At 42.5% G+C, this 72,089-nt stretch overlaps 2 protein-coding genes, 2 non-coding genes and 1 pseudogene across 5 annotated transcripts; 2 read left to right on the top strand and 3 right to left on the bottom strand.

Moving 5' to 3' along the window:
* Positions 1-10,546, top strand: part of LOC123989332 — a 26,513-nt pseudogene extending 15,967 nt beyond the window's left edge.
* Positions 10,547-34,464: 23,918 nt separating this feature from the next.
* LOC124047939 (60S ribosomal protein L37) lies at positions 34,465-37,041 on the bottom strand. The gene is made up of 4 exons (XM_046368288.1): positions 36,885-37,041; positions 36,072-36,207; positions 35,548-35,632; positions 34,465-34,577 (listed from the first exon to the last, which is right to left on the bottom strand). Exons 1-4 carry the CDS (start codon positions 36,885-36,887, stop codon positions 34,508-34,510), a joined length of 294 nt encoding a protein of 97 aa, XP_046224244.1. The 5' UTR covers positions 36,888-37,041; the 3' UTR covers positions 34,465-34,507.
* LOC123989651 lies at positions 35,788-35,866 on the bottom strand. The gene has a single exon (XR_006830606.1). It is a non-coding gene; the product is annotated as a small nucleolar RNA SNORD72 (small nucleolar RNA).
* Positions 36,279-36,359, bottom strand: LOC123989652. Its single transcript, XR_006830607.1, has one exon. It is a non-coding gene; the product is annotated as a small nucleolar RNA SNORD72 (small nucleolar RNA).
* A 10,462-nt stretch (positions 37,042-47,503) lies between the features above and the next one.
* On the top strand, positions 47,504-63,805 carry st8sia5 (ST8 alpha-N-acetyl-neuraminide alpha-2,8-sialyltransferase 5). Of its 2 annotated transcripts, XM_046290270.1 has the most exons (8): positions 47,504-48,096; positions 52,185-52,292; positions 56,985-57,077; positions 59,390-59,476; positions 60,374-60,518; positions 60,645-60,757; positions 60,922-61,014; positions 61,283-63,805. In XM_046290270.1, exons 1-8 carry the CDS (start codon positions 47,951-47,953, stop codon positions 61,743-61,745), a joined length of 1,248 nt encoding a protein of 415 aa, XP_046146226.1. In that variant the 5' UTR covers positions 47,504-47,950; the 3' UTR covers positions 61,746-63,805. The 2 variants fall into 2 exon arrangements, with proteins under 2 accessions (XP_046146226.1, XP_046146227.1); XM_046290271.1 differs by lacking the exon at positions 52,185-52,292 and having other exon boundaries at positions 47,508-48,096.
* The last annotated feature ends 8,284 nt before the right edge of the window (positions 63,806-72,089 follow it).

The raw sequence follows: 72,089 nt of genomic DNA, 5'->3' as shown, positions 1-72,089 counted from the left end.
ACAGTAACCCTGTCACCTTACCCCTATACATATCTACCTACCTCCATCACTCCAGTATCCTGTCACCTTACCCCTATACATATCTACCTCCATCACCACAGTAACCCTGTCACCTTACCCCTATACATATCTACCTCCATCACCACAGTAACCCTGTCACCTTACCCCTATACATATCTACCTACCTCCATCACTCCAGTATCCTGTCACCTTACCCCTATACATATCTACCTCCATCACCACAGTAACCCTGTCACCTTACCCCTATACATATCTACCTCCATCACCACAGTAACCCTGTCACCTTACCCCTATACATATCTACCTACCTCCATCACTCCAGTATCCTGTCACCTTACCCCTATACATATCTACCTCCATCACCACAGTAACCCTGTCACCTTACCCCTATACATATCTACCTCCATCACCACAGTAACCCTGTCACCTTACCCCTATACATATCTACCTCCATCACCACAGTAACCCTGTCACCTTACCCCTATACATATCTACCTACCTCCATCACTCCAGTATCCTGTCACCTTACCCCTATACATATCTACCTCCATCACTCCAGTATCCTGTCACCTTACCCCTATACATATCTACCTCCATCACTCCAGTATCCTGTCACCTTACCCCTATACATATCTACCTCCATCACCACAGTAACCCTGTCACCTTACCCCTATACATATCTACCTACCTCCATCACTCCAGTATCCTGTCACCTTACCCCTATACATATCTACCTACCTCCATCACCACAGTAACCCTGTCACCTTACCCCTATACATATCTACCTCCATCACCACAGTAACCCTGTCACCTTACCCCTATACATATCTACCTACCTCCATCACTCCAGTATCCTGTCACCTTACCCCTATACATATCTACCTCCATCACCACAGTAACCCTGTCACCTTACCCCTATACATATCTACCTCCATCACCACAGTAACCCTGTCACCTTACCCCTATACATATCTACCTCCATCACCACAGTAACCCTGTCACCTTACCCCTATACATATCTACCTACCTCCATCACTCCAGTATCCTGTCACCTTACCCCTATACATATCTACCTCCATCACCACAGTAACCCTGTCACCTTACCCCTATACATATCTACCTCCATCACCACAGTAACCCTGTCACCTTACCCCTATACATATCTACCTCCATCACCACAGTAACCCTGTCACCTTACCCCTATACATATCTACCTACCTCCATCACTCCAGTATCCTGTCACCTTACCCCTATACATATCTACCTCCATCACCACAGTAACCCTGTCACCTTACCCCTATACATATCTACCTCCATCACTCCAGTAACCCTGTCACCTTACCCCTATACATATCTACCTACCTCCATCACTCCAGTATCCTGTCACCTTACCCCTATACATATCTACCTACCTCCATCACTCCAGTAACCCTGTCACCTTACCCCTATACATATCTACCTCCATCACCACAGTAACCCTGTCACCTTACCCCTATACATATCTACCTCCATCACTCCAGTATCCTGTCACCTTACCCCTATACATATCTACCTACCTCCATCACTCCAGTACCCTGTCACCTTACCCCTATACATATCTACCTCCATCACCACAGTAACCCTGTCACCTTACCCCTATACATATCTATCTCCATCACTCCAGTATCCTGTCACCTTACCCCTATACATATCTACCTCCATCACTCCAGTATCCTGTCACCTTACCCCTATACATATCTACCTACCTCCATCACTCCAGTACCCTGTCACCTTACCCCTATACATATCTACCTCCATCACCACAGTAACCCTGTCACCTTACCCCTATACATATCTACCTCCATCACTCCAGTATCCTGTCACCTTACCCCTATACATATCTACCTACCTCCATCACTCCAGTATCCCTGTCACCTTACCCCTATACATATCTACCTCCATCACTCCAGTATCCTGTCACCTTACCCCTATACATATCTACCTCCATCACTCCAGTATCCTGTCACCTTACCCCTATACATATCTACCTCCATCACCACAGTAACCCTGTCACCTTACCCCTATACATATCTACCTACCTCCATCACTCCAGTATCCTGTCACCTTACCCCTATACATATCTACCTCCATCACTCCAGTATCCCTGTCACCTCCCCCTATACATATCTACCTCCATCACCACAGTAACCCTGTCACCTTACCCCTATACATATCTACCTACCTCCATCACCCAGTATCCTGTCACCTTACCCCTATACATATCTACCTCCATCACCACAGTAACCCTGTCACCTTACCCCTATACATATCTACCTACCTCCATCACTCCAGTATCCTGTCACCTTACCCCTATACATATCTACCTCCATCACCACAGTAACCCTGTCACCTTACCCCTATACATATCTACCTACCTCCATCACTCCAGTATCCTGTCACCTTACCCCTATACATATCTACCTCCATCACTCCAGTAACCCTGTCACCTTACCCCTATACATATCTACCTCCATCACCCAGTAATCCTGTCACCTTACCCCTATACATATCTACCTCCATCACTCCAGTATCCTGTCACCTTACATATCCCTATACATATCTACATATCTACCTCCATCACTCCAGTATCCTGTCACCTTACCCCTATACATATCTACCTCCATCACCACAGTATCCTGTCACCTTACCCCTATACATATCTACCTACCTCCATCACTCCAGTATCCCTGTCACCTTACCCCTATACATATCTACCTCCATCACCACAGTAACCCTGTCACCTTACCCCTATACATATCTACCTACCTCCATCACTCCAGTATCCTGTCACCTTACCCCTATACATATCTACCTCCATCACCACAGTAACCCTGTCACCTTACCCCTATACATATCTACCTCCATCACTCCAGTATCCTGTCACCTTACCCCTATACATATCTCTACCTCCATCACTCCAGTACCCTGTCACCTTACCCCTATACATATCTACCTCCATCACCACAGTAACCCTGTCACCTTACCCCTATACATATCTACCTACCTCCATCACTCCAGTATCCTGTCACCTTACCCCTATACATATCTACCTCCTACCTCCATCACCACAGTAACCCTGTCACCTTACCCCTATACATATCTACCTCCATCACCCAGTAATCCTGTCACCTTACCCCTATACATATCTACCTACCTCCATCACCCAGTAATCCTGTCACCTTACCCCTATACATATCTACCTCCATCACTCCAGTATCCTGTCACCTTACCCCTATACATATCTACCTCCATCACCACAGTAACCCTGTCACCTTACCCCTATACATATCTACCTACCTCCATCACTCCAGTATCCTGTCACCTTACCCCTATACATATCTACCTCCATCACCACAGTAACCCTGTCACCTTACCCCTATACATATCTACCTACCTCACCACAGTAACCCTGTCACCTTACCCTTATACATATCTACCTCCATCACCCAGTATCCCTGTCACCTACCCCTATACATATCTACCTCCATCACCACAGTAACCCTGTCACCTTACCCTATACATATCTACCTACCTCACCACAGTAACCCTGTCACCTTACCCCTATACATATCTACCTCCATCACCACAGTAACCCTGTCACCTTACCCCTATACATATCTACTACCTCCATCACTCCAGTAATCCTGTCACCTTACCCCTATACATATCTCTACCTCCATCACTCCAGTATCCCTGTCACCTTACCCCTATACATATCTACCTACCTCCATCACCACAGTAACCCTGTCACCTTACCCCTATACATATCTACCTACCTCCATCACCACAGTAACCCTGTCACCTTACCCCTATACATATCTACCTCCATCACCACAGTAACCCTGTCACCTTACCCCTATACATATCTACCTCCATCACTCCAGTACCCTGTCACCTTACCCCTATACATATCTACCTCCATCACTCCAGTATCCTGTCACCTTACCCCTATACATATCTACCTACCTCCATCACTCCAGTACCCTGTCACCTTACCCCTATACATACATATCTACCTCCATCACCCAGTAACCCTGTCACCTTACCCCTATACATATCTACCTCCATCACCACAGTAACCCTGTCACCTTACCCTATACATATATCTACCTCCATCACCACAGTAATCCTGTCACCTTACCCCTATACATATCTACCTCCATCACCCAGTAACCCTGTCACCTTACCCCTATACATATCTACCTCCATCACTCCAGTATCCTGTCACCTTACCCCTATACATATCTACCTCCATCACCACAGTAACCCTGTCACCTTACCCCTATACATATCTACCTCCATCACTCCAGTATCCTGTCACCTTACCCCTATACATATCTACCTCCATCACCACAGTAACCCTGTCACCTTACCCCTATACATATCTACCTCCATCACTCCAGTATCCTGTCACCTTACCCCTATACATATCTACCTCCATCACCACAGTAACCCTGTCACCTTACCCCTATACATATCTACCTCCATCACTCCAGTATCCTGTCACCTTACCCCTATACATATCTACCTCCATCACCACAGTAACCCTGTCACCTTACCCCTATACATATCTACCTCCATCACCACAGTAACCCTGTCACCTTACCCCTATACATATCTACCTCCATCACTCCAGTATCCTGTCACCTTACCCCTATACATATCTACCTCCATCACCACAGTAACCCTGTCACCTTACCCCTATACATATCTACCTCCATCACCACAGTAACCCTGTCACCTTACCCCTATACATATCTACCTACCTCCATCACTCCAGTATCCTGTCACCTTACCCCTATACATATCTACCTCCATCACCACAGTAACCCTGTCACCTTACCCCTATACATATCTACCTACCTCCATCACCACAGTAACCCTGTCACCTTACCCCTATACATATCTACCTCCATCACCACAGTAACCCTGTCACCTTACCCCTATACATATCTACCTCCATCACTCCAGTATCCTGTCACCTTACCCCTATACATATCTACCTCCATCACCACAGTAACCCTGTCACCTTACCCTTATACATATCTACCTACCTCCATCACCACAGGATCCCTGCACATGAACATATGGTATTGAATTTATATTTCCTGTATATAGTATGTTTACTTACTTTATTGTGTATTCATATTTCCTATTCCTTTTTCTCATGTGTTTTTTTTCTAGTAATACATAGCTACTGATTATTATTGTTGGGTTTTGAGTTTGCAAGAAAGGCATTTCACTGTACTTGTGTACATGTGACTTTAAAACTTGAAACATTAGCACAGTATACATGATCCTGATACTAGCTCCCAGACATCGGCATATATATGTGTATATGTGTATATGTATATGTATATATATGATAGTAGATTGTTGATTTATTGGCACATTGAACCATGTTGTGCCCCATAGTTTTAAAAACTAGGATTGTAGTGTTAGAACAACGACGTCATATCTGTGTTCTGCTATTTTTATGCACATTGTGAAGAGTGGGCACTTTTTGATTTATGCAACTGCTTTAGGTCTTATAAACACAAGTGAGAGACAATTGTTACTTTTAGCTGTCTCCAAGTCTTATAATGTTTTAATTGCTGGGAAAAAACCTCCGATGTCAAGAATCACTTGTATTTGTCCAGGGAACACTGGAGCACGAGGAATCCAAGATTCTGCATGTGCAGCTGGAGCTGAACCAAATCAAGGGTGAGGTGGACAGGAAGCTGGCAGAGAAGGACGAGGAGATGGAGCAGATCAAGAAGAACAGCCAGCGGATTATAGAATCCATGCAGAACACACTGGACTCTGAGGTCCGCAGCAGGAGCGACGCCCTGAGGGTGAAGAAGAAGATGGATGGAGACCTGAATGAGATGGAGATGCAGCTGAGTCACGCCAATAGACAGGCCACTGATGCCACGAAACAGCTGAGAAATGTCCAGGGACAACTTAAGGTAAAGAATGTCAACTTGTGACTGATTTGTTTTGATCTCAGATTAATCCAGCAATGTAATAAAGTAGAAAAGCAGTCACATTTTTCATAAAGACAACATTCACACGTCCACACTCTGTCGTTTTCAATTCCAGGATGCCCAAATTCTCCTTGATGACGCTGTCCGTGAGTCAGAAGACATGAAGGAGCAGGCTGCCATGGTGGAACGCAGGAACGGTCTGATGATGACAGAGATTGAGGAGCTGAGGGCTGCTCTGGAGCAGACTGAGAGAGGCCGCAAAGTGGCTGAGCAAGAGCTGGTGGACGCCAGTGAGCGTGTGGGACTGCTCCACTCTCAGGTACGGGTCTGGTCACTCATTGGCAGTGTGATGATATGAGGAATATGCCTAGAAAGCCGTACTACTATGGCTGACCCTGTAAAACAATACATTTCACAGCACCTATCCAGTGTATGTGACAACATTATTTGGGGATAAGGTAAAAAGGGACTAGACAGTGGTTTCATAAATCTAAAGATTTTTCCGGGAGTATATCTGCACATGGGGAGACAAATGGAACTTCCACTTAATGGAACCAAATTAAACAGTTGTCTCCAACGTGCCTTTCATGACAATCTTTGTCATGTCCTATTTTAGCTTATTCTAGACACACAGTGCATTCGGAATGTATTCAGACCCCTTGACCTTTTCCACATTTTGTTACATTATTCTCAAATGGATTTGAGAATAATTAACAATACCCCATAATGACAAAGCGAAAACAGGTTTTTAGAAATGTATAAATATTAGAAAAACATAAATACCTTATTTACATAAGTATTCAGACCCTTTGCTATGAGACTTGAAATTGAGCTCAGGTACATCCTGTTTCCATTGATCATCCTTGATGTTTTTACGACTTGATTGGAGTCCACCTGTGGTAAATTCAATTGATTGGGCATGATTTGAAAAGGCACACACCTGTCTATAAGGACCCACAGTTGACAGTGCATGTCAGAGAAAAAACCAAGCCATGAGGTCAAAGGAATTGTCTGTAGAGCTCCGAAACAGGATTGTGTCGAGGCACAGATCTAGGGAAGGGTACCAAAACATTTTTGCAGCATTGATGACCCCCAAGAACACAGTGGCCTTCATCATTCTTAAATGGAAGAAGTTTGAAACCACCAAGACTCTTCCTAGAGCTGGCCACCCAGCCTACCTGAGCAATCGGGGGAGAAGGGCCTAGGTCAGTGAGTGACCAAGAACCTGATGGTCACTCTGACAGAGCTCCAGAGTTCCTCTGTGGAGATGGGAGAACATTCCAGGAAGACAACCATCTCTGCAGCACTCCACCATGAAGGCCTGATTGGTGGAGTGCTGCAGACGGAAGCCTCTCCTCAGTGAAAGGCACATGACAGCCCACTTGGAGTTAAATACTCTCAGTTTTGTTTCTCATGGTCTATCTGGTCTGATGAAACTAATATTGAACTCTTTGGCCTGAATGCCAAGCATCACGTCTGGAGGAAACCTGGCTCCCTCCCTACGGTGAATGGTGGTGGCTGCAGGTACTGGGAGACTAGTCAGAATCAAGGAGAGATCCTTGATAAAAATATGCTCCAGAACACTCAGGACCGGGTCAAAGGTTCACATTCTAACAGGACAACAACCCTGAGCACACAGCCAAGACATTGCAGGAGTGGCTTCAGGACAAGTCCTTGAATGTACTTGAGTGGAGAAACTCCCCAGATACAGGTGTGCCAACCTTGTAGCGTTATACCCAAGAAGACTCGAGACTGTAATCGCTGCCAAAGGTGCTTCAACAAAGGACTTAGTAAAGGGTCTGAATAGTTATGTAAATGTGATATTTCAGTTAAATTTTTTTAAATAAATTAGCAAAAAAGTCTTAACAGTTTTTACTTTGTCATTATGGAGAATTGTGTGTAGTTTGAGGGGGGGGGGGGGCATTTTAGAACATGGTTGTAATTGTAACAAAATGTGGAAAACATCAAAGGGTCTGAATACTTTCCGTATGCGCCGCACATCCATGCCATTTCAGATACTATAGCATACTTTATAAAGTACATCAAAGGAAATTAATTACCTAAATACTTGATTAAAAGCCCCTTTTTAAATATTTTTTCTTTTAACAATCTTAGCATTGAAGAGATTGATTTATGGGAGATTGATTTCCATGGTGTGACTGATATATTGTCTTGAGAAGGCGTTTCAGCCAGTCATTGATTGATCTATATTTCCTCCTCCAGAACACCAACCTTCTGAACACTAAGAAGAAGCTGGAGGCTGACCTGGTGCAGGTGCAAGGAGAGGTGGACGACATCATCCACGAGGCCAGAAACGCAGAAGAGAAGGCCAAGAAGGCCATCACTGATGTGAGTCCATATGTTTGGCCAATACACAGTACAAGGTCTCCAGGCTAACCACATGAAAGTGTTTGATCTGTATCAAATTCTAACTATCAGTTTTTTTCATAAGATTTTATGAGTGCAACAGTTAATAACAGCAGAATAACTAAGTCAAGACATGCGGTTATCAGATCATTACAGGAAAACCTGTCTGTGTTGCCATAAGGTCTAACCTTCATTAAACCTATTTAATGATATTTCAGGCGGCCATGATGGCTGAGGAGCTGAAGAAGGAGCAGGACACCAGTTCTCACCTGGAGAGGATGAAGAAGAACCTGGAGGTCACAGTCAAGGACCTGCAGCACCGTCTGGATGAGGCTGAGAATCTGGCCATGAAGGGAGGCAAGAAGCAGCTCCAGAAACTGGAGACCAAGGTGAGTTATTCAGGGATTTAGAAGATGGGGTAAACAATTTGCTTTCAATAACCCATGTGGATAATGATACTGTCATTATCATTAGAAACTCTCCCATTAAATTTGCAAAAAGGACATAGGAAGAGACAAAGCCTATGTGATAGTTGAGTATCTGAACAAAGTCTGTAACTTTCGTCAACACCATGTCTTGACGTTAGCCTGGAGGAAATACCTCTATTTATTTGCAGTGATTTGAAACTGATTCCTCCTCGTAAAATAACATGACCATTTCATCTGTGAAGGTACGTGAGCTGGAGGCTGAGGTGGAGTCCGAGCAGAGAAGAGGTGTAGACTCAGTTAAGGGAGTCCGCAAGTACGAGCGCAGAGTCAAGGAGCTCACATACCAAGTAAGAAAAGCACCTTAACACACAGTAATACAGACAGATGTGTATGAAAGGATGGACACTGATACATCTACTTCCGCCCACAGACTGAGGAGGACAATAAGAATATTATCAGACTTCAGGATCTAGTAGAAAAGCTGCAGCTTAAAGTGAAGGCCTACAAGAGGCAGGCTGAGGAAGCGGTGAGTTTGGCCAAAAATGTATAGCAAGTATAATGGTTTTAGCCTGTTTTAAGTTGTGTAGTGAACTTGGCCATAGTAAGCAAAGCAAGAAACAAATATGCATTCCTGAATAAACCACTGTTGTTCTTTGTCCCTCCTCCCAGGAGGAACAAGCCAACCAGCACATGTCTAAGTTCCGTAAGGTTCAGCATGAGCTGGAGGAGGCTGAGGAACGCGCTGACATTGCAGAGTCCCAGGTCAACAAGCTCAGAGTCAAGAGCCGTGACTCTGGAAAGGTAAAGATCTGCTTTTAAACCTACATCTGAATAATGTTCAAATAAGACTTCATCGTGATCAATAAAGGCTGTCACAGACTCAGATTAAACCTAATTCAAAACAAATAATAGTTTGGCTGCATTAACATGGCCAAAATTATTATTGGACACAATTAAAGGAGCTATATGCAACAATTCCACCTGTCAATTACAATATAAATCCACAAGAGCAAAACATACCTTTTAGAAGGCCGCATATCACTTTTACAGCTAATTAGCATTTTTACTGTGACTAGCTGGTCCGGCTTTTGTGTACAACTTCCCGAATTATGATTGGTTATCGTTTGAGACGTTCACAACAGCAAAAACATTAGCAGTACAAACTTCTTAACGGCTCTGCAACTGACGTTTTTAGGATTATGACCATGGAGAAGAAGTACTAAGCCGTGCTAGGCGTTTCTAAGCAAAGTTCTTAAAAAAACATGAAGAAATTTAATTTAAGGTTAATGTTCCTTTAATCTTAATTTTAAAAGATCAGAGGCATTTCATTCCAAGTAAATTTTAATGTAACCACAATTTTAGTTATTGTTGATCTTGAGCCCAGAACTGGATATACTCATTAATATCTATAACTTTCTCTTACAGGCCAAAGAAGAGTAAACCTATTTTATTTTAAATAGAGAACTTGGACTGAACAATTCTTAAGACAGCCTTACATTATTCTAGCTACTACAAGGCAGAGAAACCAGGCCAGGGGCTGGGTGGTTAGTGGGGGTATTGGTATTTCATTATTTTTTTCTCCTTGTAATTTGTTTTTTGTGTTTTGTTGTCCATTTTGTTTTGATGCGTGTTGTTGTGGTTGTCTTGTGTGTAAAAGGGGTAGCCCACAAATTGTTTTGGGAACTTGTTTACACTGTTGTATGCTCCTTAATAAAACATATTTGAAATGTAAAAACATTTGTACTGTACCTTTGGTGAATTCACTTTACATTATAAAAAAAACTGTTAAATTAACATTTTACACAACTAGGAAACATCTTGTAAATGTAGGCCTATAAAGAAATTCAATATTATCCGAAAGCTGTGCTGTAACAATTAGATTAGATTCAACCACTGACTCCACACTGTTCCGAAGGCAGATTATAAGTATAATATTTAAGTGGTAATGCCAGAGAAGCCGGAGTTTGGAGGATATATTGGCAAGGGTGTTGTTGGGCCCCAGACAAAGTTATTTTGATGAATTGATTCATACTATTCCATCCTTCCACAAGATATAGTCCCGACACAGATCTAGGGTTGCTACCCAAGCCGGCTGGTTGTTCGTTCTATGGGTTCAGTTGCTACAGACGCAACCCAGTCGTTCAGTCTTTTTGTTCTGTATCTATAGACGCGACCCAGTCGTTCGTTCTAAATGTTCCATACTGGCTGGTAACGTCATTATCCCTTGCTTGATAGCTATCAAACTACTGCTAACTTACAGTCATGTCAAAACATACAGCCAGAATAACAGCAAAGTAGCCACATTTGCATTTGTTTAAGCTGTTTTCTAGTGACATTTATTCGGATAAATCCGTAACAATGAGCTAATGAGGCGCGATTTCGCCTGGCATAGAACATTTTCTGACTCGACAGGAAATGCCTCTGTTGTTCAGTGTTATTATGACAGATGTTAAAGCCCCTCGGGGTATAGTTCTATGGGTCTGTTGTGATCGATTGCAGATCTAAATAGCCTGTTAGCGGCTGTTACCTTCAATCCTTTAGGGAAAACCTTGGTATCCAGTCTCACAGGCACCAGCAGCTCCCCAGTGATCAAGCCAATACAGCAGCTTCCAAACTAAGTGCCCAACCCTGCTGCTTAACAACTAGGCTAATTCATGGTCGTACAGGAGCACTTTACATTATTCAAGCAATGTTACACGTTATCCATGTAACATTGGGGCGGCAGGTAGCCTAGTGGTTGGTGTTGGGCCAGTAAACTAAAGGTTGATAGATAAAATCCCCAAGCTGACAAGGTAAAAATCTGTTCTGCCCCTGAACAAGGCAGTTAACCCACTGTTCCTAGGCCGTCATTGTAAATAAGAATTGTTCTTAACTGACCTGCCTAGTTAAATGAAAAAAAATATATTTAAAAAATCCACTGTACTTTGATTTAAAGTAATGTGTTTTACTTGTAACTAAATACATGAATAGGCTATATTTGATTTAACATTCATACTACTCTATGACTACTCTATGACATCTCACATTCCAAATCAAACTTTCATGTTTATGGTTTGAATCATGCCACCACCAAATGCAAATAAAAGCCATTACATGAGGTCCATAGAGCACACGCATGATGACAGTTGTGGTAGAACTACTTTGCAACATCAATCATTCTTTCTGGATCGAGTCTCTCTCTGCCAAAATGCCACTGCCAAAATTCTGCATACAATCATATACTCGATGACAGTCCATGATTTAGCTACTCAATGACAGAAAGTGCTTAACACTATGGCTAGAGTTCAACCCTCACATTATGTGTACTCAATGAGAGCTTAGTGAAACATTTAAAGAGTGGCTGACAGGTTGTGTGAAGTGTAAGATAAATCATTTACCATTAAAATACTGTAACTTCAGCGATCCAATGCCATAGTCCTTATTCCATTGCCTGCGTGGTGAGCACACACTCTACCCATAAACACGAAGTGGGTCCCTGTTGGATTTCAGCATGAAGTAGGACGTCATCGCATCATAAACACTGGTGACATGAAGGAAGGTGTTCATTTATGATAACTATTCCCTGTGAGTTATCTTTAGATTATATTGAAGCTGTAAAGATATACAGTAGAAAGTATTCACACCCCTTGACCTTTTTCAAATTTTGTTGTGTCAAACCATGACTTTAAAATGTATTAAATTGAGATTGTGTGTTACTGGCCTAAATGTTTACAAATTAATTTAATTTTTTTTAAAAGCTGAAGTGTTTTTAGTAAAAGATGATTCAACCCCTTTGTTATGGCAAGCCTAAATAAGTTCAGGAGTAATAATTTGCTTAACAAGTCACATGTGCAGTAATAGTGTTAAACATGATTTTCGAAAGACTACCTCATTTCTGTACCCCACACATACAATTAGCTGTAAGGTCCCTCAACCACAAAGAAGACCAGGGAGGTTTTTCAATGCCTCGCAAAGGGTCCCTATTTGTAGATTAAAAAATAATTAAAAAACAGACGTTGCATTGTGAAGTTATTCATTACAATTTGGATGGTGTATCAATACACCCAGTCACTACAAAGATGCAGCCGCCCTTCCTAACTCGTTTGCCGGAGTGGAAGGAAACCGCTCAGGGATTTCACTACGAGGTCAATGGTGACTTTAAAACAGTTAGAGTTTAATGGCTGTGACAGGAGAAAACTGAGGATGTTATAACACTGTACAGAACCAAAAATATTCCAAACCTTGCATCCTATTTGCAACAAGGCGCTAAAATAACACAAATTTGGCAAAGAAATTAACTTTTATATCCTGAATACAAAGCTTTATGTTTGGGGCAAATCCAACACAACACATCACTAAGTGCCACTCTACATATTTTCAAATATGATGGTGGCGGCATCATGCTATGGGTATGCTTTCATCGGCAAGGATAAGGGATTTTATTGTTTAAATAAATGGAATAGAGCTAAGCACAGGTGTCAAACCTGCTCCCGCTCTTCCCCAGCATTCCACACTCCTGCCATCATCATTCCACACTCCTGCCATCATCATTCCACACTCCTGCCATCATCATTCCACACTCCTGCCATCATCATTCCACACTCCTGCCATCATCATTCCACACTCCTGCCATCATCATTCCACACTCCTGCCATCATCATTACGCACACCTGCCATCATCATTCCACACTCCTGCCATCATCATTACGCACACCTGCCTCCCCCCGTCATTCGCATCAGCGATTATTGGAGTCACCTGGACTCAATCACCTCTGTCATTATGTTCCCTATATTTGTCTGGTTCACCGCTATGTTCCCTGCTTCTGCATTGATTGTCATATGTCCTTGTTTGCCCATGTGCAGATGCTGTTCCTGTTACTTGTCTGTTCCTCATTAAATGTTCAACTCCCGTGCCTGCTTCTCATCTCCAGCGTCGGTCCTTACAACAGGCAAAATTCTAGAGGAAAACCTGGTTCAGTCTGCTTTCCAACAGACACTGGGAGACAAATTCACCTTTCAGTAGGACAATAACCTAAAACACAAGGCCAAATATACACTGGAGTTGGTTACCAAGACATCATTAAATGTTGCCTAGTTACAGTTTTGACTTCAATCGTCTTGAAAATCTATGGCAAGTCTTGAAAATGGCTGTCCAGCAATGATCAACAACCAACTTTACAGATCTTGAAGAATAGAAAAAGAATAATGTGCAGATATTGTACAATCCAGAAGTACAAAGCTCTTAGAGACTTAGCCAGAAAGACTCACAGCTGTAATCGCTGCCAAGGCGATTCTAACATGTATTGACTCAGGGGTGTGAATACTTATGTAAATGAGATATTTCTGTATTTCATTTGAAATACATTTGAAAACATTTCTAAAAACATGTTTTCACTTTGTCATTATTGGGTATTGTGTGTAGATGGATGATTAATTTGATTTGATTCAGGCTGTAACACTACAAAATGTGGAATAAGTCAAGGGGTATGGGTACTTTCTGACGGCACTGTATTTAAAACTAAAATAAGGGATACATTCATGTAAATGTAAATAAAAATAGTTTCCTGATCTTTATTATATTTCTCACATAGAAGAGACACTTAAGAACAAACTTCCTTCAGATTTTTGGGGGGGGACTATCTGTTCTATGTAGTGAATATGTTATTCATTGTGTTTCTATTGGCTAATAGCAGTAATGCCAAATTAAATGTTTCATCCAATACATTTTGTACATATTTTTTGTATATCTTAAGGGGTCTTAAAATTCAAAATCCAATAGCTAAATTATCCTTGGAACAACATTATTTGGGTATGAGTTAACAGAATATGAACTTTTAAAAGTGATATTTTCACTGGACAGTTACTTTAAGTGCTGTTTACTTTAAGTTGTGTCACTCAAGTTGGAAACAGTGCCTTCTGAAAGACTTTTTCCACATTTTGTTAGGTTACAGCGTTATTCTAAAATTGATTCAAAAACAATTTCTCACAATACTCTGTAATGACAAAGCTCTTTTTTTGTGCTAATTTATTAAAAATTTTAAAAATGAAATATCACATTTATATAAGTATTCAGACCCTCTACTAAGTACTTTGTTGAAGCACCTTTGGCAGTGATTATAGTCTCGAGTCTTCTTGGGTATGACGCTACAAGATTGGCACAGCTGTATTTGGGGAGTTTATCCCATTCTTCTCTGCAGATCCTCTCAAGCTCTATCAGGTTGGGTGGGGAGCGTTAATGCACAGCTATTTTCAGGTCTCTCCAGAGATCAAGGACATTCAGAGACTTGCCCTGAAGTCACTCCTGCGTTGTCTTGGCTGTGAGCTTAGGGTCATTGTCCTGTTGGAAGGTGAAGCGTCACCCCAGTCTGAGGTCCTGAGCAGGTTTTCATCAAGGATCTCTCTGTACTTCCCTCCGTTCATCTTTCCTTCGATCCTGACTAGTCTCCCAGTCTCAGCCACTGAAAAACATCCCCACAGCATGATATTGCCACCACCATGCCACACCGTAGGGATGGTGCCAGGTTTCCTCCAGACGTGCACTAGGCATTCAGGCTAAATAATTAAATATTGGTTTCATTAGACCAGAGAATCTTGTTTCTCATAGTCTGAGAGTCTTTAGGTGCCTTTTGGCAAACTACAAGCAGGCTGTCATGTGCCTTTCACTGAGGAGTGGCTTCCATCTGGCCACTCTTCCATAAAGGCCTGATTGGTTGAGTGCTGCAGAGATGGTTGTTCTTCTGGAATGTTCTCCCATCTCCACAGAGGAACTCAAAGAGCTCTGTTAGAGTTCCCTTCGGGTTCTAGGTCACCTCACTGACCAATACCCTTTTCCCCAAATTTCTCAGTTTGGCTGTGTGGCCATCTCTAGGAAGGTTCTTGGTGGTTCCAACCTTCTTTCATTTAAAAATCATGGAGGCCACTGTGTTCTTGGGGACCTTCAATGCCGCAGAAATGTTTTGGTACCCTTTCCTAGATCTGTGCCTCCACACAATCCTGTCTCAGAGCTCTACAGAAAATTCCTTTGACCTCATGGCTTGGTTTTTGCTCTGTCAACTGTAGGACCTTATAGACAGGTGTGTGCCAAATCATGTTACTGGTGGACTCCGATAAAGTTGTAGAAACATCTCAAAGATGATCAATGGAAACAGGATGCACCAGAGCTCAATTTCGAGTCCCATAGCAAAGTGTCTGAATACTTGTTTTTATATATACACTGCTCAAAAAAATAAAGGGAACACTGAAACAACACAATGTAACTCCAAGTCAATCACACTTCTGTGAAAACAAAATGTCCACTTAGGAAGCAACACTGATTGACAATACATTTCACATGCTGTTGTGCAAATGGAATAGACAACAGGTGGAAATTATAGGAAATTAGCAAGACACCCCCAATAAAGGAGTGGTTCTGCAGGTGGGGACCACAGACCACTTCTCAGTTCCTATGCTTCCTGGCTAATGTTTTGGTCACTTTTGAATGGTGGCGGTGCTTTCACTCTAGCGGTAGCATGAGACGGAGTCTACAACCCACACAAGTGGCTCAGGTAGGGTAGCTCATCCAGGATGGCACATCAATGCAAGCTGTGGCAAGAAGGTTTGCTGTGTTTGTCAGCGTAGTGTCCAGAGCATGGAAGCGCTACCAGGAAACAGGCCAGTACATCAGGAGATGTGGAGGAGGCCGTAGGAGGGCAACAACCCAGTAGTAGGACCGCTACCTCTGCCTTTGTGCAAGGAGGACTAGGATGAGCACTGCCAGAGCCCTGCAAAATTACCTCCAGCTGGCCACAAATGTGCATGTGTCTGCTCAAACGGTCAGAAACAGACTCCATGAGGGTGGTATGAGGGCCCGACGTCCACAGTAGGGGGTTGTGCTTACAGCCCAACACCGTGCAGGACGTTTGGCATTTACCAGAGAACACCAAGATTGGCAAATTCGCCACTGGCGCCCTGTGCTCTTCATAGATGAAAGCAGGTTCACACTGAGCACATGTGACAGATGTGACAGAGTCTGGAGACGCCGTGGAGAACGTTCTGCTGCCTGCAACATCCTCCAGCATGACTGGTTTGGCGGTGGGTCAGTCATGGTGTGGGGTGGCATTTCTTTGGGGGGGCCGCACAGCCCTCCATGTGCTCACCAGAGGTAGCCTGACTGCCATTAGGTACCGAGATGAGATCCTCAGACCCCTTGTGAGACCATATGCTGGTGCGGTTGGCCCTGGGTTCCTCCTAATGCAAGACAATGCTAGACCTCATGTGGCTGGAGTGTGTCAGCAGTTCCTGCAAGAGGAAGGCATTGATGCTATGGACTGGCCCGCCCGTTCCCCAGACCTGAATCCAATTGAGCACATCTGGGACATCATGTCTTGCTCCATCCACCAACGCCACATTGCACCACAGACTGTCCAGGAGTTGGCGGATGCTTTAGTCCAGGTCTGGGAGGAGATCCCTCAGGAGACCATCCACCACCTCATCAGGAGCATGCCCAGGCGTTGTAGGGAGGTCATACAGGCACGTGGAGGCCACACACACTACCGAGCCTCATTTTGACTTGTTTTAAGGACATTACATCAAAGTTGGATCAGCCTGTAGTGTGGTTTTCCATTTGGAGTGTGACTCCAAATCCAGACCCCCATGGGTTGATAAATTTGATTTCCATTGATAATTTTTGTGTGATTTTGTTGCCAGCACATTCAACTAAGTGAAGAAAAAAGTATTTAATACGAATATTTCATTATTTCATATCTAGGATGTGTTATTTTAGTGTTCCCTTTATTTTTTTGAGCAGTGTATATACATTTGCAGAATTTCGAAAAACCTGTTTTCATTATGGGGTATTGTGTGTAGATTGCTGAGGAGTTGTTTTTATTTAATCCATTTTAGAATAAGGCTGTAACGTAACAAAATGTGAACAAAGTCAAGGGGTCTGAATACTTTCCAAAGGCACTGTATATACAATTTGTAATACACAGCAGTGAAAAGTGAAATTATAGTTAAACACCACAGAGCCATTTAAATGCTGGCCCTAAAAGACCCAATATATTCTACCAAGAGTTAGGGGATTTGTGTTGCAAGCTGAGTGTTACACTCAAGGTTGGGGTCAATTCCATTTCATTCCAATCAATTCAGGAAGTACACTGAAATTCCAATTATCTTCTATGCTTTTCAATGAGAAACATTTGGAATTGGAATTTGGTTTACTTTTTGAATTGACTGGAATTTAAATTGAATTGTCTCCAACCCTGATAACATTTTCTCTCTCCTCTCTCCTCTTACAGGGAAAATAATAAACACACCCAGATCAACACTTTCCCCTTGTAAGTTGAGGATCCGAGTGCAGGTGGAAGGATGAATTTCTGTAGGAACAAAGACTGCATGGAAACTGATAATTATTTAGTAGCTTTCATGGTCAAACCACATTGAACACCATCAGCCACCACACTAGAACTGTCTGTCACTTCCTGTATCAATAAAGCTGAACCCCACACAATTAAAGCATTGGTCAATAGCAAAACAGATCATTAGTTACCAGGCAAAGAAATAGATAACACGCAGTTATTTCCTGTAACACACACCATATTTCAGCAATGTGTATAACTGACATATAAATTAAAGAATTACTCAGGAAATAATCCCACACCTTGTTTAATAAAATGTGATTTTCATGGTAGAATTCTGAGCATTGATTCAAAAAGGTTGAACATTCCCTTGGTGACTTTGTGAGTTATTACATAAAGAATATGTATTTTTCATATCATAAAATGGTAATACATGATGGGGTATCAATATAATTGTTAAATGAATGTACAGATCTTTGAAACAGATTTTGTGTTATCCCTGAGTGAAAATCATGTATATCTTCATGCTACTTAGGACATCCCCTCTCATCTATCTGAATGTTTGCATTGTGGGATGCACATCCTTTGATTCACAGGGCTTAGATTAATAGTCAGCAGATACAGCAATAACTTGGTTATACTATTGAAGGATCTACACATTCATGTTTATTCATCCCCCACAAAAATGATAAATAATGTTAACCACTGCCATAATTCAAAATCCTAACAGACTAGTCGTTGCTTTGTACACCATGTGTTCAATATTCTGTTAACAAATAAAAGTGTTTGGTACCCACATTGTGCAATCTGTTTCATGCCATCGTGTCTACTTTGCAATACCAAGTCAGTGAAGTTGCCTGTTTAAGTGTCACCGTTCACCCTAAAGACCATTATAATGCAGAGGCATAAAAGGTGAAGGTGGTGTAAGGAACACAAAGCTCTATAACGTTTTGATATGATTATAATTCAAACTATACTTAGTAAGCTATCATTTGAATTAGGCTGATTTAGGCTGTGGTGTGGAAAGCCGAGGGACACCTCTCTGGGTACAGGGCCTATAGACAGTCTACACCCCCTTTAACCGTTTTCAAAGTGGGATTGAAATAGTTGTAGTTGTAATATTTGTAATTGATCTACACAAAATATTCCATAATTTCAAAGTGAAAAGATAATTCTACACATTTATACAAATTAATACCCTCGGCTTAACATATCACATAATGAGTTATATGGACGAGAGGTCTTCACGGACCTCCAGAGTCTCTGGTGGCACAGCTGGCGCTGCAGTACAGCACCCTTAACCACTGCGCCACCCGGGAGGCCCCTTAAGTAAAACATTTTAATATAGAGAGCCGTTCCGAACGGACCCAAGGACAAATAGACCCGTTCCATATAGGCCTGGTCGATCCAAACCCGATCCGAGTGATGGAGCCAGCAGAGAAGGGATTTTTTAAGTGACTTTAATAAAGTGTGAGAGGAGGGAGAGATCAGAGAGATGCCGCTGTGTCTATGGCAAGACTGGAAAATTGCTGTCTAGCAATGATCCCTAACACCTTGACATTTGACCTCTACAAGCCAGAACGTTGAATAAAATGATATTTTAAGGTACTTTACTGGTTGTCTGTGCAGTTGGTCCTTTTGGCGGTAGGAATGTGAGGCAATAAATAGATCCACAGGAAAGTATAGTTACATCAACTTTTAGAAGCGCAGGTATGAATGAATGAATTTGTGTCAAATCACCAATTGGCAACCCATCCCTTATGAGATGAATTGACACAAACAAACATTACAATAATTCACTATGGTAATTCAATAATAATTCTTCTTCCGGTGTTCTCTGCATTGCGCATCGCATAAAGAGTAAAAAAAAAAAATCTATACATAACAGTAAATAAAGTTATCCAAACAATAATTACATCCATAGAGCAGTAAAATAATATACATACATACCTACACACTGTATACAGTTGAAGTCAGAAGTTTACATACACTCAATTTGTATTTGGTAGCATTGTCTTTAAATTGTCTAACTGGGTCAAACGTTTCGGGTAGCCTTCCAAAAGCTTCCCACAATAAGTTGGGTGAATTTTGGCTCATTCCTCCTGACAGAGCTGGTGTTACTCAATCAGGTTTGTAGGCCCCCTTGCTTACACACGCTTTTTCAGTTCTGCCCACAAATTGTCTATGGGATTGAGGTCAGGGCTTTGTGATGGCCACTCCAATACCTTGACCTTGTTGTCCTTAAGCCATTTTGCCACAACTTTGGATGTATGCTTGGGGTCATTGTCCATTTGGAAGACCCATTTGCAACCAAGCTTTAACTTCAATATAATTTTCTTCCCTCATGATGCCATCTATTATGTGAAGTGCACCAGTCCCTCCTGCAGCAAAGCACCCCCACAACATGATGCTGCCACCCCCATGCTTCGCGGTTGGGATGGTGTTCTTCGGCTTGTAAGCCTCCTCCTTTTTCCTCCAAACATAACGATGGTCATTATGGCCAAACAGTTCTATTTTTGTTTCATCAGACCAGAGCACATTTCTCAAAAAGTACGATCTTTGTCCCCATGTGCAGTTGCAAACCGTGGTCTGGCTTTTTTATGTTGGTTTTGGTGCAGTGGCTTCTTCCTTGTTGAGCGACCTTTCAGGTTATGTCGATATAGGACTTGTTTTACTGTGGATATCGATACTTTTGTACCTGTTTCCTCCAACATCTTCACAAGGTCCTTTGCTGTTGTTCTTGGATTGACTTGCACTTTCCACACCAAAGTACATTCATCACTTGGAGACAGAACGCATCTCCTGACGGCTGCGTGGTCCCATGGTGTTTATACTTGCATACTATTGTTTGTACAGATGAACGTGGTACCTTCAGGCGTTTGGAAATTGCTCCCAAGGATGAACCAGACTTGTGGAGGTCTACAATTTGTGGGCGATTTCTTTTGATTTTCCCATGATGTTTGAAGGTAGGCCTTGAAATACATCCACAGGTACACCTACAATTGACTCAAATTATGTCAATTAGCAGAAGCTTCTAAAGCCATGACATACTTTTCTGGAATTTTCCAAGCTGTTTGAAGGCACAGTCAACTTAGTGTATGTAAACCTCTGACCTACTGGAATTGTGATACAGTGAATTATAAGTGAAATAATCTGTCTGTAAACAATAGTTGGAAAAATGACTTGTGTCATGCACAAAGTAAATGTGCTAACCTGACAAAACTATAGTTTGTTAACAAGAAATTTGTGGAGTGGTTGAAAAACAAGATTTAATGACTCCAACATAAGTGTATGTAAACTTCTGACTTCAACTGTTTTTACACATACATATACACATACTGAACATGCATACATAACATATACAGATAAATAAATACATGTTTTTTTTTAAATAAACAGAAGGCATTTGAACCCAATCTGGAACAAAGAGAAGATTCATATGGGAGACAAGCCTCTACACCATCTATATACACACGTGTCATTTACCACATAGAAGATTCATATGGGAGACAAGCCTCTACACCATCTATATACACACGTGTCATTTACCACATAGAAGATTCATATGGGAGACAAGCCTCTACACCATCTATATACACGTGTCATTTACCACATAGAAGATTCATATGGGAGACAAGCCTCTACACCATCTATATACACACGTGTCATTTACCACATAGAAGATTCATATGGGAGACAAGCCTCTACTGTCATGCAGGTGAAAGAGGACCCAAAAGCGACTTGGCGAAAACAGAGTCTTTAATCCAGTAAAGTAAATACAATCAAAAAAAAACACAACTTTCACTCGAAATGACGAGGACAAACTGGAGACTCGATCTTGAACAGCAGGTGAACAGCAGGTTGCCTCGGGAAGGCACTTGAACCAGACAGACTCAGACACCTGCTCACCACGCAGCATCTGAGGAAAACACGACACGACAGGGCGATACACAAACACAGCACGGTGAATACTAAACAAGGAACCGACAGGACAGGAACGGAACACAAAGGAAGAAATAGGGACTCTAATCAGGGGAAAGGATCGGGAACAGGTGTGGGAAGACTAAATGATTGATTAGGGGAATAGGAACAGCTGGGAGCAGGAACGGAACGATAGAGAGAAGAGAGAGCGAGAGAGTGAGAGAGGGAGGGGAGAGAGAGGGATAGAAAGAGGGAAAGAACCTAATAAGACCAGCAGAGGGAAACGAATAGAATGGGAAGCACAGGCACAAGACAAGATAATAAATGACAAAACATGACAGTACCCCCACTCACCGAGCGCCTCCTGGCGCACTCGAGGAGGAATCCTGGCGGCAACGGAGGAAATCATCAATGAGTGAACGGTCCAGCACGTCCCGAGACGGAACCCAACTCCTCTCCTCAGGACCGTAACCCTCCCAATCCACTAAGTATTGGTGACCCCGTCCCCGAGAACGCATGTCCATGATCTTATGTACCTTGTAAATAGGTGCGCTCTCGACAAGGACGGGAGGGGGAGGGAAGACGAACGGGGTGCGAAGAAAGGGCTTAACACAGGAGACATGGAAGACAGGATGGACGCGACGAAGATGTCGCGGAAGAAGCAGTCGCACAGCGACAGGATTGACGACCTGGGAGACACGGAACGGACCAATGAACCGCGGAGTCAACTTACGAGAAGCTGTCGTAAGAGGAAGGTTGCGAGTGGAAAGCCACACTCTCTGGCCGCAACAATACCTTGGACTCTTAATCCTGCGTTTATTGGCGGCTCTCACAGTCTGTGCCCTGTAACGGCAAAGTGCAGACCTCACCCTCCTCCAGGTGCGCTCACAACGTTGGACAAACGCTTGAGCGGAGGGAACGCTGGACTCGGCAAGCTGGGATGAGAACAGAGGAGGCTGGTAACCCAGACTACTCTGAAACGGAGATAACCCGGTAGCAGACGAAGGAAGCGAATTGTGAGCGTATTCTGCCCAGGGGAGCTGTTCTGCCCAAGACGCAGGGTTTCTGAAAGAAAGGCTGCGTAGTATGCGACCAATCGTCTGATTGGCCCTCTCTGCTTGACCGTTAGACTGGGGATGAAACCCGGAAGAGAGACTGACGGACGCACCAATCAAACGACAGAACTCCCTCCAAAACTGTGACGTGAATTGCGGGCCTCTGTCTGAAACGGCGTCTAACGGGAGGCCATGAATTCTGAATACATTCTCGATAATGATTTGTGCCGTCTCCTTAGCGGAAGGAAGTTTAGCGAGGGGAATGAAATGTGCCGCCTTAGAGAACCTATCGACAACCGTAAGAATCACAGTCTTCCCCGCAGACAAAGGCAGACCGGTAATGAAGTCTAGGGCGATGTGAGACCATGGTCGAGAAGGAATGGGGAGCGGTCTGAGACGACCGGCAGGAGGAGAGTTACCCGACTTAGTCTGCGCGCAGTCCGAACAAGCAGCCACGAAACGGCGCGTGTCACGCTCCTGAGTCGGCCACCAAAAGCGCTGGCGAATAGACGCAAGAGTGCCTCGAACACCGGGATGACCAGCTAACTTGGCAGAGTGAGCCCACTGAAGAACAGCCAGACGAGTGGAAACAGGAACGAAAAGGAGGTTACTAGGACAAGCGCGGCGACGCAGTGTGCGTGAGTGCTTGCTTAACCTGTCTTTCAATTCCCCAGACTGTTAACCCGACAACACGCCCATAAGGAAGAATCCCCTCGGGATCAGTAGAAGCCACAGAAGAACTAAACAGACGGGATAAGGCATTAGGCTTGGTGTTCTTGCTACCCGGACGGTAAGAAATCACAAACTCGAAACGAGCGAAAAACAACGCCCAACGAGCTTGACGGGCATTAAGTCGTTTGGCAGAACGGATGTACTCAAGGTTCTTATGGTCTGTCCAAACGACAAAAGGAACGGTCGCCCCCTCCAACCACTGTCGCCATTCGCCTAGGGCTAAGCGGATGGCGAGCAGTTCACGGTTACCCACATCATAGTTGCGCTCAGATGGCGACAGGCGATGAGAAAAATAAGCGCAAGGATGAACCTTATCGTCAGACTGGAAGCGCTGGGATAGAATGGCTCCCACGCCTACCTCTGAAGCGTCAACCTCGACAATGAATTGTCTAGTGACGTCAGGAGTAACGAGGATAGGAGCGGACGTAAAACGTTCTTTTAGAAGATCAAAAGCTCCCTGGGCGGAACCGGACCACTTAAAACACGTCTTGACAGAAGTAAGAGCTGTGAGAGGGGCAGCAACTTGACCGAAATTACGAATGAAACGCCGATAGAAATTAGCGAAACCTAAAAAGCGCTGCAACTCGACACGTGACCTTGGAACGGGCCAATCACTGACAGCTTGGACCTTAGCGGAATCCATCTGAATGCCTTCAGCGGAAATAACGGAACCGAGAAAAGTAACGGAGGAGACATGAAAAGAGCACTTCTCAGACTTTACGTAGAGACAATTCTCTAAAAGGCGCTGTAGAACACGTCGAACGTGCTGAACATGAATCTCGAGTGACGGAGAAAAAATCAGGATATCGTCAAGATAGACAAAAACAAAGATGTTCAGCATGTCTCTCAGAACATCATTAACTAATGCCTGAAAAACAGCTGGCGCATTGGCGAGACCAAACGGCAGAACCCGGTACTCAAAATGCCCTAACGGAGTGTTAAACGCCGTTTTCCACTCGTCCCCCTCTCTGATGCGCACGAGATGGTAAGCGTTACGAAGGTCCAACTTAGTAAAGCACCTGGCTCCCTGCAGAATCTCGAAGGCTGATGACATAAGGGGAAGCGGATAACGATTCTTAACCGTTATGTCATTCAGCCCTCGATAATCCACGCAGGGGCGCAGAGTACCGTCCTTCTTCTTAACAAAAAAGAACCCCGCCCCGGCCGGAGAGGAAGAAGGCACTATGGTACCGGCGTCAAGAGACACAGACAAATAATCCTCGAGAGCCTTACGTTCGGGAGCCGACAGAGAGTATAGTCTACCCCGAGGAGGAGTGGTCCCCGGAAGGAGATCAATACTACAATCATACGACCGGTGAGGAGGAAGGGAGTTGGCTCGGGACCGACTGAAGACCGTGCGCAGATCATGATATTCCTCCGGCACTCCTGTCAAATCGCCAGGTTCCTCCTGAGAAGTAGGGACAGAAGAAACGGGAGGGATGGCAGACATTAAACACTTCACATGACAAGAAACGTTCCAGGATAGGATAGAATTACTAGACCAATTAATAGAAGGATTATGACATACTAGCCAGGGATGACCCAAAACAACAGGTGTAAACGGTGAACGAAAAATCAAAAAAGAAATAGTCTCACTGTGGTTACCAGATACTGTGAGGGTTAAAGGTAGTGTCTCAAATCTGATACTGGGAAGATGACTACCATCTAAGGCGAACATGGGCGTAGGCTTCTCTAACTCTCTGAAAGGAATGTCATGTTTCCGAACCCATGCTTCGTCCATGAAACAACCCTCAGCCCCAGAGTCTATCAAGGCACTACATGTAGCACCCGAACCGGTCCAGCGTAGATGGACCGACAAAGTAGTACAGGATCTTGATGGAGAGACTTGAGTAGTTGCGCTCACCTGTAGCCCTCCGCTTACAGATGAGCTCTGGCTTTTACTGGACATGAATTAACAAAATGTCCAGCAACTCCGCAATAGAGGCACAGGCGGTTGGTGATCCTCCGTTCCCTCTCCTTAGTCGAGATGCGAATCCCTCCCAGCTGCATGGGCTCAGACTCTGAGCCAGAGGAGGGAGATGGTTGCGATGCGGAGCAGGGAAACACCGTTGATGCGAGCTCTCTTCCACGAGCCCGGTGACGAAGATCTACCCGTCGTTCTATGCGGATGGCGAGAGCAATCAAAGAGTCCACATCTGAAGGAACCTCCCGGGAGAGAATCTCATCCTTAACCACTGCGTGGAGTCCCTCCAGAAAACGAGCGAGCAGCGCCGGCTCGTTCCACTCACTAGAGGCAGCAAGAGTGCGAAACTCAATAGAATAATCCGTTATGGACCGTTCACCTTGGCATAAGGAAGCCAGGGCCCTAGAAGCCTCCCTACCAAAAACTGAACGGTCAAAACCCGAATCATCTCCTCTTTAAAGTTCTGGAACTTGTTAGAGCAATCAGCCCTTGCCTCCCAGATAGCTGTGCCCCATTCTCGAGCCCGGCCAGTAAGGAGTGAAATGACGTAAGCAACCCGAGCTCTCTCTAGAGTATGTGTTGGGTTGGAGAGAGAACACAATCTCACACTGCGTGAGAAAGGAGCGGCACTCAGTGGGCTGCCCGGAGTAGCAAGGTGGGTTATTAACCCTAGGTTCTGGAGGCTCGGCAGGCCAGGAAGTAACAGGTGGCACGAGACGTAGACTCTGGAACTGTCCAGAGAGGTCGGAAACCTGAGCGGCCAGGTTCTCCACGGCATGGCGAGCAGCAGACAATTCCTGCTCGTGTCTGCCGAGCATGGCTCCTTGGATCTCGACGGCAGTGTAACGAGCGTCTGAAGTCGCTGGGTCCATTCCTTGGTCGGTTCCTTCTGTCATGCAGGTGAAAGAGGACCCAAAAGCGACTTGGCGAAAACAGAGTCTTTAATCCAGTAAAGTAAATACAATCAAAAAAAAACACAACTTTCACTCGAAATGACGAGGACAAACTGGAGACTCGATCTTGAACAGCAGGTGAACAGCAGGTTGCCTCGGGAAGGCACTTGAACCAGACAGACTCAGACACCTGCTCACCACGCAGCATCTGAGGAAAACACGACACGACAGGGCGATACACAAACACAGCACGGTGAATACTAAACAAGGAACCGACAGGACAGGAACGGAACACAAAGGAAGAAATAGGGACTCTAATCAGGGGAAAGGATCGGGAACAGGTGTGGGAAGACTAAATGATTGATTAGGGGAATAGGAACAGCTGGGAGCAGGAACGGAACGATAGAGAGAAGAGAGAGCGAGAGAGTGAGAGAGGGAGGGGGAGAGAGAGGGATAGAAAGAGGGAAAGAACCTAATAAGACCAGCAGAGGGAAACGAATAGAATGGGAAGCACAGGGACAAGACAAGATAATAAATGACAAAACATGACATCTACACCATCTATATACACACGTGTCATTTACCACATAGAAGATTCATATGGGAGACAAGCCTCTACACCATCTATATACACACGTGTCATTTACCACATAGAAGATTCATATGGGAGACAAGCCTCTACACCATCTATATACACACGTGTCATTTACCACATAGAAGATTCATATGGGAGACAAGCCTCTACACCATCTATATACACACGTGTCATTTACCACATAGAAGATTCATATGGGAGACAAGCCTCTACACCATCTATATACACACGTGTCATTTACCACATAGAAGATTCATATGGGAGACAAGCCTCTACACCATCTATATACACACGTGTCATTTACCACATAGAAGATTCATATGGGAGACAAGCCTCTACACCATCTATATACACACGTGTCATTTACCACATAGAAGATTCATATGGGAGACAAGCCTCTACACCATCTATATACACACGTGTCATTTACCACATAGAAGATTCATATGGGAGACAAGCCTCTACACCATCTATATACACACGTGTCATTTACCACATAGAAGATTCATATGGGAGACAAGCCTCTACACCATCTATATACACACGTGTCATTTACCACATAGAAGATTCATATGGGAGACAAGCCTCTACACCATCTATATACACACGTGTCATTTACCACATAGAAGATTCATATGGGAGACAAGCCTCTACACCATCTATATACACACGTGTCATTTACCACATAGAAGATTCATATGGGAGACAAGCCTCTACACCATCTATATACACACGTGTCATTTACCACATAGAAGATTCATATGGGAGACAAGCCTCTACACCATCTATATACACACGTGTCATTTACCACATAGAAGATTCTTATGGGAGACAAGCCTCTACACCATCTATACACACACGTGTCATTTACCACATAGAAGATTCATATGGGAGACAAGCCTCTACACCATCTATATACACACGTGTCATTTACCACATAGAAGATTCATATGGGAGACAAGCCTCTACACCATCTATATACACACGTGTCATTTACCAAATAGAAGATTCATATGGGAGACAAGCCTCTACACACCATCTATATACACACGTGTCATTTACCACATAGAAGATTCATATGGGAGACAAGCCTCTACACCATCTATATACACACGTGTCATTTACCACATAGAAGATTCATATGGGAGACAAGCCTCTACACCATCTATATACACACGTGTCATTTACCACATAGAAGATTCATATGGGAGACAAGCCTCTACACCATCTATATACACACGTGTCATTTACCACATAGAAGATTCATATGGGAGACAAGCCTCTACACCATCTATATACACACGTGTCATTTACCACATAGAAGATTCATATGGGAGACAAGCCTCTACACCATCTATATACACACGTGTCATTTACCACATAGAAGATTCATATGGGAGACAAGCCTCTACACCATCTATATACACACGTGTCATTTACCACATAGAAGATTCATATGGGAGACAAGCCTCTACACCATCTATATACACACGTGTCATTTACCACATAGAAGATTCATATGGGAGACAAGCCTCTACACCATCTATATACACACGTGTCATTTACCACATAGAAGATTCATATGGGAGACAAGCCTCTACACCATCTATATACACACGTGTCATTTACCACATAGAAGATTCATATGGGAGACAAGCCTCTACACCATCTATATACACACGTGTCATTTACCACATAGAAGATTCATATGGGAGACAAGCCTCTACACCATCTATATACACACGTGTCATTTACCACATAGAAGATTCATATGGGAGACAAGCCTCTACACCATCTATATACACACGTGTCATTTACCACATAGAAGATTCATATGGGAGACAAGCCTCTACACCATCTATATACACACGTGTCATTTACCACATAGAAGATTCATATGGGAGACAAGCCTCTACACCATCTATATACACACGTGTCATTTACCACATAGAAGATTCATATGGGAGACAAGCCTCTACACCATCTATATACACACGTGTCATTTACCACATAGAAGATTCATATGGGAGACAAGCCTCTACACCATCTATATACACACGTGTCATTTACCACATAGAAGATTCATATGGGAGACAAGCCTCTACACCATCTATATACACACGTGTCATTTACCACATAGAAGATTCATATGGGAGACAAGCCTCTACACCATCTATATACACACGTGTCATTTACCACATAGAAGATTCATATGGGAGACAAGCCTCTACACCATCTATATACACACGTGTCATTTACCACATAGAAGCTAAATATTTGTACAATTTAATTATAGGTAGCCCTTTTTCTTTTATTCCAGGCTTTATCTAAATATTCTGCAAACGGAAATACACAATGGACAAAAAAATATGTCATCATTTGCCACATGTTTTAAAATGTATTTGAACCTTTATTTAACTAGTCAAGTCAGAGTATATCTGGTGGGCTTTCTGGAATAAGAGCAAGTGTATATCGTGGTAGAAAGGGCAATAGAGGATAAAATTATTTTAATTCTCTATTTCTTCAAGGTCACAATAGTTACATAGTCTTTCCACTTCCATTTCATCACAATACCGACCTGAGCTCCAAACATGAAAAGCTTGTCAGCCCCCAACGTGAACAAACCTGTTTTGTTAATGTTTAGTTGCTTATTTATTTGAGGAACTTACCTCTTTAAAAATGTTGGCTTAGTGGATACAACCTTTCTCCCTGTCAGTCTTTTTTGCTCATGTTTATCAAGGGTGGCAATAATTTCAGAGGTGACTATATGTGATGTGTGTGATCAACAGTCAACTCAATAGCCTATTGAGCAACTATGGGGATTACCAGTGAGCCTGCCCTGCTGGTTCTGCTTTTCTTAAAGACTCGTTTCCAGTTTCATAGAACTCTAATGTCAGAGAGCAAGCATGTGTGAGTGGGCTGGAGAAGGTTACTACTGTTTTCTTTCCAACATGATCCATGCCTGTGCAGTTGGCTAGTCTACTAGTGCTGCCGCCCCGGATATCATATGGCATCGGTTTGATCCCTGGTCTTGCCACTCATTTTCTGTGCCCCGCTCACCTGTCTACCATACACATTTAGGAACCACTGCTCTAAGAGCCCTCTCAGTAGACTTGGGGGTGATGTTCAGCCCCCATATCGCCAATTGGGATGTTGGGGTATTTCCCAAAGTGAGGTCAATAACTCTGAGTCTATTCTTGAAGGTTCAGGATTTTAGAATTTGTCCAGAGGTGGCCCATATACTACCCACCACTGCGACCTGTAAGCTCTCGTTGGCTGGCCCTCGCTTCATACTCGTCGCCAAACCCACTAACTCCAGGTCATCTACAAGACCCTGCTAGGTAAAGTCCCCCTTATCTCAGTCCGCTGGTCACCATAGCAGCACCCACCAGTAGCACGCGCTCCAGCAAGTATATCTCTCTGGTCACCCCCAAAACCAATTCTTCCTTTGGCCGCCTTTCCTTCCAGTTCTCTGCTGCCAATGACTGGAACAATATTTTTTTACAACACAACCCTGATCTCTCCTTCTCCACAACTTTGTCCCTGATCTGTTGGGTCTTCATGGTGCCGCTTGCTTGTTGGTGCCCCTTGCTTAGTGGTGTTGCAGACTCTGGGGCCTTTCAGAACAGGTGTATACTGAGATTGTGTGACAGATCAAGTGACACTTAGATTGCACACAGCTGGACTTTATTGAACTAATTATGTGACTTCTGAAGGTAATTGGTTGCACCAGATCTTATTTAGGGGCTTCATATCAAAAGGGAGAATAACATATGCACACCCCACTTTTCCCTTTTTATTTTTGTGTACCAATTTGTATATCAACAACATTGGGGATCTTATTGAAAGAGTGGATGTTAATTTTTATGCAGATGATACTGTTCTTTATTCAAGTGGTAGTAGTTCATCTTTAGCTTTTGAAAATGCCCAAAGAGCATTTAACATCATACAACAGAAACAGTATGATTTAAAGCTGATTCTAAATTTGGGTAAAACAAAATACATTGTGTTTTCAAATGCCAGGCATGTTACAAATCATGTCATTGCTACATTTCCTGGACACACTATAGAGCAAGCTAAAGTGTACAAATATTTGGGTGTGTGGGTTGATGATAAGCTGAGCTGCACTGTGCATGTAGAGAACTTGATAAGGAAGCTCAAGCTGAAAATAGGATTTTATTACCGGCATAAGGCTTGTTTTTCATTTGAGGCCAGGAAGGAGCTGGTACGATGTACATTACTGTCGGTTTTAGATTTTAGTGATGCTATTTATATGCAGGCCTCAGCCACTACCCTGAGAGCACTTGATTCAGTGCATCATGCAGGTTCATTACAAATCAGAAACGTCTAACACATCATTGTGATCTCTACAACGCTGTTGCGTGGACGTCATTGACCTTGCGCAGACTTAAACACTGGTATACACTGATTTATAAGGCTATATTGGGTAAAATGCCATTTTATCTCTGTTCTTTTTTAGTCAGGTCAGTAAATAAATGTAAATTAGGGTCCCATTCTGATTTGCTTCTAACAGTACCAAAAATTAGAACAGGTCATGGTAGAAATAGTTTTAGTTACTTAGCACTGTGGTGCTGGAATTCTCTCCTGAACATTTTAAAATGTGATGATCTAGTTTCGTTGGTGGAGTTTAAACACTTGATCGATGTATATATCACACAAATGCACACACAATCCTATACACAATGCACATTTGTGCAAGCAAGCACACACAGACACCATACAGAGGGATCAGCATTTGGCTTAGTATACCAAATCAAACATGGTTAGAATGAACCTAGATAATGTGTGCATGGTTGAAGTGATGACGCATCTAGAGTGTAAAAGGGAAAGTGGCACTCAGTACAGTGACAGGGTTTCCAGGATTATTTCCAGCAACATTGCAAATAGTTTAGAGACTGAGGGACAGGGTCTGGTACTGCTCCAGTTCTCCCTGTCAGAATAAGCAACAGAGGACTTGGAAAGCATATCAACTCCTGTAGAAATGGCACTATGGTTATTGTGAATAGCCTAATTTGTTCCTTTAATGCCGCTTTCTAGTAAGTTTATACAAATGGTCATCTACAATTCTGATAGACTGGAGACTGTCAGAAAACATGGTTGTAACCTTAATGTGGTTGTTATTCCATTGGTTACCTCGAGGCAGATGCCCCAGGCATCACACTCATTGAATATGGCACTTTTAAATGTTAGCGCAATCACTAGTAAAACCTTTCCCATGAATGACCTTATTACTGAGTGCAAAGTTAACTGCATGTTTCTCACTGAAACATGGCTATCAGACCCTATTGCTGCTCTTACTGAAGCCCCCCCCCCACTACAGCTTTTCATACTCTATCAGAAAAAGGGGTGGGACAGCCTATATTTTTACTAATGCTCTCAGCTGTATGGACATTCTGTTTGGCGACTGGGTTTAGGACCCATTTAACCGGTCGAGTTGTCACCCTTGAACAGAACTCACAAGAAATCATATGTGGCATTCCACAAGGTTTGATTTTGGGTCTGGTACAGTTCAGTTTATATGTTAACCCTTTGGCAGTGTTAGGATTTTAACAAAGAAATTACTGTTCTTGTGATTTAAATACTTGGATGGCTCACAACTTCCTCCAGATAAATCAAGACAAGACCATGGTACTCATTGTGGGAGCCAAACCGCTGAGAATCTAGCTGCACATTTTCATTCACAGACAATGAAGATACCAGGTAAAAAAAAATCTAGGCGTTATTTTAGATTCTGAACTTAATTTCAAATCACACATTAGGAACGTGACCAAGGAAGGAAGTACAGTTCCCGCTCAGCCCAGTCAAAACTGTTCGCTGCTCTGGCCCCCCAATGGTGGAACAAACTCCCTCATGACGCCAGGACAGCGGAGTCAATCACCACCTTCCGGAGACACCTGAAACCCCACCTCTTTAAGGAATACCTAGGATAGAATAAAGTCATCCTTCTACCCCCCCCCCCCCTTAAAAGATTTAGATGCACTATTGTAAAGTGGCTGTTCCACTGGATGTCATAAGGTGAATGCACCAATTTGTAAGTCGCTCTGGATAAGAGCGTCTGCTAAATGACTTAAATGTAAATGTATGGTCTACCCACGAAAGCTATCGGTCAAGTGCAAAACAGAGAATGTGGAGCACAGGTACTGATCAAGGCCATACGGAGAGCACACATTACACCGGTTTCAAGGTCTCTGCACTGGCTGCCTGTGAGTTCTAGAATACATTAAGATTCTTAAAACCAATCCACAATTTTGCACCACAAAACATGTCAAGACAATTTAAAAGCATATGTACCCAGTAGTTCCCTCAGGCACGGGCCAAAGCCTAGGACCAATAGGCAGCCTTCAGTTATGCCCCCAGGCTCTGGAACAGCCTGTCAAGAGTACCCGAGGGGGGCAAAAACTATGGACATGAGATCTAACATCATTTCAGCTGTTTAGTCATTCAGTGTCATTTTTAATTAGACAAGTCATTTAAGAACAAATTGTTATTTACAATGACAGCCTACCCCGGGCCAATTGTGCACCACCCTATGGGCCTCCCAACCACAGCCAGATGTGATACAGCCTGGATTTGAACCAGGGACTGTAGTGACACCTCTTGCACCGAGATTCAGTGCCTTAGGCCACTGCACCACTGGGGAGTGTTTGTTTTTCCCAGTAAAGCATATCCTGTTGCAGTCCATGTCTGAAATGTGCTGTATAAATACAGCTTGATTTGATAATCACATATCTGAACACATAACCAATAAAATTGGATTTGACTTGGAACCTAAAGCTTTTGCACTTGAAATGCCAGGATTGTGAGTTTGTTTACCAGGACCACCCATACTTACATGTATGCATGACTAAGTCAATTTGGTTAAGAAGTCTGCTAAAGGGCATATTTTATAATCTCACCACAGAACTATAAAAACAGTTCTTATCCATACCATGTACATGGCCGTTAGAGGCTGTCAACCAATGATTAAAGCAGTGGCATGGTAATGACTGCTTGCACTAAATTGGAGCAAAAGTACAAGTAGACAGAAAAACCTGTTTTTAAAAAATGTAAAAAGGCAGGATAAGAAAATATTTTTTCAATTGGGATTGGTTGAACCCCAGTGCACTGCACAGTTCACACTTATCTGTTGTGGAAAGAATTAATGGATGATTCATGTTATACGGAGAAAAAATCCAGACGACTCAAAACTATCAACAGCACATTTATTTAAACAAGTAAATTCAAAGTGTGTCTAGGACGAGCTGGAGGCAGCCACTGCAGCACGCTTAGGCTTTGGGGTGGTCCCTTCCCGGAACCCATTCCTGTAAAGGATGGGGAAAGAAAACATGTGTACATTATGTAGAAGACTTTAATTGTAACCTTATGCATCACCTAAGGTAATAAGCAACATTTCTGACAGTCACTAAGGTGGTCTTCACAGTTTGTGGTGTTATTTGTGGAAGTCTGTTGGATGCATCCGCTAGTGCTGATCCAACTACGTGAAAGATGGCCATAAACAGATGTGGCAGAATACGTTGTTCTACATGGCTCCTAGGTCAGTGGTTTTCAGAACTCTTCTCAGGGACCCCTATGTCACAACTGATGGGGCAGTGAAGCTTACTTTAGTAAAGATCTTTATTTTTTAAATAATCCGGCGTCATCAGTTCAGACATTTATTTTGTGACATATTTGGCAAGCTCATTTCCGCTAGCATTATTTCAAAGCAACAGTTGTAACAGCGCAAACAGGGGGATAGCAGTGGCTTATTGGCCACAACCAGACTCAAATCGAATCAAATATAACAGAGCATTAACAACCACAATTGAACTCACATTGTAGAATGACCTGCATGTCTTTAGCATGTGATCAACTAAGGCCCTTAAGAGCCAGTCCTGCAGGTTTTCATTTCTCCACAGAGGGTCGAGTGTCTGCTGGTTCTTCCCCCACCCTAACTAATGAATCATTCAAGGTCACCAATTAGTAAAGAAACTCCTCAAAAAAAAAACCTGCAGACACTGCCCTCCGTGGAATGAGTTTGACACCCCTGCACTAATGTTAACGGTTGGCTGGAGTCCACACAAACCAGGGTAGCAGTGAGAGTACAGGAAACAGGAATAAACGCTTTGAAAGGGGAATAGCGGCCAACTTGAACTTGTCCAGTAAGAATGCAATTTTCAGATCCAAACATTTTACCATGTGCCCTACTGAATGACCTTGGTTTTCCAGGAAATGAAGAAAAAGGAAAATAATCTCAGCAGTACTGTGTACCGCTGGCTTTATATGAGTGCTCACCTGAATCTGCGGTAGACGACTCGCAGGTGTCTCAGGCGGCCAGACCCAGTGGTGTTCCTCCTCTTGGCCTTAGCGCTCCAGTTGTCTACAGAAAGACACAAAAAGGTAAACAAAAATTGTCACAAAGCAGGATCAAAGGTTTAAGGCAAACATTCCCAAATATCCTCACTCCTGTCAACAGATGTGGGGGCACACATTATGGAAAGAGCTGTCAACCAAAGTGCATACTTGGAGGTTGGGGTCTCGTCTCAGTCACAAAGAAAGAATCACTGAAATTCATATGTTCAGACATTTGTATTGAAAACATCATTGACGAGACACTGGGCAGTAAACATTAATTGTGTGATGCTGCATGCACGTGTCAAATATTCTAACAAGTCAACAAGGTAAGAAGTAAAAGACAATGCAGTAACAACCCTCATTATTCAACAAGTTTAGACAGAATGCCCACAGGTCTGACATCTTGTTTACAATATAGCACTTTTTACAATGATTCAATTGATTGTTCAAGGAATGGCACTTACACCTTCTCTTGCGTTTCTCGGGATACCCACACTTCCCGCAGGACGACTTCTGCAGGTGGTAAGCCTTGGAGCCACAGCGACGGCACAGAGCGTGCGTCTTATTACGCCGCTTTCCAAAGGACGATGTACCCTTCGTCTGAAACACACAAGGTCCATAATTTAGCCAACGATCTTTGTCATCCAGTGAGAATGACCGGAGAAGTCGGGATCATGTCTCAGCCAACAAGAGATAAAATCACTGAAATTCATGTGTAAAGACATTTGTATTGAAAACATAATTGACAAGACTAGTAATTATTTGCAGAGTGTCATTTGCCGCACTGCATGCTAAGATAATCAAGATGGACTACGAACGTTTCTAGTCAAATTCCTGGCAACTTAATTCAGTGTTTGCTAGAGGCAAGGTAGCTAACGTTAGCAATGCTTCCTTTGCTAGAAAGTAGACGTCAGCCATGTTAACTACCGGTAGATAGGCATTGAGCTAGCTAGATATATACATGTTCACATTTATTTAAGTCTCGTGAATAATGCATAGTAAATTCTTCATACCCGAAATGAAGTGTGCTTTAGTTGAAAGAGCACATTACTTTCCCGGTAGCAAGCTAACTAGCTGAATAGGCAAGATAGCCAGCAAGCTTTTAGGCAAGCAAACATTCAATGTTTCTATACACCATCTAACGTTGCATCAAAAACAATATCGATGAGAACCCATTATTTGTGATTACAAGTCGCAAATCGCAACAATGTATGGTAAAATAAACAGATACAGAAATAGATGTTGTACGATACATCTCTGACTATTTTTCCACTCACCATTTTCTTCTTATGGGTGGGTGAAAAGAGACCGGAAAAGCGTTTGGTGTTGCATTAAATCCCAATCGAGGTTGTTCCGGTGTAACAGTAAAATAAGCCCCCTTAATTAGGATAAGCGTTTATTTCAACAAATAGCCGACAGAGTACTAAGGATGTAAACATTGATTTTAATAAACTACTCATGGCAAATCCGATCAATTTGTTTTGTTGTTCATGTCAGGTACGGGCCATGTTTAAATACTTTAAAATGCATACGTCCTTCTCCACTGTTACACACATCCAATCATGTTGAATCAGTGATTACTCCAAGGAAGGGAAGAGGAAGAGGAAGAGGGAAGGATATAATTTTTAAAGTATTCTATCTGGGCCACTTCTAAAGTTTGCTTCTGAAATGGATATGAATTCACAGATTTCTTCCTTAGCCTATCAAGATAAGGAGTCCACAATGTTCGTCAATACAGAAGTCCTGCTTTGAAAGACTACAAAAGCGCAGTAGCATACAACGCAAATAATACATTTCAATCTGTCAATCAATGTCATATTGTGGTCATCATAGGTTATGTAAAAGTTCAATTAAAAAAATTAAAATAAATATTAATAACTGATGTGTTTGCAACGTCAAATGCTTTTGAGTGTAATATATATTTTTGCCACCAGATGTTGCCATTCAGCTGCTGGTGGCTAGAAGGGACAATGACCTAAAGCAGCTTCATCTCCTGTATGCTTTCCCTCATCTGAAACCAATTTAACTGTAAAGTTTAAGTGCATTCCTGCTGGGTATCAGCCACATTGCTATTCACAGATTTGTAAAGCGGAAGGAGAGGAAAATGACAGGGATCCATTCTGGATAAATGGACATGGACTCACTGAATGAGCATGTGATGTGGACTGACTTTCAGTTGAGTTTATGTTGTGAATTTAGTTTTTCAATGGCACAAACAGAATTATGTATATTTCTAACGTGTATATTGTGACATTATGCTCCTGAGAATTGTGTAAACATTGCTGTCTGTCTCTCTGACATTAAAAACAATGTTTAAATATTCAAATTCGATCTCCAGCTGTCCCATAGTAATGAACATATCGAGAGTCGGGGATGAGACCAGTGATGCCAGTTTAGCAATTTTGTTGCTAGATTTAGCAACTTTTCAGAGTACCCTAGCAACTTTTCAGAGTACCCTAGCAACTTTTCAGAGTACCCTAGCAACTTTTCAGAGTACCCTAGCAACTTTTCAGAGTACCCTAGCAACGTTTCAGAGTACCCTAGCAACTTTTCAGAGTACCCTAGCAACTTTTTTTCAAACAGCACCTAGCAACACATTTAGCTACTTTTAAAAATGTTTTGAAAAGTTACTCAAACACTAAAATGCATTTTCCCTCTAAATGACACAAAAACTATTTTTCTCTGTCACACACTCAGTCACAACACACGTGCCTGGCTGCAAAAGTGCATTGTGAGTGACATCAGCAGCAGACGCTTAGCTCGTGCACAGGCAGCAGCAGGCCAGCAGCAATTTCAGCTAATTGTAAATCATTGTTGGCTGACTGTAGCAGCAGTAGTGTGCGTTCGAGGAGACAAACCCAATGAATATATTTGGTCACAAATGTTTGATCTTGAACAGAATTTACAACATCAATCAACATGTCTCAATCAAAACTGTACATCCAGAAGTACAGAAAATAGTAGGAGTCTGTAGCTGAAGCCAGTAATTGGGGATGATTGTTGGGCATACTGTGAGTACTGCAAATCAGATATGCTTGCAAAAATGTATGACATCAAAAATAATAAGATAACTGCAAAAGAGCAGAAGCTACAATGGAGCCATTACGGAGCATTGTTCGCTGCTAGCATGCGAACATTTAGGTATGGCTTGCAAAGCTGCATTTTCATATTCCGTGACAGCAACAAACTTCCAAATGCACTGCACCAAGTGCACAGAAATATTAGGGGAGTATTGGCTCTTTATTTTCTCAAAAGAGTAACATCAGATGTGGGGAATGAGAAGTTCAGTCTCCTTTTGGTTGAGTCCACTGATGTCAGTGTCTCGAAATACCTGGGTGTGGTGATTCGGTATTTCAGTGCTAAAAAAATAAACGTTGTGTCCACCTTTCTTGGTCTGAATGAATTGGAGGGAGGCAATGACAGATCAATAGCAAAGGCGGCAGTTGAGTTTCTTGAGAAGTGTAACCTTAAAAAAGAGAATCTTCAGGGTATTGGCACTGATAATGCATCTGTGATGACTGAGGTGCACAAGACTTTAAAGGAAGAATGTGCATTGCCCAATTCAATACTCATTCGCTGTGTGTGCCATTCTTTACAATTGGCTGTCAGTGCAGCATCCAAAGAAACCATCCCTAGGAGTGTTGAGTACTTAATCAGGGAAACCTACAACTGGTTTTCCATTTCCCCAAAATGGCGCGAGGCGTACAAAGCAGTGTATGTTACCATTAATTGTGGCCAGAAACTCCTGCAGATCACCAAAGTGTGTGCCACACGTTGGCTATCGATTGAGCCTGCGGTAACTCATATATTGAGCCGGTGGGAAGAACTGAAACTCCACTTTGAGGTGACCAAGGCCAGTGAGCATTGCTACATGGTGGATGTGCTCCTCACCATGTACATGGACAAGACCAACTATGTGTCTACCTGACATTCTTGAAATCAATCCTGTCTGACGTACAAGTTGCAGTGAAGTCATTTGAGGGAGAGCAAACTGATCCTGTCAAGCTTTTGGACAATCTGGTACACCTCTTAACATCAATTTGCAGCAGAGTAGTCAACTCTATGGCAAAAATGGATGTCCTGAAGGATGCCATTGATGGACATCTCAGTCCATCACCATACCTTCGGTACCTTTTCGAGCACGGTGTACCAACTCAGTCTTGCGCCAGAGGACAAAAAGGTCATTCAGAGACGGTGCATCAACTACATTGTTGCTTTAAGCAAGGAGCCGCAAGCAAGGCTCCCAGACAACCTTGAAGCCTTGTGACACATGGCCTTGTTCAGTGTTAAGGAAACGCTAAAGCACAATAAAGACACCACTGAACTTATTAAAGTAGCTGAGCTACTGGGGTACCGGCCCCAAACAATTTATAAAATTGTTTCCCAATGGAGAAACATCCATCTGTTTTGGCGGGACTCAACTGAAAATACAGTCTAGTTTTGGAGTGAAGTCAATAACTACACGGACTCTTCTGGGTCAAATCCATTTGAAGAACTGTGCAAAGCTACCCTCTCCTTGCCACCCTCAAATGCGGAGTTTGAACGGCTGTTCAGCCAAATGAGTGTGGTCAAGTCAAAGTTAAGAATGTCACTGCACACTCTCAACTCCACACTCCTGGTGCGGTATGGACTGAAGCTGGCTGGTGATACCTGTTACCAGCATAAACTACCAGGAGAAGTTCAGCAGCAGTTTGGCACCACAGCAGCGTACAGCTTTAAGGCCACTCCATCCTCTACTGCTGGTTCCAGCCTTGTGACACTGCAGTTAGACAGTGAAGATGATTTCCTTGCCAATCTATGATTCATCATATTTACAGTACGTGGACTTTCTGGAACTGGTTGAGACACACAGCTGATGGTGGCAGTGTGCACTGCAGTGTGTGCGAGAACAGTGGCAATATCTAGAGGAAACCATTAAGCAGCTAGCCAGCCAAGCAGCACAGCAACCTGGAGAGAGATGCCTAGCACACATCATTATTTGAGTTAAGTTGCTTGTTCAATAAGATAGCATATATACCTTGTACCTATAATTGTTGATCAGTTAGGTAGCATGTTATCTAACTACCTATTGTCACTCCCTGACCTTAGAGATCCTTTTATGTCTCTATTTTGGTTTGGTACGGGAGTGAGTTGGGGTGGGCATTCTATGTTGTATTCTATGTTTTCTATTTCTGTGTGTTTGGCCGGGTGTGGTTCTCAATCAGAGGCAGCTGTCTATCGTTGTCTCTGATTGAGAACCATACTTAGGTAACCTTTTCCCACCTGTGTTTTGTAGGTAGCTGTTTTTGTTTACACCAGGCAGAACTGTTTCGGTCGTGCTGTGTTTTTTGTTATTTCAGTGTTAAGTTCAAATAAAAGTATGAGCACGTACCACGCTGTACCTTGGTCCTCTCCTTCCAACAGCCGTTACACCAATACACTGCTTAAAACTATATTTGTTCAGAATGTGTAGGTTTACTAGTTAAAAAGAAAATAAATAATGTGTACTTGTTCAATGAGTTCTTTCTAAATAACAATGTGTATTACTTTTACAAATAAAACTATATGCTAATGAACAAAATCTAAACTAACATGTCAAATCATATTTTTCAGAGATATTTTTCAATCTGAGTAACGTTATTGTGTATTCTACGTAATGATGTCATTGCACAATGACATAACAAGGTCAGCACGATTCAGATCTCTCCAGAGCTGTTTGCTCAGATTCAAGTCCGGGCTCTTGCTGGGCCACTCGGACATTCAGAGACTCGTCCCGAAGCCACTGCTGCATTGTCTTGGCTGTGTGCTAACAGTCATTGTCCTGTTATGGATGTATCCAAATAAATGTCACTAGAAAACAGCTTAAACTAATGCAAAGGCAGCTACTTTGCTCTTATTCTGGCTGTAAGTTGGCCGTAGAATGTCTCTAACAACCAAACCAATAGAACAAACGACCAGCCGGCTTGGGTAGCAACCCTAGGTTTGTGTCGGTACTATATCTTGTGGAAGAAGGAAATAGTATGAATGAATCAAGATAACATTTTTTTATTAAAATCTAGAAATCACATGTTGGTAACCCATTCTATAAGAACGATAATGCAGTCGAAGACCGCCTTTGGAGGATATATTTGCATGGTTAGCCAGCCTTCACTTGGCTCATCGCGCTCTAGCAACTCCTTGTGGTGGGCCGGGCACCTGCAGGCGGATTTCGAACGTCAGTTGAACAGTTTCCTCCGACACATTGGTGCAGCTGGCTTCCTGGTTAAGTGAGCGCGTGTTAAGAAGTGTGGTTTGGCATGTCATGTTTCGGAGGAAGCATGACTTGACTTTCACCTCTCCCGAGCCCGTTATGGAGTTGCACCGATGATACAAGATGGTAATCACGAAATTGGGGAGAAAAAGTTGGCAAAAAATATATAATCATTTGTTTATCACTTTTGTGTTTTCATCCAAATATTTGTTTCAAATAATTTAGTTGTTTTATTGCCCCGTATTTTTAGGATCAAAGATTGTTACATTTAACCACACCTACTGAGTTAATTGTAACATTTCACCTCTGACACTTTTGGTTTGAATTGTAAACGACTGGCATGTCCCAGAAACGTAGTTACAGTGAGTAATGGTAGCTGAGATATGAATGTTGTTTGAGTACAATTTTTTTGTTGTTGATTAAAAACATTTCATACAAACAATATATGTGTCTTAGCTACCATTACTCACTGTAACTATGTTACATTTAGCCCCAGTCTACCCTAGCTCAATTTCTTTCCCTCCCTATAGCCTTTTTAAGTAGGCCTATGCTCCCAAATAGTCCTTGAATAGCCTACTGAGAATATTCATCATTGATATTTAGGAATATGCCAATTCACTTTAAACATCTTATTGGGAAAGAGGAAATACACGTAGGCCTAGTGGTATGACATTTATATGGGGTGGGCCTACACACAGAGTACAAAACACATGGGATAGAAGTGTTGAGGGAAAATGATTCGGGACCAAAACGTCAACCTACAACCAAATACAACCTAGTCTAATCAAAAGAATGATGCAAGTGTGGATTTTGCAGGATGCTTTTTTTGTCATTAAGGAGGCTATAGTCTTTCTATAAGCTTTTTAAATGTTTCTTGTTTGTTTTATAAAATATAGACATTTGGAAATTAGAATGTCATTCCTTGTCAAAAGCTAGATTTTCCCTTTGTAAGGTTAATAGGAACTATTAGACATATAGGTGAAGACGGGTTTTTACTGGGCACTGATTTACTTGTGTGCCCATAGTTCCCAGTAAACACCCGTCTTCACCTATACCGATCCCCATTAACTGTTGCAAAAGCAGCAGCTACTCTTCCTGGGGTCCACACAAAGCAGCAGCTACTCTTCCTGGGGTCCACACAAAGCAGGAAGCATGGCATAATACAGAACATTAGGAAACAAGAACAGCTCAAGGACAGAACTACATTTATTTGAGCAATATGAGATGGAACGGAGTTCCACACATTATACCGTACGCTTTCTTGAATTTGATTTGGATTTGGGGACAGTGAAAAGACCCTTGGTGGAATGTCTGGTGGGGAAAGTGTGTGTCAGAGCTGTGTGTAAGTTGACTATGCAAACAATTTTGAAATTAACACATTAATGTTTCTTAGAAAAAGAAGAAGTGATGCAATCAGTCTCTCCTCAACTTTTAGCCAAGAGAGGCTGATTACGATGAAGAGCAAGACGTGCTGCTCTGTTCTGTGCTTAACTAGTTCTTTCCTTGCAGCACTGGACCACATGGCTAGACAATAATCAAAATTAGACAAAACTAGAGCCTGCAGAACTTGTCTTTTGGAGTGTGTGTCATATATGTGCTTTTCATCTCTTTATTACGGACAAACCTGTCCCCATCTTTACAACCATTGAATCTACATGTTTTGACCATGACAGTTTACAATCTAAGGTAAGGCAAAAGTAATTTTGTCTCCTCAATTTGTTCCAATCAAATCAAATTTCAAATCAAATGTATTTTTAAAGCCCTTCTTACATCAGCTGATACCTCAAAGTGCTGTACAGAAACCCAGCCTAAAACCCCAAACAGCTAGCAATGCAGGTGTAGAAGCACGGTGGCTAGGAAAAACTCCCTAGAAAGGCCAGAATCTAGAAAGAAACCTAGAGAGGAAACAGGCTATGAGGGGTGGCCAGTCCTCTTCTGGCTGTGCCGGGTGGAGATTATAACAGAACATGGCCAAGATGTTAAAATGTTCATAGATGACCAGCAGGGTCAAATAATAATAATCACAGTGGTTGTCGAGGGTGCAACAGGTCAGCACCTCAGGAGTAAATGTCAGTTGGCTTTTCATAGCCGATAATTTAGAGTAGCTTTACCGCTCCTGCTGTCTCTAGAGAGTTGAAAACTGCAGGTCTGGGACAGGTAGCGCGTCCGGTGAACAGGTCAGGGTTCCACAGCCGCAGGCAGAACAGTTGAAACTGGAGCAGCAGCACGGCGAGGTGGACTGGGGATAGCAAGGAGTCATCAGACCAGGTAGTCCTGAGGAATGGTCCTAGGGAACAGGTCCTCCAAGCGAGAGAAAGAAAGAAAGAAAGAGAGAATTAGAGAGAGCATACTAAAATTCACACAGGACACCGGACAAGACAGGAGAAATACTCCAGATATAACATACTGACCCTAGCCCCCCCGACACATAAACTACTGCAGCATAGATACTGGAGGCTGAGACAGGAGGGGTCGGGAGACACTGTGGCCCCATCCGACGATACCCCTGGACAGGGCCAAACAGGCAGGATATAACTCCAACCACTTTGCCAAAGCACAGCCCCACACCACTAGAGGGATATCTTCAACCACCAACTTACCATCCTGAGACAAGGCCGAGTATAGCCCACAAAGATCTCCACCACGGCACAACCCAAAGGGGGGCGCCAACCCAGACAGGAAGATCACGTCAGTGACTCAATCCACTCAAGTGACACACCCCTCCTAGGGACGGCATGGAAGAGCACCAGTAACTCAGCCCCTGTAATAGGGTTAGAGGCAGAGAATCCCAGTGGAGAGAGGGGAACTGGCCAGGCAGAGACAGCAAGGGCGGTTCGTTGCTCCAGTGCCTTTCCATTCACCTTGAGACCGAGTCTGCGTCTCTCACATGGGTAGGCAGACCATTCCATAAAAATGGAGCTCTATAGGAGAAAGCCCTGCCTCCAGCTGTTTGCTTAGAAATTCTAGGGACAGTTAGGAGGCCTGCGTTTGTGACCGTAGCGTATGTGTAGGTATGTACGGCAGGACCAAATCAGAAAGATAAGTAGGAGCAAGCCCATGTAATGCTTTGTAGGTTAGCAGTAAAACCTTAAAATCAGCCCTTGCCTTAACAGGAAGCCAGTGTAGAGAGGCTAACACTGGAGTAATATGATCCATTTTTTTGGTTCTAGTCAAGATTCTAGCAGCCGTGTTTAGTACTAACTGAAGTTTATTTAGTGCTTTATCCGGGTAGACAGAAAGTAGATCATTGCAGTAGCCTAACCTAGAAGTGACAAAAGCATGGATACATTTTTCTGCCTCATTTTTGGACAGAAAGTTTCTGAATTTTGCAATGTTACGTAGATGGAAAAAAGCTGTCCTTGAAACATTCTTGATATGTTCATCAAAAGAGAGATCAGTGTCCAGAGTAACGCCGAGGTCCTTCACAGTTTTATTTGAGACGACTGTACAACCATCAAGATTCATTGTCAGATTCAACAGAATATCTCTTTGTTTCTTGGGCCCTAGAACAAGCATCTCTGTTTTGTCTGAGTTTAAAAGTAGAACATTTGCAGCCATCCACTTCCTTAAAGCCACACCATTCATTACCAGATTCAGCTGAGGTCTAGAACTAAGGGAATGATTTGTACTAAATACAATGCTCTTAGTTTTAGAGATGTTCAGGACCAGTTTATTACTGGCCACTCATTCCAAGCACACATGGACACACATGCTTTGTTTAATGCCAGTGGCAGGTCATTGGTAAAAATAGAAAAGAGTAGAGGGCCTAGAGAGCTGCCCTGCGGTACACCACACTTTAAATGTTTGACATTAGAGAAGCTTCCATTAAAGTAAAACCTTTCATTTCTATTAGATAGATTGCCTTTTTGTGGATTCAGAGCTGAGGTCGAAAAGCCATAACACATATGTTTTTTCAACAACAGGTTACGGTCAATAATGTCAAAGGCTGGACTGAAATCTAACAGTACAGCTCTCACAATCTTCCTATTTTCCAATTATTTCAACCAATCATCAGAAATTTGTGTCAGTTTAGTACATGACAGAGCAGGTTACAGGGAAGATTGAAAACAACAAACTGCAGGGATCTAGACAGCCATAAACCAGAGGCAATCCATGGTCCCAGTCACAATGGCTAACCGTGTCACGGGCTGCGTTCAAGCACTCAAGAAAACCTGCTTGCTTGATATGCAGCTAGCAAGCCCAAATAGCTCCCCAGACCCTTTCCTTGGTTGGCAGGATCACTGGACAGAGCCTAGCAGTCCCAGCAACTGATGCCAACTGCGTTGCGAGATCCAAACTAAAAAGTTAGCTAGCTACTAAGAACTTTCCAATACACTTTCAAAACAACAAACTTTTTTTTTTAAACAACAAAACCAAGCTCTTCCTCGTTCCGCGTTCAACCGGAAGTGAGTGAAAGGTCAAGGGCCTAGGAGTAGCTAATGATTGTCTGTTTGGAAATAAAGAGAGAGCAAGAGAGACAGAGAGAGAGAGAGAGTATCAGCATCAGCATCTCTGGACCAGTCTGCTGTAATGGAAAGAAGCTGCAATTATCAGCATCACCAAACTGTGCTTCACTTCATGCCATTCTTGTTTGTCCTGATTTTGAGGAGAGCTCTTTCGTATATAGGCTAGGCTACTTCATTATTTTCGATCATGTTGTCTTAAGTATTTAACTGAGCTAGCCCATCCTCACGGTGGAAGGAACACTGGTAAATGAGACTGGAATATCTGCGTCTTTTTCCCAACGCAATTAAGCCAAAACCAAACCCCGTTATTCAGAGGGACGTTCTACTACGCTCCCATTGGCTAGCTAGCGTTGTCTCAATCACAGGCGTTCAGCGCAGAGACAGTGACCTTCCAAGGAAAGGATGGAAAGTGTCATTTAACAATTAGCAGGCCTGTTATTATTATGTTTGTGTAACCGAAATGGCTAGCTAGTTAGCGGTGCGCGCTAATAGCGTTTCATTCGGTGACGTTATTCGCTGAGACCTTGAAGTAGTTGTTCCTCTTGCTCTGCAAGGGCCGCCGCTTTTGTGAAGTGATGGGTAAGATGCTTCGTGGGAGGCAGTTGTTGATGTGTGCAGAGGGTCCCTGGTTCGAGTCCAGGAGAGGGACAGAAGCTATACTGTTACATTTGGTAACATTTTCCCATGTATTTATTTTCAGAGTTTCAAGTTGTAAAAACGTCTGAGAACTCTGCTGAATTCCTTCAATTGAAGGTCCGCTAAATGAACCTAGGCTACTTAACGTTATTGGAAGTTGTTATATTATCATTAATATTCTATTATCAGGTAAAAGCATATGCTTATTATTCATAATTTCTCAAATATTTATTAGCTAATCATGGGCTCCCGAGTGGTGCAGTGGACTAAGGTTGCATCATATCTGGTCGTGATTGGAAGTCCCATAGGGCTGCGCACAATTGATCCAGCGTTGGCCGTCATTGTAAATAAGAATTTGTTCTTAACTGACTTGCCTGGTTAAATCAAATACAACTCATTCAGTTGAATACGCTATGTTACAGCCATTGAATATGTCTTTGAGCGTTGAGGGACGGTAATGGCTAGCTCAGTCCACGTTATTAATATTAATCAGTGACTGAATTTTGCGGTACGTGATATTCACTTCCGAACCTGGAGAGAGCTCACAGCGTTGTAGAACGCCCCTCTGAATAACCGGGCGTGGTTTTTGCTTAACTGCGTTGGGCAAAAGAAAGAATTCCATCCATCTGCATTGCCTTCCATTGTCTGTCCAGCCTCTCGATCGAGCGCACCTCCCACTCGAGAGGTTATCGCCCTGATCTCAAAGAAATGTCAGGCATTTTTGACGAAACATTTCATGTTTTGTGTTCCATCAGCCTTGCAAAATACCAGAATATTTGTATTCTACAATTTCTAACCAAATCACTTTCCGTCCGGAATCGTAGCCTATATTTCTATGATTTATATAGGCCAATGAGATCAATGCTGTGACCGCAGCGAAGGATAGGTTAGTAAACATATCATAAAGACATTTGGACAATGTCCTCACGAATGCTTTCATGATAAACCTGTGTGATTGATTCTGAATGCTGCGCCGAGAGAAGGCTAATTCTGGAGTTTTGGGCAACAGTGGATGCTGCGCCGAAGAATGGGATACTCCGACCCTACGTCGGGTAGAGATTTACTCGGCAATAGGTCGCTTTGTTTTATATTCATTTGCGCATTTGGACTGGTTACACTTTTACAACAGATTCTTTATGGCAAAAACTACATTAAAAGGTAAGCGCTGTGAAATATATTCTACATGTAGCCTATAGGCCCAAGTCAAATAATTTGCCATTTGCCATCGTCTGAAGAGGAGGTTGCAAGACTCAATTGTTAACAATTGCATAATGTTGAAATGTAAGGGACAGCCTGATATTTTTCAATTTTGTGAAGCAAATGTCTCTGTTATTGTTATAATTGTAGGCCTATTAATACTGTCATTGTTGTAATTCAGTGTAAATGTGGGAGTAGCCTAGTGGTTGTAGTATTTGCTGCATGAAGGGGAAAATAAGCTAAATGGCTGAAAAGAACAATAGCAATCAGCCTTCCATTTTCCAGTAGCATATTGACACTATTCTCATGATATTTCTGTTTGATATTTTTCTGAAAATGAAGCATCACATTCATGCCATACACAGCTGTTTATGGCAGTGTACTCCCTTTTATTTGATTTTGTCTTTGATTTTCAGCTGTACTGGTCATGCATCTTCTTACATAAGGCTTGGATATTTGCTGATATCACAGTAAAAACCAAAAATTATCTCTTGATTCAGTTTATTGATCAGTATTTTAACTAAATGATCATTTCTACATGTTATGTTACAGGGTTATTGTCATATTTAATATTAGTTACTACCCTGTGGGCTTCAATGCACACATAGCCATGATCTGATGCTGCAATGCATTCCTAAGATGTTTTGTAACACCTTTGCAACAGCAATATATTTTCTAATAGGGATTAGACCTTTTCTTATGCAATCTATTTTAGCTAATAGCACCCATAGTGAAAGATGTTATTATTAATCACTGGAAGGCATTGACTTCTGCATTATCCTCTGGGATGTTTTTCATTGTGAGACGAGCAGATGCTGAGAAGCAGAGATATTTTCATCTTCAGATAATTAACCCCCCTCCCAAAATAAGAAAATAAGAACAATTGTCACACTAACCCCCCACCCCACCACCCCTCAGACAGTGCATTATGACTTTGCCTTACAACAAACATACATGTGCTGCATTCTAACTGTGCCCCCCCTGCCCAAAGCCCCCTCACCTGTGTGTGTGTGTCCTGCGCGGACTACTCTGATGACATCCTATGGATTCATGGCATCCTGACACTATGGCTGAGATGGCATGAATCCAGCCCCAGCAATATCTCTATCAACCTATCTATCTGCCTTCCTGCACCGCACTCCTAGCACACCGACTGGAACAGAGGGGAATGGGCTACAGTCACAACGGACCCAGCCAGTGGGCAATAACGGCAGCCATTTTGCTACACAGTAACACAGAGAGAGAGAGAGAAAAAGTCTTGAAAATTATGTCACTGTGAGATATTTTCGCCCCCCCATGCTGAAACGATGACAACAAGCTAAAGTCGTTGCAACAGGTCCAACCCCTCCCAACACGTAGCCCAGCCAAACGATGCCTGAGTGCATGGGTCTGAATCTCATGAGTTTCTCTCATGCCCCAGGATCTCAGTAAACCATCTTTGCAATTGGCCAAATTCTGTGGGTCTGGAAAAGATAATACTAGAGACACTTAAGCTTCAATGCAATAATGACAGTTGCAGAGAGCACTATGTGAGAATAACCAGCAGCAAAGTCCTCCATTACTCCAAGACTATTTCATATTTTTGCAGCTGTAGACAGAATTAAGCCATTTTGATCTTTTTAATTTTGCAGACTTTGTTTTACCCTCAATGATTTGGGTACGCCTAATATAATATTAAAATTGACAGGCTGATAATAAGACGCTTAGCTCAACGGACAGGAAGAATAATTGATAGACTCAACAGGATGGGAGCAATAGCTCTTCAATGTCTATAAGAATGACTTCACCAATATATTTTTGTTTGTTTTAGTTTTTTTGTTGAATTTTTAGCCTGTTTTTCTCCCCAATTTCATGGTATCCAATTGTTTAGTAGCTACTATCTTGTCTCATCACTACAACTCCCGTACGGGCTCGGGAGAGACGAAGGTTGAAAGTCATACGTCCTCCGATACACAACCCAACCAAGCAGCACTGCTTCTTAACACAGCGCGCATCCAACCCGGAGGCCAGCCGCACCAATGTGTCGGAGGAAACACTGTGCACCTGGCAACCTTGGTTAGCGCGCACTGCGCCCGGCCCGCCACAGGAGTCGCTGGTGATGAGACAAGGATATCCCTACCGGCCAACCGCTACCTAACCTGGACAACGCTAGGCCAATTGTCCGTCGCCCCACGGACCTCCCGGTCGCGGCCGGTTACGACAGAGCGACAGAGCATGGGCGCCTTTTTAGAGACACTGCATCCCTCTGAAGCAGTGGCTGGTGGGAGGAGCATCAAACGTGGTTGTATACCGTTCCATTTATTCCATTCCAGCTATTACAATGACCCGTCCTCCTATAGCTCCTCCCACCAGCCTCTACTGCTCTACTGTAGATAGTTGATGGTCTGCAGGTGTGCAATGTCTGCACCCGCTGCATGGTTTCTTTAATTTAGGAGCATCACATAGAAGATCCAGAGCCCTTAAATCCATGTCCTGTTTTAGTGCACTCCACCCTGACTGCAACAGCCATGGGGGGGTGTCATTGAGGTTAAGTGGATCCTGCAATAATGACATGCGGCCCAAAAAGCAGTGTTAATTTGATCACATAATGTGCTTACAGATAGGCTTTATGTGTAAGATTATTTGCCAGTACACTGTAGTGCTACACTGTGCTGTCCACCAGGCCTTAATGGACCAGAACCAAAGGATTAAATGCACAATGGCATGAATGCTCAAATGGTTTTATTTAGATTCATGTTTTTTTTTCTTAGTGAGATGGGTCATGCCTTTACTCTTCGCATATGATGAATTAAATCAAACATGTCCCTTTTACGCAAAACAGTTAGTCTTTGAATTAAATCATTTTGATTTCTTATGGGTTTGGATATTTGGATTTGCCTTATGCGATTTTGACAAAACTCTGTTCAATCCACCCATGTTACTCAGGGAGGAGATGGAATTTGTCTAGTCTAGTAGGGGTCAGCGTTGTGGCCTGGGAGGGTACAGGTGCTATGCACCTTTCAATGTTGGTCTAAATGCCACTTTTGTCTGTAAACCGTTAAGTATCTTTCAGTTTGTCTGTTCTCTATGTAACCCCTTAACCATAAACATGTGGTTCAGATTTATATAATGCGTTGTGTTTTTTCAGATTGTGCATGAGCCTAATGGGAAAAGTACTCTATAGGTTAACCTACAGAACTAAGATATTCTGCAGATTGGACAAACCACCCTGAAATGGTGACTGATTAGGGGTTTTAGACCTGTGTGAGACGACGGAGTTTTGTCAACTAACCTAAGTTTGACCTGTTTAACCACAATGAATGGACCAAGTGAAGCATCTTTATTTCATGTCATAAAGAAACATAACAAATGATACACACTGTTTTAAACCCAAGTGTGTTTTCTGTTCCACTGCTCTGCAGCAGAGATAGCTGAGACATTAGTGCGTCTGCATTGCATGCCATTCTCAGATGTGAGGAATCGGCGCCAAGAACCACACCAGATGGCCAGACTCGTATGCACGTTGTTATTCAGTCTGAGCTTGGACTTATTTATCCCCTTCTGATTTTTTAAAACAAATTTTTGGTTGTGTAAAAAAATAAAATAATAATCGCTATGTAGCCTATCAATATTCTTTGGTAAGATTTAACATACAAGGCACGTTTGTACATTTAATTATTTTTCCCCTCTTCATTTTAATATTCTGTAATCAATATGTGGTGACTGGGTGTTTTATTAATTTATTACAAATGTGTTACTGAGTGCCACTTTTCCTTTTACACTCTAGATGCGTCATCACTTCAACCATGCACACATTATCTAGGTTCATTCTAACCATGTTTGATTTGGTATACTAAGCCAAATGCTGGTCCCTCTGTATGGTGTCTGTGTGTGCTTGCTTGCACAAATGTGCATTGTGTATAGGAGTGTGTGTGCATTTGTGTACATACATGCACACATGGAAGTGTTTGTGTATCGGTCTGTGTGCGTGTCTATGTTTGGCTGACTGTTAGTTCTCAGGTACTTAACGCACAATAAACCCCAAATAAACTGACTAATTTTCTTAATAGTGCGCAACAGTTTAGCCGACTCAAAGGAGACGAGACAGGAAATTGGACCGGCCCTGTTAATTTCTCGGATGATGGATCTCTGAAGCCTGCCAGAAATGGGAAGAAAAGGTACATTTCCAACGTGATTGACTGACTGTACAACACCCCTGTGAGAGAAAGAAAGGAAAAAAGAGAGATAGAGAGAGAACATGCCATTTCCTGCTGATGTCCCAGCCCCCTGCATGTGTGGCCTGGGCCTTAGAAGCCTCCACTCGTAATGCATAACCAGTATAACCAACCAATCTGCTGTACTAACTAACCAGTAGAGAGACGAAGTCAGCAACACATACTTTACTCTTTTTTTGCTTCTGCTTGTTTTGCATTTCTGAGGAATCCTGGTAGAGATGTTTGCAAGGGTGATGATGACACAGGACCCATTCACACTGACGTTTAACTAACTTACCTGTCTGCATGTTGACAGATGTTTCCGTCAGAATTTTCAGCCAGATTCACAGATCTCCGTAATAGTCACACCCTGCCTAGCCGATATTAAGAAGAAAAAAAAAACGCTCGCAAAGGTAGGCCAGTCTGAAGGCATTTTAAGTACTTTTACAAAAACCCAAGAATGCCTCTTTCTTTTTCATTGGTCTGAAAGGATTAAACTGTCATATATTTTCAGTGGTGGTTGCACTCCAGATTTGCTCTTGCATGTTGTCTGACCCCCCCCCCCCCTTCCCTCCGTGACCCTCAAACCCTAACGCCCATCCCCCCTGAGAAGCTGGTTGGACCACGGCTGTCCCTTGTACCTCTGTGTCCCATTCAGCATCCATCTCTCAAACGCCTTTCCTCCTCAAACTGTGTGTTCATGCGTTCTGCACAGCTCTGTGTGTATGTCATATACATAGTGGACACGTCTCTCTGTTCCCCTATCTCCTCTTCTCACATATGCATCGTCTCTCTCTGCTACCTACCTGGATTACCTTTCCTCTTGTTTTCCTCTTATGAGAAGACAAAAATATGACACTTTCCCAGCAGGTCTCTGGCTTCAGTGCTTCGAGGACCTAATGTCACTAGGCGTGATAACACGCAGGTTATTAATAGGCCCTTTTCCATCTGACCATCCCTCACCGATAGCAGAAAGCCCGTGTGTCATGGATGATCTAAAATAACAATCAGTCTTCTCTTCTAGGCTAAACTACTTATTCTGGTTTCATCATTAGAGCTTAACCAAATGAAGCTAAGATGCTACAGATCTCAGTCTAAATAGGAAATATGATAGGTATGTTTCACATAAGGTTTTTTTCAATAGAGACATGCTGCTCTAGGTCACTTCAGTATCTACTCAATAACAAGCCAATCCAAAATACACTGCATCATCAGCTTCATTTTTCCTTTCTCATTTTGATTTTGTCCCAGCATCCTGTTCAAATGCATTTTTCTGTCATGTCACCCATGTTGTCCATGTTGTCCCATGTTGTCCTTTTGTGTTTTACCTCAATTAAATGTATTTCAACAGCCACATCAATCATGCTTTACTACACCAGTCATATTTTTCACAAACATTCTCCACCTCATCCTATCTCACTGAGATAGTATTTGCTCTATAAATTCATCCACTGGTGTTGTACATTTGTGATCACTGCCATCTTGGATTCAACTGATTTACCCCTCACCCAGCGGACAAAGTTTGATACGTGACACTTTTTTTTGACTGTAAATAGTTTTTCTGGTATGGTAGAGAATACTTCATATAAGTAGATTACAACCAGGTAAAGACGACATGAAGATGTGATTGGAAAGACATTTTGGTTGTTATCTGGTCGTATAGCCAAATTACAACCAGATGGACATATTTTGGTTGTTATCTGGTCGCATAGCCAAATTACAACCAGATGGACATATTTTGGTTGTTATCTGGTCGCATAGCCAAATTACAACCAGATGGACATATTTTGGTTGTTATCTGGTCGTATAGCCAAATTACAACCAGATGGACATATTTTGGTTGTTATCTGGTCGCATAGCCAAATTACAACCAGATGGACATATTTTGGTTGTTATCTGGTCGCATAGCCAAATTACAACCAGATGGACATATTTTGGTTGTTATCTGGTCGCATAGCCAAATTACAACCAGATGGACATATTTTGGTTGTTATCTGGTCGCATAGCCAAATTACAACCAGATGGACATATTTTGGTTGTTATCTGGTCGCATAGCCAAATTACAACCAGATGGACATATTTTGATGGTTGGTAAAAATAAAAATAAAAAATGAATGTCATTGCAACCAGTTTTGCCCGCTGGGCAGCCACTCCCTCTGTCCCTCCAGTAGACAGAATTCCATTTGTTGGGAGTGACTGTAGTGAGATACTCAACATCACCTATTTGCTATCTACTTTCGAAGATGCTCCGAATAGAAAGCACTTTCTCAATATGTATTAGGAGCCCTAAGTGTTCCACCTTTCCTGGTGCCCCTGAGGCTGACTCCACCAGCCCAGGTGCCAGAGAGGGAAGCCCTTTCCAAAGCTTATACATGGATCAATAGCATTATCCATTACAAACCTATTTAAATACACCTAGAGGGAGATTTGACTCTCTCGTGTGGCTCTCCGCCTGGCCTGACAGGGATGCACCGATTTGGGTTTGTTTCTGTAGCTGGTGATGATGATCTCAAAAGGGAGGAGAAGGTGCGACATCTGGGTCGAATCCTTTCTGACATCTAAAATGACGACCATGTCTTCACTTAGTTTACTTCCCTTTTATATGTCATTGTGTTTGTCTCAAATGTCACACAATCACTACCACCATATTAAACAGATGTTTTTATATTTTTGTTTTATACCATTTCCTGTATAATGTTTCGTTATTTCCTTGTCCGAAACCTCTTGTTAAGAGGTTTTCAAGCCTCTCAAGCATGTAAAAGGTATCTGTCCAATCAAGATTTCTTAATATATATATATGATAAGTATTTGTATAGTTCAATGAGGTGTAAAATCTTCTGAAATGGTTTGAATCTGAGTGAGTATTATGACTGTGTACAGTATGTACATGATAATTGTGTATGCATGTGCACGTATATGTGTATGTATGTGGGTGTGCATTTCATACCAGATAGGTAATAAGTACAAATGTAGGACCAACCGATTTTCATGTGATCTTCCTCAGTTTTATTTCTACATGCTAAGAGATCTGTAGAAAAACGAGACTACGCTATGGTTAGTCCACACAGGGACTGATGAACTCAGGCTACCCAGCAAGCAACATGTGGCACATGAAGTCTTAAAGATGTAATGTTCTTGTTGTAAACTGGTGGAGAACACATCTTATAACCAGAGTACAACAAATTGGTCTTTGTGACAACTGGATAAAGACACACATTTCGTGACAAGACCAAGCCATCATGGGAAAGATGTCATATTTTGGTTGTTATCTGGTCAGATAATCAGATCTAATACAACCAGACAAAGAGGCCTTCTTGGTTGTTCAAAAGACATGGAAAATAAAAACTGTGCAACTTGACTATAGCGGCATAAGAGACGTCCTAATGACGTCGTTGTCACCAGTTGTGCCATGTGGGTAAGTTCTCTGTGTCTGCCCTATGCAGTGAAACAGCCTCCCCATTATTTGCCATTGGCATCATACAACAGTCATTTTTCATACTGTACAGTTCACTCTAACCAACATACTGTACAGTTCACTCTAACCAACATACTGTACAGTTCACTCTAACCAACATACTGTACAGTTCACTCTAACCAACATACTGTACAGTTCACTCTAACCAACATACTGTACAGTTCACTCTAACCAACATACTGTACAGTTCACTCTAACCAACATACTGTACAGTTCACTCTAACCAACATACTGTACAGTTCACTCTAACCAACATACTGTACAGTTCACTCTAACCAACATACTGTACAGTTCACTCTAACCAACATACTGTACAGTTCACTCTAACCAACATACTGTACAGTTCACTCTAACCAATATACTGTACAGTTCACTCTAACCAACATACTGTACAGTTCACTCTAACCAACATACTGTACAGTTCACTCTAACCAACATACTGTACAGTACACTCTAACCAACATACTGTACAGTACACTCTAACCAACATACTGTACAGTACACTCTAACCAACATACTGTACAGTTCACTCTAACCAACATACTGTACAGTTCACTCTAACCAACATACTGTACAGTACACTCTAACCAACATACTGTACAGTACACTCTAACCAACATACTGTACATGTCACAAGACACAGACACACCTCCATGATAAAGGTTGTGCGTTCTAGGTGCTCCTGCCATCAAGATCTGGTTTTTCTACCCCCCCCCCCCTCTTTTCACTATGTATTTCACACGTTTTGTTGTTTACAATGACTCTTGTTTTTTGTTGAGAGAATGTCAGTGTTAATTGTTGTTCCCCATGTCAAGTCCAAATTCCCATGTCAAATGTTTAAAATCTGAAAACATAACAGAGAAATTGTATCACTTTCTGTTTTGTCCCCAACTTTGGTAGTTGGTGACAAAAAAAGTGTCCAGGATACATATTGTGGGTCCTCTACCCATAGGAATGATATCACACTTGCCACTCATCTCACAACAATGTCTTTACATTAAAGATGAATAATAATAATACATTTTAAAGTATAGCCAATTGTTATGGAATACAGTTAAGTGTATCACAATTTATAAAATAATTTCCCGAACCCACTGTGCTATGTGTTTTGTGGCCCAGTCTGTTCCATACTAATGTTGATTATTGTGTAATCGTTATGTTGACTGTGACAATCCCTCCAGGTATCTGGATTCATACGATGGATCCTATGACTACAACTCCACTGCATGTAAAGAGCTCAGACAGGAGATTATGGATGTCAAAGTCCTGACCATGTGAGTGTATCGCCTGTGTTAGGAATGCAGTGATGGGCAGATATGGTCCTCCAGGGCCTGTGTGTCTTGCTGGTTTGTGTTCTTTCTGAAATTAGTTTCTAATTTAGATCTTAGATGAAACAACAAAGCCTGTGCACTCAGTTCCAACATTCAGGCCCATCCCTTGTTCTTTGATTTGTTGTTGTTGTAAAGAATGATTTGATGATAGTGTGGTAGCTACGGACAAATAAGATAGATGGGAAAGTGGTCCAGACTGGCCTTGAGCTGCTGTCGCCATGGAGATGTACAATCAGCAGCAGCTCTACCTCTAGAACAGACTCCGGCACAGGCGTACATGTTCTTAAGACTGTTCCACACAGTCCTACATGTTCTTGAGACTGTTCCACACAGTCCTACATGTTCTTGAGACTGTTCCACACAGGCCTACCTGTTCTTGAGACTGTTCCACACAGGCCTACCTGTTCTTGAGGCTGTTCCACAGGCCTAAGTGTTCTTGAGGCTGTTCCACACAGGTGTTCTTGAGGCTGTTCCACACAGGCCTACGTGTTCTTGAGGCTGTTCCACACAGGCCTACGTGTTCTTGAGACTGTTCCAGAGAGGCCTACGTGTTCTTGAGGCTGTTCCACACAGGCCTATGTGTTCTTGAGGCTGTTCCACACAGGTCTACGTGTTCTTGAGGCTGTTCCAGACAGGCCTACGTGTTCTTGAGGCTGTTCCACACAGGCCTACGTGTTCTTGAGGCTGTTCCACACAGGCCTACGTGTTCTTGAGGCTGTTCCACACAGGCCTACGTGTTCTTGAGGCTGTTCCACACAGGCCTACGTGTTCTTGAGGCTGTTCCACACAGGCCTACGTGTTCTTGAGGCTGTTCCACACAGGCCTACGTGTTCTTGAGGCTGTTCCACACAGGCCTACGTGTTCTTGAGGCTGTTCCACACAGGCCTACGTGTTATTGAGGCTGTTCTACACAGGCCAAGTGTTCTTGAGGCTGTTCCACACAGGCCTACCTGTTCTTGAGGCTGTTCCAGCTAGTTATCACACCTGTAAGAGGAGCTTGCCGAGGGGCAGTTTGCCAGGCAGCAGACAGACAGACAGACAGACAGACAGACAGACAGACAGACAGACAGACAGACAGACAGACAGACAGACAGACAGACAGACAGACAGACAGACAGACAGACAGACAGACAGACAGACAGACAGACAGACAGACAGACAGACAGACAGACAGACAGACAGACAGACAGACAGACAGACAGACAGACAGACAGACAGACAGACAGACAGACAGACAGACAGACAACCACCCATGGCTCTGCCAGCAGTGACAGTACAGTGACTGGCTTTCATTACACTACATCAAGCCCTCTGGTGCTTTACCTCCCTGAGCAAGTCAAATGCCACAATCATCAAGGGGGAATGTCAGTTCAAGGGGAGCTATTCAGAGACCTATTTCTGGCTATCACCATCTTCTCCTCAAGACTGTGGACTCAAGGCGTCAGTCAGAGGGAGTGCCTGGGCGCAATGCTAATCCCAGAGCCACAGAATGCAGTGTCATTCTCATGTTACACCTCAGCGCGTGTTCAATATTTATATTATAGAGCAGAGCCACGTAGCATGCTGCAGTGTAGCTCCATGCAACCCCGTCCCCCTGTTGGTCAGTTTTATATACCTGTGCAGTTTCCACCCCCTCATTGTGACCATATACTGAATCTACACTGAGTGTACAAAACATTTAAGAACACCTGCTCTTTCCATGACATAGACTGACTAGGTGACTTCAGGTGAAAGCTATGATGTAGATGAAGGGGAGTAAACAGGTTAAAGCTGGATTTTTAAGCCTTGAGACAACTGAGACATGGATTGCGTGAGTGCCATTCAGAGGGTGAATGGGCAAGACAAAAGATTTGTGTCTTTAAACGGGGTATGGTAGTAGGTGCCAGACGCACTGGTTTGTGTCAAGAACTGCAGCGCTGCTGGGTTTTTCACGCTCAACAGTTTCCCATGCATATCAAGAATGGTCCACCACCCAAAGGACATCCAGCCAACTTAACACAACTGTGGGAAGCATCAACATGGGCCAGCATCCCTGTGGAACGCTTTCGACACTTTGTGGATTCCATGCCCCAATAAATTGAGGCTGTTATGAGAGCAAAAGTGGGTGCAACTCAACTCAATTAGGAAGGTGTCCTTAGTGTTTTATACACTCAGTGTCTGGTATAGGACCATTTCCTTATTCTTAAACATACATGGATCACTTGACTCTTCTCTTTGTCTGGTTTTTATGTGGGGTTTCCCTGGCTGTCTGCCAGGGTGAAGACGTCGGAGCTGTTTGAGAGATGGAGGAACCTGCAGGTGTGCAAGTGGCAGCAGAACATGGTGGAGACTAACAACTTCAAGTAAGTACAATTGACCCTTAAGGCATCACAGAGGCATCACAGAGATCGCGTTATTAATGGTCTTCTACCGTACATCACACACATTAGCCTCCTCCTTTGTTGTACTTCTACTCATTATCAACCCGATCCATTTCCATCTAGTTTGACTAGTGTTGCAAAATTCCAGGAACTAGTTTTCAATAAAAAGAAATCAATAGGTAATATGCAGGAAATCCGGAATCCTCCATGTCCTATTATTCCACATTTAGTTCTATCATCAGAGCTACACATGTCCTATTATTCCACATTTAGTTCTATCATCAGAGCTACACATGAGCGACACAGCAAGTAGCTGAATGCTTTTCATGATTAGTAAGCCTACGCTGGTTGGACATTTAGAAGAGCTACACAATTATTCCACATTTAGTTCTGTCATCAGAGCCAATGTCCTATTATTCCCCACGTCCTATTATTTTTTGGCACAGCAAATTTCAGGTCTGCTGAGCACAACTTGAACGTTGTGAAAATTCTGTGCAACTTCCAGCACACATTTACTGTGAACACTGAGGCTGTACCCGCTTTAAGTTACAGTTTCAGACACTGATCAAGTAGGGTACTGTGGCTATTTGATCATAATGTAGACCTACCAGAGTGGCCTACCATCAAAAACAACAGAGAAAATGCATCCCATAACATTTTAACACGACAATAGCTGTTCTATATGGAGAGAGACATCTGAGCAATCTTTATTGTGTGACTGTAACCCAACTTCTAGAGATACTTTCTATTGCAGGGATGCAACGTTTTGTTCCTCAAGGACCAGGCCTGCTGTGTTGCTTGTTTCTCCAGCAGCCTTGTTCGACTACAGTTTGTTTAGATCCGACAGGAACTCCGTCCTTCTTTTGTTCTCTCCACTAGGATGTCTCTGTCGCGTTGCTGTAATGCACCTTCCTTCTTGTTCACCACCAAGAGGAACACCCCAGCAGGCACCAAGCTGAGGTATGAGGTGGACACCAGTGGCATCCTGCCCATCACTACTGAGGTCTTCAAGATGTTCCCCCACGTGAGTGTTCCAACTATAACAATATATAGTATAGCATCCTGTAAGACTACCTGTCATCCATGCATCCAATGCTATACCTCCCACCCTAAAGTGATGGAACTGACACTGGTTCCGTTTCATTTAAAGGACATGCCGTACTCCAAGTCCCAGTTCAAGAAATGTGCTGTTGTTGGAAACGGAGGAATCATCAAGAACAGCAAATGTGGGAAGGAAATTGACTCAGCAGATTTTGTGTTTAGGTACACAGCATCTTCATCCCGTAGTGCTAAAAATATCTACCAGCATCACTTGAGCTGATTTATTTTGGTCTGCAGATTTCACATGGCAAGATCTAGTATTGAACTACTTTCAATCTTCTCAGAGTCTGCTTTGAATAATGTGAATAATTCTCCTTCCTTCAAAGATGCAACATACCACCCATCAGCGAGAAGTATTCTGCTGATGTAGGCTCCAAAACAGATCTGGTGACGATTAATCCAAGTATTATAACAGAGAGGTACTGTAGGCTATGTCACCAAAAAAGTGTATTGCCATTAACATTGCATTGTCATTGTGCCACACACATACACACACACACACACAGACAGACAGAACATCTAGACTTGAAATGTATTAACGGAGGCAGTTACAATGGGTGTGCACTTAGTGAAATGTAATGTTGGTGGCACAGAGCTGCAGCACTCACATCTGCTCCTCTCAAACACACACCCCCTTTCCCTCCTTTTAAACACGAATCACTTACCTCGACTCTCCTCCTCCACCAGGTTCCAGAAGCTAGAGAAGTGGCGGCGGCCATTTTATGAGGTTCTTCAGAACTATGAGAACTCGTCGGTGGTCCTACCCGCCTTCTACAACACGCGTAACACTGATGTCTCCTTCCGGGTAAAGTACATGCTGGACGACTTTGACTCCCAGAGGGGTGTGTTCTTCTTCCATCCTCAGTACCTGCTCAACGTCCAGCGCTTCTGGGGTGTCCAGGGTGTCCGCGCCAAACGCCTCAGCAGCGGCCTGATGCTGGTCACCGCCGCCATGGAACTGTGCGAGGAGGTCCACCTCTACGGCTTCTGGGCATTTCCCATGAACCCCTCAGGCATCTTCATCACGCACCATTACTACGACAACGTCAAGCCCCGCCCCGGGTTCCACGCTATGCCCCACGAGATCTTTAACTTCCTGCACATGCACACGCGAGGCATCCTCCATGTACACTCGGGAGCCTGCACGTGATTGTGAACCAGAGTCACGCCCACACCGCAATGTATCGTGGGGAGTCACCATTTGTTTTTGTCTGTTGTCTGTCACCATCTGTTTTTGTCTGTTGTACATTTTTCATATCTTAATTGAAAGGTACAATATTTTTTATCTTACAGTTGACAAGAGCCTTTTAAACTCACGCCGTATATCTGGGGGCTCTACAGTAGCTCCATGAATTGGAGGTTGCTTGCTTTAATGCAAACACTGTCTACTTAATGTGTTTCTTACTCTCTTGCTGAATAAGCAACTCCAATGACCGCCGGTATTTCTGATTCTGTTAATGTAGGTTGCTTGTTTTAATGTAAAGTGGTCTTTCCGAGTGATGTCGTTTTTGTGAAATCTTAGTGGCTCGGTGGTACTACTGCTGTACAGATTTGAACTCAACGTTGCACAAGTATTTACACTGATATAGGGCCACTCTGTGTCCCTCACCTCCTCCTGTACCTTGTCTTTGCCACTTCCTGTGTTATGATTCCCACCCATCTATGTGCTATCTTTCTCAGACACTGTGGGTGAGGCAGCTTTTATGTATGTCTGTGTAAGAAGCCTGAATACTATTGATGTTGTAGCAAATCCAAAATATATCTTCAAAGATCCAACAGTTCAACTTTCTGTTGTCCAGCTACATTAACCTGTTTTACAGGGGTAAATATTTCATATAAAACACTGTTAACACTCCTGACCAGAGATTACCTTTTTCACAGGTCCACTTTCTTCTGTATAACTAACTTGCCAAACGCTGGAATATATCCTTGGATATTATTGATGTGAAATGGTGGTGTTTTAATTGCTGGCTGTTTTTGGACCAAGGCCAGATGATGAATATTTTCTAATCTACACCACCATAGTAAAATCTCTGACCTCCAGAACAGACAGTCCTAGTCACTCTGCATGGCCAGGAGTGTTTCCTCACCTTGGGACCTGACTGGGAACATTCTAGGTCCTAGTTGTAGCCTATATTATGTTATGGCCTGTAACTAGGGCTTTGAGGTTTTCCTGGTCAGGTCACATAGTCAGAGAACGATACCCTGGCCCTAGTTATTGGGTACTTTTGAGCAATCTGATTTGTCTCTGTCATTCATGTCTTAAAACCACGCTGCCTTACTGTACAAATCCTCTCTCAGATATGCAATTCAGCCCTGCATCACTTCTCTAACGGATGATCACATCAAACAAACGCTTGGTCTTACTGTCTGCTGACAGTGTAACCTCGTTAAGAAAAGGCTCACTTCTGCTGTTGAAATGACTTCATATTCTATAATTACTGTAAAATAGAATACCATTTGCATACTCGTGATGCTGTGCATGATGATACTGTATTATTTGCTTTGTGTGTGCCTGCAACCACCACTGAAATATGTTTACAATGATCAGCTTCTGCTAAAGCTCCCAGTGCACTGCGAGAGATGGAACCTTTTACATCACCGAACCTTGAATAGATTTTAAAAGAGAATTGAGTGATGGATGCACTTTTTCACAGATGATGGAAAGGAATGACTATTATCGGCCCGTTTTGAAATAAGATAATTATTGTCACTGCATCGTGTAATTTTTCCCTTTGTGACAATGTACCCTTGAAAGCATTGTGGATCTCGGCCTTGGAATGCTGTATGTTTCTATTAATATTTATTGTGTTTAACTGTGACAGAGAAGAGGAACGTTGCTGACTGAACTGAAAACATAGGACCGTTCTTCTGTACATGCAATGCCCCAAATTACCATGATATTTAAAAGACATTACTCCTAAAAAATGTGGACGATTCTTTCACCTGTAACTCAGTCACACAGATTGTGTGTAAAAGATAAAATGCACAAGGTACATTTATTCAATCTGTATGAGCACATTATTAAACCTTTTCAGTTTGACTCAGAATCACAAAATATCATACATTTTATAGAGTAAAAAAAGAACTAAGTAGAAGAATTGGTCTGAAAATGAATGGATAGAATGAATACAGCTTGAACAGTGATACAAAACCTATATTCTGGATCATCTTTATATTGTGTCTGTAAATAAACTTGTTTGGCTTTTCTGCTTGTCTTGCTCATTTTGTTTCTATATATAAACATCTGATCTACACAGAAATATAGATTTTGGTCAGGCATTTTTCTCAACCAATCATTTTAACCCTCCAATCACCACACAGCCAAAATCTACTGTACTAACACTGCAAATGGGAAACGCAGCATAGCATTATAGGCAATTGAATACACCCACTGGGCACAGATGTCAATTCAGCTTGTATTCCACATTGGTTCAATGTAATTCAACCAGTGTGTGCCCTGTGCGTAGCATTTGGAGTATTTATCAAACTATAATCTGTTTGAGGGAGTGAAATTAACATGACAGGAAAATGAAGTTTCTCCCAATGCAGGACAGCTAATACTATCTTTTCATCTGAAGAGAAGTCTTCTGTCTCCAGTTGATGGGCACATCCGGGCCATGATCATTAGGGCATTCAACAGAAAATGAACGTCTCTTATGCCAAGTCCAAGTAGTTCCTCCGTGTTTGTCAGTTTTCTTCCGTTTAGTGCATAATGAAAATAAACCTGTATGTGCTCCAAATGTATGGTCCGCAACCACATGGTGTAGAATTGACCAATTTACCGTCTCGTTTCGGGTCAGTTGACCTCTGGTTTGTCTGCTCCAATTAGCTCCTTAAGCAAAGCTACTGTCAGTGCCTCAATAACTAAGCAGACGTGGTGTCTATGTCCTGTCCGCTCACTGAATCACTAACGGAAGGCAGCTACTGCTGCCTTTACAGATGTAGGATCATAATTTGACCATCCTGTTGATGAAGTAAAATGCAAACTTGTAGTGTAATCAAGGTTTAAAAAGGCTTCTAAAGTTTGTAATTTCCACTTTAACATTTTACTTGATTTGCTCTGCAAAAAAAAATCATAAATTATAATCCACATAAAAATACACATTTTCTGTTGCTGCAGGATTATTTTCCTGCTGTCTGAAACTGGCTCAAATTAAGATATGGCATCTGTACATCATGATCAAGTCCCACTGAGTCACCATATGCCATAACTATTAGGTGCAATAGGAATACACCTGCCATGGCAGTGAAATCTGAGAAAGACCATGCTATTATATACGAGATGTTGGGACCCCACATGTATCATCTATCAAGTAATGTTGGACACACATGACATGGATAAATCAATGAAACTCTTACAGATGTCGGGTCTTAATTTGAGCCAGTTTGCTACAGCAGGAAAATAATCCTGTAGTAACAGGAAATGTGAATTATTATGTGGATTAAAATTAATATACATTTTTCGTAAGGGAAAATCAACTCTGAAATGTCAAACCGGAAATTACAAGCTTAAGAAACCTTTTTGACCTCAAATACAAACGCATTGCAGGAAAGTTCTCCTGCAACAAGGTGATCAAATTAAGATCCTACATCTGTAGGTGATGTGATACACTTCATACCTCCACACCATGAATGAGGTATCAAGGCAGACCTGGCCTACAGTATAGTATCCACCACTATGTGCACCATATACTGTGCATTCGGAAAGTATTCCGACCCTTTGACTTTTTCCACATTTTGTTACATTACAGCCTTGTTCAAAAATTGATTAAATAATTTTTATCCCTCATCCCACAATATCCCATAACAGATTTTTTGAAATAAAAAACACACCCGTTGCAATGAGACTCAGGTGCATCCTGTTTCCATTGATCATCCTTTAGATGTTTCTACAACTGGATTGGAGTCCACCTGTGGTGAATTTAATTGATTGGGCATGATTTGGAAAGGCACACATCTGTCTATATAAGGTCCCACAGTTGATAATGCACGTCAGAGCAAAAACGAGGTCGAAGGAATTGTCCGTAGAGCTCCGAGACATGCTCGTGTCGAGGCACAGATCTGGGGAAGGGAACCAAAACATTTTTTGCAGCATTGAAGGTCCCCAAGAACACAGTGGCCTCCGTCTTTCTTAATTGGAAGAATTTTGGAACCATCAAGATTCTTCCGAGAGCTGGCTGCCCGGCCAAACTGAGCAATCAGGGGAGAAGGGCCTTGGTCAAGGAGGTGACCAAGAACCCGATGGTCATTCTGACAGAGCTCCAGAGTTCCTCTGTGGAGATGGGAGAACCTTCCAGAATGACAACCATCTTTGTAGCACTCCAGCCAATCAGGCCTTTATGGTAGAGTTGCCAGACGGAAGCCACTCCTCAGTGAAAGGCACATGACAGCCCGTTTGGAGTTTGCCAAAAGGCACCCGAAGGACTCTCAGACCATGAGAAACAAAATTCTCTGGTCTGATGAAACCAAGATTGAACTCTGACCTGAATGCTAGGTGTCACGTCTGGAGGAAACCTGGCAGCATCTTTACTGTACAACATGGTGGTGGCAGCATCATGCTGTGGGAATGTTTTTCAGCGGCAGGGACTGAGAGACTAGTTAGAATCAAGGAAAATATGAATGGAGAAAAGTACAGAGAGATCCTTGATGAAAGCCTGCTCAGGACCACAGACTGGGAAGAAGGTTCACCTTCCAACAGGACAACGACCCTAAGCACACAGCCAAGACAATGCAGGGGTGGCTTTAGGACAAGTCTCCATATGTCCCTGAGTTGCACAGCCACTTGAACCAGATCGAACATCTCTGGAGAGACCTGAAAATGTCATGTTTTGTCATATATTGTCATGTCTTGTCCTTGTGCTTCCCCTTCTGTTCGTTTCCCCCTGCTGGTCTTATTAGGTTCTTTCCCTCTTTCTATCCCTCTCTCTCCCCCTCTCCCCCCTCCTCTCTCTCTCTCTCTCTCTCTCTCTCTCTCTATCGTTCCGTTCCTGCTCCCAGCTGTTCCTCATTCTCCTAACTACCTCATTTACTCTTTCACACCTGTCCCCTATTTTGCCCTCTGATTAGAGTCCCTATTTCTCCCTCTGTTTTCCGCTTCTGTCCTTGTCGGATCATTGTTTGATGTTTGCTGTGCTGTGTTCTTGTTCCGTCGTGTTTTTGCCTTCTTCAGATGCTGCGTGTGAGCAGGTGTCTATGTCAGCTACGGCCTGTGCCTTCCCGAAGCGACCTGCAGTCTGTGGTCGCGTCTCCAGTCGTTCCTCTCTACTGACGAGAGGATTTCAGTTTTCCTGTTTGTATTTTCCTGAGATAATTTCCAGGATTATCGTTTTTGTTAAAGACTGGAATAAAGACTCTGTTTCTGTTAAGTTGCTTTTGGGTCCTCATTCACCAGCATAACAGAAAATAGCTGTGCAGCGACGCTCCCATCCAACTTGACAGAACCTGAGAGAAGAATGAGAAAAACTCCAAAAATACAGGTGTGTCAAGTTTGTAGCGTCATATCCAAGAAAACTTGAGCCTGTAATCGCTCGCCAAAGATGCTTCAACAAAGAACTGAGTAAAGGATCTGAATTCTTATGTAAATGTGATATTTCAGGTTAATAGGTTTTATACATTTGCAAAAATGTTGAAAAACCTGTTTTTGGTTTGGCCTTATGTGGTATTGTGTGTAGATTGATGAGGAAAAACAACAATTGAATCAATTTCAGAATAATGCTGTAACGTAACGAAATGTGAAAAAAGTCAAGAGGTCTGAATACTTTCCTGAATGCCCTGTATAGGCCTAATGCATTTCATAGGCCTAGCATAATGCTGAAACCGTTGAGCTGTCAGAACCACTAGGTATTAGATGTACAGGGTAGGCCCCCGAAACAAGTCAAAACCATTTCCTGTGCAGCAAAAAAGCGTATTTGAATTGAAAATGTGTTTAATTAAGTTTTCCAGATCCTACATACACTATGTATCAAGCTCCGTGTAGCTTTTAGAGGAATAAAACACAGTCAATATCTGCCCAAAACATTTGACACTGACCGAGAAGCCACAAGAATCACAATATTCCCCTTTAAACATAGACCTTTCAACATAACCAACCTGTCTGAATCCTAACCAAGTAAACTTCAATCACTGTGTCTCTCCTCTTACAGTATAATCACAAAGCTTTCTCTGTTTTCACCTGTTCTAATTAAATCCAAGTTCACTTTCCACTGAATGGTGTTCTCATGCTTATTTAAAGAGGTGACATGGGGTATAAAGGGAGCAGAGTACAAGGGATTGACCTCGTGATCTTCAGGTCACCTCACTAGCAGGTACGGAGGAGAAGATTCAGAGAAGTCAGCAGGGTTATAAAGAAAATGAAGAGGTCGGGTAGGGATACAGGTGAGCAGTTATCCAGTTGTGTAGATGCAGGTCGTCACATTGATTGTGATGATCAGCAGTTGATAGGATATGGATGAAGAGGTAAGTCCTTAAGAAGGTAAGAAATTAATTATTTGTTTATGATGGGTTCCAAAAGTGTTCTTTGGCTGACCTCGTAGGAAAACCCTTTTTGGTTCCAAGTAGAACCCTTTTGGATTCCATGTAGAACCCTTTCTACAGAATCAAAAAGGGTTCTCCTATGGGGACAGCCAAATAACCCTTTCAGATTCTGGATAGCACCTTTTTTGTATGGTGTTTTTTACATTTAACTAGGCAAGTTAGTGAAGAACAAATTCTTACTTACAATGACGGCCAAGGAACAGTGGGTTAACTGCCTTGTTCAGGGGTAGAACAACAGATTTTTACCTTGTCAGCTTGGGGATTTTATCTATCAACCTTTGGCTTACTGGCCCACCACTCTAACCACTAGGGTACCTGCCGCTCCAGGTGTGTATGGTGCTTTGTTAGCACATGTAGTTGTGTTACGATACTGTGTATGGGGTTTTACTCAAGTTTGAAAATGTGTAAGAATTGTTTTATCGAAATGTGGGGAAATAGGCATGGGGAAAAGTAGGCATGGGGAAAAGTTCATTGGCTTCTTAAAGGAATTGAAGTGAGTCATTCTGAATGGTAGATTATCACCACAAAATGATACATTTCACATCAATATCAACAAAGGGAAAACTAGTCTGGTACACCAGAGTAAAACCCACAAAAAAACCACACCAAAATAAAACCCAGATAATGCACTTCAGAAAAAAGGGTAGAGTAAGAAGTATTCATGACTTTTATTTAGGAGCAATACCCCTAAAGGACACTTGCTCATATACAGAGCATTCGGAATGTATTCAGCCCTTATCAGTCTTTTGTTACGTTACAGCCTTATTCTTCAAATTGATTACATTGTTTTTTTCCGTTCTTCAATCTACGTACAAAAGCCGATAATGACAAAGCAAAAACAGGTTTTCCTAAATATTTTTATATGCATTTGAAAAATATTATAAAAAGCAGTTTTCGCTTTGTCATTATGGGCTATTGTGTGTAGATTGATGAGAAAAATGTATTGTTTCATCCATTCTAGAAAAAGGCTGTTATGTAACAACATGTGGAAGAAGAGAATGGGTCTGAATACTTCCTGAGTGCATTGTAAATACCCTGGTTTCCTTTTTGATCAATATATATAGAGGGTATCAAGTCCATATCTGACTCTGAAAGTAGAGTGTTGGGGTCCATTCTTAGTAAATTAGTAAAGACCTTGGTACATATTCACAGCTATATAATTCATATGTGTGTCCTATAACTATGCTGCTGGAATCTGGGTTTGTAAAAAAAAGCCAAAACAGCAACCTCTATTCAGAATAGAGGCATACAATGTTTTTTAGCAGTGCATAAGTTTGCCCCAAGCCTTGCTATTCAATGAGACATGGTTTTGGAGCCCATGAAAGGGGGGTCAGAGGGGTGAAATGATTAGGTTATGGAACCATGTTATTGATGTGCCAGAAGACAGAATAACAAACATGGTTTTCAACTAGGATAAAACACAACTACCCTTGGACAAAGGAACTCAACGACATATTTAAGGAAGCTGATCTACAACACATACTGTATTTAGAAATAAGTTATGATGCAATATCAAAGTGATCAAACACAAATGAACCCTAAACTACAAAGAGAAATGGTCAACTGACAGCTAGGATCCAGAACCTCATGTCACCTCTCACCTAACCAGAAACCAAAGGTCCCTGTGTGCCCAGTTGAGAACCGGGATACCTCCTCTGGAAATGGAAGTAGGTAGGTTCAATGCCATAAACAAAGAAAAGTGGCTATGTACAGTACAGTCTGCAATGAACTGCACTTTTTATTTTACTGTACATTATATGATGATTTAAGAGAAACCTTGTTTGAAAAAACTGGTAACAACAAAAACAGAACTATTCTGTAGTAGTGCTGAAGAAAACCTTGAATGACAATTCAGAGAAGAAGTGTTCCTGGTTGCAAATTTGATCTCCAAATCTTGGAAGACGCGACAAGAGAAGTTTTATACTTAAAAGGCTTTTGTTTTGTTTTCTCAATTGTATGTCACTGCCGTATATACTGTATACTGTATGTGAACATCAATGGAGGCTGCTGAGGGGAGGTCCGCTCACAATAATGGCTGGATCTGAGCAAATGGAATGGCATCAAACACATGGAAATAATCTGTTTGATACTATTCCACCTATTCAGCTCCAGCCATTACCAGGAGCTTCTCCTCCCCAATTAAGGTGACACCAACCTCCTGTGGTGAACATATATATATACATGATTTATTTATTTAGCTACAGCAAATGCAGTGTTTTATAAGTCCATGTGGGCTGGGCATCCTGAAGATGACCAACACTATAATAATAAAACAAATCAATCAGTCAATCATGTACCTATTTTTAGATATGCTCTGCGGTTAACTGCTGAGACGAGACCTGACTATCTGCAGTCATTTGTGGATTGTGTATCATCAGACAGTTGATTATAGAGATATGAAGATTATTATGCCCGATCTCTTTCCCTCCTCTCCAATCCCCTTCCTTAATCTCCTTCCCCCCTGACCGCCTCCTGTCTAGATGAGCCGGTATCTGGTAGCAGCAATAAGCCTAATGGAACGGTTTGGCTCATGCACAGGTGCAGATATGTATACGAAAGGTTATGGAGTGTGCCACATGTGCACATGAACTTGATTCCGAAATAATACATTGTCTGAGGTTACTGTTTTCTTAAAAACTTCTCAACCCTCAACAGGAAGTTGTGCTGACCTTTTAATTTGTTTTAGCATTCATAGAATGCAGGATATCAAAGTACAATGCAGTACTACTTGAGATTGGATTTTTATCCAGGATTAGATCAAGTGTTACTTTGCCTGTAGCTTTGTGTAAGTGGTTAACCTGTCTTATCGTCTGTCGTCTATTTGAATCGTTTGTCCATGTGAATTAAACATGGGTCTGTGTGATTAAAACATGTTTTATTCAACTCCATTTAAAAGAGTAGGAGAAACGGCTTAAGAGATGTCCTGCATTTCCTGATTAAACAAGCAAACTGAAACCACAACCATGCACAGTATTTAACCTACACCAAACTCTAGTAAGTAGGCTACAGTAGATGATAGTTTGTATATCACAAGCTAAATACCTTGTTCTTGCAGGACGTGGTCAGAGGTGAGTCTGGGTTGACCTGACTCCTTCTAAACAGCAGAGGTCATTATGGATGGAGCTTTACTGAAGGTGTGACTGAAGTAGCTATATACTATACATGATTTGTATTAGGCGTTATAAACTGGGTGGTTCGAGCCCTGAATGCTGATTGGCTGACAGCCGTGTTACATCAGACCGTATACCACAGGTATATTTTTTTACTGCTCTAATTACGTTGGTAACCAGTTTATAATATAAATAAGGCACGTCAGGGTTTGTGTTGTATGTTGTATGTGGCATTGTACATAAGAACAGCATATATTGGCCATATACTACACCCCCTCAGGCCTTATTTTTTTAACTAGGTAAGTCAGTTAAGAACAAATTCTTATTTTCAATGACGGCCTAGGAACAGTGGGTTAACTGCCTGTTCAGGGGCAGAACGACAGATTTGTACCTTGTCAGCTCGGGGATATGAACTTGCAACCTTTCGGTTACTAATCCAACGCTCTAACCACTAGGCTACCCTGCCGCCCCTTATTGCTGATTTATAGAACTTTTCATCATAATGCATCATACAGCTTGGTCATAATACTTTATGAATGTAGTTATAGATGTTTATGAACAACTCATAAGGCCTTACTAATGAGCTTATAATAGAGTGTTACGGAAAACACTAAATGGTGTTGATTAGCATGAAATGCTGTTTTCTTTGGTCAAAAAACATCTGAACTTATTTTTTTGTTTTACTTTACGGTTAATGGTTGTCAGATATGAAATATTTGCTACAACTAAATTCTCTAACCAGCTCTCTGAGGTGCAAAGTGGATCCATAGCACCAGCCATAACATAATCATTGTTTGGACATTCGTCTTACAGCTGGACATTTAGTTTGACTATAGACTAGCTGCATG

Source organism: Oncorhynchus gorbuscha, linkage group LG11, assembly GCF_021184085.1.
Source record: "Oncorhynchus gorbuscha isolate QuinsamMale2020 ecotype Even-year linkage group LG11, OgorEven_v1.0, whole genome shotgun sequence".
NCBI classification, from domain to species: domain Eukaryota; kingdom Metazoa; phylum Chordata; class Actinopteri; order Salmoniformes; family Salmonidae; genus Oncorhynchus; species Oncorhynchus gorbuscha.
The sequence above is the reverse complement of the archived record's forward strand: the minus strand, read 5'-3'. Positions and strand labels throughout refer to the sequence as shown.

Excerpts from the sequence above, each read along its gene's own strand:
- LOC124047939 (XM_046368288.1), bottom strand. Across the intron at positions 35,633-36,071 it reads CGAGAAACGCAAGAGAAGGT|ACAACTGGAGCGCTAAGGCC; the intron begins GTAAGTGCCATT and ends GTCTTTCTGTAG. Across the intron at positions 34,578-35,547 it reads GTCGTCTACCGCAGATTCAG|GAATGGGTTCCGGGAAGGGA; the intron begins GTGAGCACTCAT and ends CATCCTTTACAG.
- st8sia5 (XM_046290270.1), top strand. The coding sequence starts at position 47,951 with ATGCTGCGCCGAAGAATGGGATACTCCGACCCTACGTCGGGTAGAGAT. Across the intron at positions 48,097-52,184 it reads GGCAAAAACTACATTAAAAG|TGCGCAACAGTTTAGCCGAC; the intron begins GTAAGCGCTGTG and ends TTTTCTTAATAG. Across the intron at positions 59,477-60,373 it reads GTGGAGACTAACAACTTCAA|GATGTCTCTGTCGCGTTGCT; the intron begins GTAAGTACAATT and ends TCTCTCCACTAG.